This window comes from Etheostoma spectabile, chromosome 2 (genome assembly GCF_008692095.1).
Source record: "Etheostoma spectabile isolate EspeVRDwgs_2016 chromosome 2, UIUC_Espe_1.0, whole genome shotgun sequence".
NCBI classification, from domain to species: domain Eukaryota; kingdom Metazoa; phylum Chordata; class Actinopteri; order Perciformes; family Percidae; genus Etheostoma; species Etheostoma spectabile.
Window position 1 is genome coordinate 461394 of NC_045734.1, and position 72089 is coordinate 533482.

Consider the following 72089-nt stretch of genomic DNA (forward strand, 5'->3'; position numbering starts at 1 on the left):
ACTGCTTAAGTCAGGACTAGTCTCTACTATCAACATTTCACTACATGACAATGGCGAGCGCAATCACTACTGCTCAAAGACCCAACCGTAACTGTAAAATCTCTCCTGTTGAGAGAACTTTGGTGTAGAAAATACAGGTGTAAGAAGCCCCCTTGCCCCAGTGCGTGTACTCTACCCCTCCCGTTTAAATGTTGCAGCCGCATTACTATCAGTATTCATGTTTGTTTTAAACAGTCAATATGATAATATTATGATAATATTATTAAATGCATTATAATGAGACATGAAGTAAGATGCTTATGCTAGTGACGTCTGGACCTACTCTATCTGTAAAGTGTCCTGAGATTACCTGTACACCTGTACATACCTGTATACAATTATACTGAATTGAATGGTGGAACTCTACTAACAGGAGTGAGGAGTGAATTGTGCCTCATAAAATTTTTATTGTGCATATTAACAAAACATACAAGATGTGTTTGCGGTACAAAATTTCCACATTTCCAGTGATCCACAAACATGGACACCAACAAAGGCTCACGGTGTGGTAGGACATAACAGATAAAGACAGACAGATAAAATGAGAACAAAATATAATCTTGAAGTAGCACCTTGAAGGCACCATTACATCACCGTCTGATTCATTGCGGCCGTACATTGTAACTACTGTTTACAACTATGTACTAGCTTTCACCCCCATAGAATTTTAGAGCTGTTTTTACTCTAAAGTCAGACCACATTTCCCCTAAACTCTAAAGCTACTTCCTGGCATTTTTTGTTTTGAATTAGAAGGGTATGAATAAGGCTGAAACTATGTAGAGAACTGTAATAACTACATTGCCCTCATTAGTTTGAGGCTCAAAATGAATACAGTAATGAAAACAGACATATTTTAAGTGTCATTTTACCATTTAAAATGAGAAGATTTTGGCTTGGGCTGACACCAAACTCTTCATGCTTACAGTATACAAACATGTAGAATATATGTATTTGTTCTTTCCATTTCATCCTGTACAGAAAAATGGGTAACAGGTGTATTGCTTGTGTTACTTAAACACATGAGGGGAGGATGTGCAGTGGGTTCTCTTTATTCTGTGAGGGGGAAGGTAGGGAGTTTCATATGTGTAATGCATGTTTACTGTATGTTTATTGTGTGTTCATGTGCAATGCATTGCCATTTTAGTTCTCTCGATTGCTCAGAAGACAATAAATGCTTTTCTTATTTTAACACGTGCAGTAGGATTATGTTTTATATAACTAATGTCTGTGTCCAGTCAGTGGGGGGGTTAACTAGTGATGGCACAATACCTGGGTATTTTTTAGAACAAGTTAAAGGAAGAACAGACAACATTTAAGCCCATTTAACACAAGTATAATGTGCTATCTCTAACATCCAGGCAGCCTTTACTGTCTTGGTATTGCTGTAAAGCATGAAATTCTACTGTCAACTGAAAAAAATCACAGTGAATGCCATATCTGATGTTGCTGTCATATACACTCACCTAAAGGATTATTTGGAACACCATACTAATACTGTGTTTGACCCCTTTCGCCTTCAGAACTGCCTTAATTCTACGTGGCATTGATTCAACAAGGTGCTGAAAGCATTCTTTAGTAATGTTGGCCCATATTGATAGGATAGCATCTTGCAGTTTTGTTTTTGTTTTTTAGTACAGTGAACTCATTGTCATGTTCAAGAAACCAATTTGAAATAATTTAAGCTTTGTGACATGGTGCATTATCCTGCTGGAGGTAGCCATCAGAGGATGGGTACATGGTGGCAAATAAAGGGATGGACAAGGTCAGAAACAATGCTCAGGTAGGCCGTGGCATTTAAACCATAACCAATTGGCACTAAGGGGCCTAAAGTGTGCCAAGAAAACATCCCCACACCATTACACCACCACCACCAGCCTGCACAGTGGTAACAAGGCATGATGGATCCATGTTCTCATTCTGTTTACGCCAAATTCTGACTCTACCATCTGAATGTCTCAACAGAAATCGAGACTCATCAGACCAGGCAACATTTTTCCAGTCTTCATTTGGTGAGCTCTTGCAAATTGTAGCCTCTTTTTCCTATTTGTAGTGGAGATGAGTGGTACCCGGTGGGGTCTTCTGCTGTTGTAGCCCATCCGCCTCAAGGTTGTGTGTGTTGTGGCTTCACAAATGCTTTGCTGCATACCTCAGTTGTAACGAGTGGTTATTTCAGTCAAAGTTACTCTTCTATCAGCTTGAATCAGTTGGCCCATTCTCCTCTGACCTCTAGTCTGGCAGCAACAACCATGCCACGCTCCAAATTGCTTAAATCCCCTTTCTTTCCCATTCTGACATTCAGTTTGGAGTTCAGGAGATTGTCTTGACCAGGACCACACCCCTAAATGCATTGAAGCAACTGCCATGTGATTGGTTGATTAGACAATTGCATTAATGAGAAATTGAACAGGTGTTCCTAATAATCCTTTAGGTGAGTGTAAGTTGGTTAATTGTTGCGTATTGCAGTACTGACATTTAAATCAGAAGAACTCATTCAAAACTCTAAAACAAGATAACATACATTTGGTTGACATTCAGTAGGAATGTAAAAGCGGGGGATGTGAGAGCTAAAAGCCGTACAGTGTTTTTACATATATCAAAGACAAAAAAACATCTGACTCTAACTGTGGTGTTTCACACTGTGTTTTGTTGCCGAATGTAACTATGTAAGAATGACAAAATGGACAACGCATATCCATTTCCTCCCACTGTACAAAAGTGAAGCAAAAATGGGCGCAGCAATCTGGTAATTTTGGAGCTTGAGTCTGCGCGATAGTGATTGGGCCTCTGAGCTGTCCCACCTATACACCCGCCCAACCAATCACAGGTCAAGCACAGCTGTCAACCATAACGTCTTAGCCCGTTTTTATAGCATCAAATAACAAAACAAACTTACTTACTTACTTACTTACTAACTAAAATAACGGAAACCATTGTGTATAAAAAATGTATTTGACTTTGATAGTACTTTGATTTTTTAGTTTGGCCCATGTCAAATCGGCTAACATAGAGGGGGTGGGATTTATGACCTATACTGCAGCCAGCCACCAGATGTTTTGGTTTCACTTATACCAGGGGTCTGCAACCTGTGGCTTCTTAGCGACTCTCCAGGGCTCCCTGTGGCTTCGACAAAAACTGCAGTAACTTGTGGCAAAAAGTTGAGACTTTTGAAAATGTCACCCTACGGTGGCCAGTCATGTAATTAGCAATCATACTTGGCAAGGCACATTCAGAGCAGAAAAAGACACAGCAGTGCCCCGCAGGGTTGTGTGGATAGTGTCACTTAAATTGTTTTTGTGTGACATTCTTTTGTGTTCTTTAACCCCCCAATGTAGCACAAAAAAAAGCAGCTTAATTTCTCTGAGACAGAGAGAAAGTAAAGAGACAAAGCGACTATGCTTAGTTGTTGCAGAAGACGGTCAGCTGTCACAAGCACTGAACTGACCAGAGATGTGTTACAGCTGACTGCTTTCTGCAACAAGCTCCAGCAAAAAACACAGTCCCTCCGTCTCTTTTCTTTTCCTCTTTCTCTGTAAATTGAAACTTCCTTCAAGTGTGGTAGGAAATGTTGACACCTATAAAAAATCTGACGGAAAACCATGACAGTTAAATAAAAAATCTATGTGTGCGACAACGGGGAATTAAAAAACACAATGGGACATCACACAAATGCCATTTGAGTGACACTCCCGTTGCTGCACAACCCTGCAGGGAATTGCCTGATATTTTCTTCTGGTTTGAACCTTACACCGTCTATGCATCAACCCCATGTGTAAAAAAAAACACAACTGGCATTAACAGCCCAGTCCTAGCCCCCCACTAGCCTGTGGTCCGCAGCCTGTGGCAGATTGCTGGTGCGTCCTCAGGTTGCAGATCCAGGCGAACCTTTTCCCACACTTTTCACAGCTGAAAGGTTTCTCCCCGGTGTGAACTCTCTGATGCTTCTTCAGGTTTCCGGCCTCTGAGAAGCGTTTCCCGCAGGTGTCACAGCGGAAAGGTTTCTCCCCCGTGTGGACTCTTTCGTGGGCCTCCAGATTGGACAGACCAGAGAAAGCTTTACCACAGGCTCGGCATATGTATCTCTTTCTGCTGCACTCGCTGGGCACCATGCTGGCAGCCTGGCTTTTATTATGGCGAGCTAAGAGGTTGGCTCGATGCTGCACAGCAATTGCCACCTCAATGCTGGCCAACCCGGCTGTGGATCCCCCGACAGAGCTCATAGTCCTAATGTTTGAGCTGATACCAGAGGTAGTTGTTTTATCCCCACTGTGAGTGTGAATGACAGCAGCTGTGGTGGAGGACCGTGCTGACTGTGCAGAGGGAATGACGTGTTGTTGCTGAGAGATCCTGTTACTATCAGGATGCTGCTGCAGCAGCTGAGCCTGTGAACTTCTGATCATGACTGGTTTTCTGCTCCATGAAGGCTGGGAGGATGGAGCCTGCATCCTCAGAGGTACGGACACAGAAGGCTCTGCTGACAGGCCTGGGAGCAGAAATTAGAAAGAAGTCAGCACACATTCATTACATCATTTTCTCTGAATGACTGCACTGAAGAGTGAAATATGTCATTAGGGCCCAAGCACAGACAGCAGAATTGTTATTCCTTCTTTCTTCCAGCAAATGAACTGCCTTTTTGAGGGGCTCAAAAACTCACCAAAATTGGCGGCATCAATCCTGGTTTACATATTTTAAGGGTTTTGGGAATAGATGCACAAAAATGGCTCGCCAGAGCCCCCTACAAAGTTAAGGAAAATTGAGCCCCTGCAGTATGTTTAACGTAGACTAATGAAACTTTGTACACATATGAAGACGTACAAAAACGTCACTGCAGCCGTAACCTACACCCAACAGGAAGTCCACCATTTCTAATTGTAAGTTCAAAAATTGTGTGATTTTGCCCATTTCCACATGTTGTACTTTAACCATAGACAGCCAAAGAAATGGACCTACAGATTCCGTTGCTCGGGATATTAGAAGCACTTTTCAGGTGATAGCTGAGCGTTACTGCGCAGCCTCCAACTGAACTCGACGACGAAGATGTGACGTGAGCAACCTGCCTGAAAGTTGTACTGGCAACTATGAGCGTGGTTTAGGTGTGTGTGGTGGTCGCGACTGTTCATTCAAAACAACAATTGTACAAAAGATACCTATTTCTATCTTACTTTAACACTTGCTTTCCACACCTACCTCACTTCCTATACCTTACTTCCTTTCCTCCCCTGTCTTCACCACTGATTGTTTTTTGCTTCCACCTTAATGACCTGATTGAGTTCACCTGTTCCCTCCTTATTTAAACACTGCACTCCTTCTGAGTTAGTCTTTTTCACACCTTCACATGGGGCGGCAGCTGGTAAGATGAGTTTTACTTTGTACCTTATTTTTTGATAACATTATTTATCTAGTTACTTTATGAACATGTGAGAATATTGACTTAAGTTCTGATTTTTATTTGTTTCTTCCTAGATTCTCCAACCTCTGTGTGTTTGTGTCTGTTCTGTTATACATCATTTTCCTCATTCAGTTTTATTAAAAACAACTTCTGTTGAATGGACCAAACTTCTCTGTGGCTCAGCTCATGCATTCTGACCGATGCCCCATGACGCTGGTATGCTGCTCTCCTTGTGTGTGTACGTGTACACAATTCAGCAGTAAGCCAAACTCCATTCAAATGAATACGGGAGTCAGGATATAGCGTCCAAGCTCCTGGTGATTTATTTGGCATCACAGTCATATACAGTATGAATAGGAGTGGAACTGTAGAACACAAACAAGTATACGTTAAGCAAGATGCACAAAGTATACAGCTAGCTACTGTGCATCAGTTGTATAGCAATTTAAGTATATGGTCCACATAGCATACAGTTAAGCTGATACATCTGGTTAATACAATTTACAAAAATAAGGCTTAGTAAAACATTCATCACAAAAATAATGCCCAGATATTGTTCTATGATCTGTGCTAAACTAGTACTTACAGACGATGCTTTCAAATGCATAAAAAAAAGAAGGATTGCAGCAGAAGAAATAAGTGAGTCCATTCAGCAAAAATAAGGCAAACTACTAAACTAAGATGGCCGACTTCCTGTTCTGGAACAAAGTGCATCTCAAACTACAATAAATTTAAAGGGCTGGTAGGGGTTAATTCCCTAAACCTGAAGGCAAAACAGATGTCAACCAACCTTAAAAACTGAACCCTCCTTTACATGGTCCTTTGAGCCAGGAACAAGACTATTGTCATGGATGCAAAGCCATTAGATGAGACTAGATGAATTCCAATATCCTGGAGTGTAAGGGCGACGCACTGAGCTGACACTCAACAGCAGTTTCCAAAGAACAGCAAGCCGCTCGATTTCCAAGTGTTGAATTGCAATATCGCTCTTCCTCCTGTCCACCTGTGATCATCCTGTTGCGATGATTCCCCTTTAAGGCCTCAGTCTTCTACATCTCATAGTCACCACAATCGGAGACCTTTGGCACCCCCTACTGGCAGAACACATGTATACAAGTTTGAGGGTCCTTCTTTCCTAGACCTTACTCGAGAGGATAAAATGCAGTACAGGATGTTGCGGATGGGACTCAGTAATTTACTCAACCCTAATGAAAGGCAGCATTTCAAATATCATCCTCTCCTGGAAAATCTCAAACTGGACCGAGCCAAACAACTAGCTCTTGCCTTTTCCTCTGCTTCTGACCCATACACTCAAGCCATTAATGCTCTTGATGAACATTATGGGCAACTTAAACAACTAGCACTAAAGGCGCTCAGGTGATGGTCATGCTCTTGATAACTTTGCTCTTTGTGTACAAGCACGTTGGTTAGCACTATGGAAGATCAAGGACATGCAGAACTTCTCTGTGGATTTCATGTGGATCGTCTACTTGAAAAGCTGCTTGTAAAACACTCCAGTCGCTTTAGACGGCATGTCTACAGAAACCAAGGTATCATGAAGTATGACTTGCTTGTGTTCTCATCTTGGTTGCAATCCAAAGCTCGGTGTCATCCCAGAATGGAGATTTCCATCTTCAATGAGCAAAGACTTTCCCGTAAGCTCATACCTGCTCCAACCACAATTCTACATGGGGCACACAAACCAAATGAAACCCTGCCAACTCCAGAACTCCTTCCAAATTCAAGAGCAACCTGTGCACACTGCCAATAATGTAAACATCCTATTAGCAGATGTTCTGAATTCACAGTAAGACAAAAGCTCAAAAGGTAAACTGGATAAAGGAAAATAAACGCTGTTGGCGCTGCTCTCGCACTCACCAAGCTGCTAAGTGTGACCTGCAGAAGTTCTGTGCCACCTGCAAAGGAAGACATCTACAAATACTGTGTGAGATGAATCAAAGGTCCAAAAATCCTTCAACATCTGTTGTGAGGACATTGTATCTGGACCGACCAAGTGCTTGCAATTATGTACTCCTAAAAGTTGTAAAAGTACTTCTTCAAAATGGAAAGAAAACCTTGGAAACTTATGCTATCCTTGATGATGGTTCTCAACGTACCATTCACCTGGAAGGTAAAGCTGAAAATCTATCAAAGATTTGCAACCACAAGATACATCTGTGCCTGTCCAATGTCTGTTTACGTCCTTCAGTTGCCAACTTGACACTCTACCTTGACCCAGTTAGAAAGCAGTCATCAGATCAAAGCAAGACCAACAAGCCCTGAAGCATCTTGAACAGGCTACAGAAAAAGTTTAAGTCGATGAGTTGAATGCTATGCCACTCCCCTTCTTAGGCTAGCCAATTCTCCTCCTCATTTTGCAGTGATGTCACAACTTCGTAACACTGAATCTCAGTTGTCCAAGGATCCAGAGAAAGCCATATCCTGCTTGACCAAACCTTGAAACTTGAGAAGGCTGGTTATGTGGCCAAGCAGACCCCTGAAGAGGTTCACAGCGCCAAAGAAGCTTGGTACATTCCTCACCATATGGTAACACATAACAACAAAGATCGTGTTGTGTTTGACTGCTCATTCATTATCCAAGGACAAAGCCTCAACAAGTATCTTTTACCAGGACCAATCCTTGGGCCAACACTCCTTGGGGTACTGCTGCACTTTTGGCAACATGCAATAGCAGTAAGTGGTGACATTAAAGGCATGTTTCACCAAATCCATCTTCTGCCTCAAGACAGGCCCCTTCTTCAATAACTGGGGCGAGATATGAACCAAGATGTTCCCCCAGCAGTGTACCAATGGCAAGTCCTTCCCTTCGATACCACATGTATCAATCAATAAATCAAACTTTATTTCTAAAGCACATTTAAAAACAACCAGGTTGACCAAAGTGCTGTACATTGACATGAAACAATAAATAGACAGAATACAACACCAGACAAATACAACATACAGTTCTCATGCTGGATTAAAAGCCAGGGAATAAAAATGCGTTTTTAGTCGCAATTTAAAAACCGGAAGGCCAGGGGCCAGTCTAACATGAAGAGGCAGCTCATTCCACAGTCTCGGGGCTGCGGCTGAGAAAGCCCGATCCCCTCTGCTCTTAAGCCGTGTTTTAGGGACAACAAGAAGAGACTGGTTTGCAGACCTTAATGACCTTGAAGGAGCATGTGGCTTCAACAGATCAGTGGATGTTGACTGGAGCACATGAGTCCATGAAGGGCTTTAAAAAACAAACAATAAAATCTTAAAATCAATCTTAAAATGAACTGGGAGCCAGTGAAGAGAGGCAAGGACAGGGGTGATGTGATCTCGCTTACGAGTCCCAGTAAGGAGATGAGCGGCAGTCCCTGTTGGGAGATTTATGCCCTTCAGAACTTGTGAAAGACAAAGAACCTGATAAATTGGTGCAGAATTCAGTAACTCAGTGGTTCTATGTTGACAATTGCCTGCAAAGCTTTCCATCATCCGTCACAGCACACACACTTCTTGACAAATTAGGAGCTACCCTTTCAACTGTAGGTTTTGACCTCTGTCAATGGCCAATTAACGATCCTGCTGTGATCAGCCATTTACCACCTGAAACAAGATCTGAAAGTAGTGAACTTTGGCTCTCTGAAGGCTGTGCTGATCCCCAAGAACGCACAATAGGATTGCTGTGGGACTACAAACCTGACCTCCTCAGGTACAAATACAGAACCTTGGAAGAACATACCATAACAATGCGTCACATCTCCAGAGTCTTTGCTCGTCTGTATGACCCATTAGGCTACCTCCTACCTTTCACAACTCGTGCAAAAATTCTGGTTCAACAACTATGGAGAAAAGAACGAGAATGGGATGATCCTTTTCTTCCACAAGGCATCCTAACAGCTTGGATATCCTGGGAAAAGGAACTCATCTAACTTCCTTAAATCACCATCCCTTGCTGTTACATTTCCAAAGAGATGGAAGTTTCCCCCACAGTGCAAGACATCCATATCTTTTGTGATGCTTCTGAACATGCGTATGGTGCTGTTGCAGACTTAAGATCAGCAGATCACAAATGCCAAGTGGAGATTAGTTTTAGTGGAAATTAGCCCGTTCACAAGTTTCCCCAAAGAAGCAGTTCCCAAGATTGGAGCTATGTGCTGCACTAGCCGGTGCACACCTCTGTGACCTTATCAGAAAAGAACTGGCCCTACCAATCAGAGACACATTATGGACTGATTCTACCACAGTTCATCCAAATAGATGGAATAATGGCCCACCATTCTTGTATGGACTTCCAGATACTTGGCCCATACTTCAATATGCTGAACCTGATGAATCTAGTGATCAGATGGAGTTGAAAAAGTCTTACTGTTGTGGTATTATCAACACTATTGCTAATCGTTTCAAGACTTACCAAGAGCTTCTGGATGTCACTGCCAAATCTCTCACTAATGGGACTAGTGGAAATCCTTCTGCAACTGACTACCTGAAAGAAGGACAGGAAATTCTCCGACAAGCACAGATGGACAATTTTGGTGAGGACCTAGCTTACCTCCAAGCCCAGAAACAACTTCCACCACATAGTCGCTTACTGTTTATCCCAAAAGCTGTGCAGTACCACTGGACTAATTCATGTTAGAGGTTGATTATGACAAAACGATCAACTGGATTTGGAGTCAATCCATCCACTTGTACTTGATCCCACTCACAATGTGACAAAATTGCTTATTCAGGATTATGATGGCAGATTGTACCCCACTGGATCAGTAAGACTCTTACTGAAATACTGTACATAGAAAGTGTTGGATGTTGAGAGGACGGGAGGCAGTACGCCGACATCAGCGCAACTGTGTTTCGTGTCAGAAATGGAGAGCGAAACCAAGCTTCCCAAAGATGGCGGATTTACCTGTTGCTTTTTCTCAAGTTATTTAAACCTCCCTTCTAATCAACAAGAACAGATTGTTTCGGACCATACAATGTCAAGATCAGCCGACGATCTGAGAAAAGATGGGGTATAATATTCATGCCTAATGTGTACACATCCTCAATCATATGAATACAGACTCCGTCCTCACGGCCCACCAACGATTCACTTCTCGGAGAGGAAAACCCAACAAGATCCTATGTGATCAAAGAACCAACTTCAGAGGAAGAAACAGCATTACAGGACGTTTTACATAACCTTTCTCCCACTCTCCAGTCAGTCCTAGCAATGAAAAAAATCCACTTTCATTTCAATCCTCCACACGCACCCCACTTTGGTTGCATCTGAGAGCGGGAAGTACGCTCGGTAAAGAGTGTACAACCATTGGTGCACAAATGGTACTGAAGAGGTTCTGAGAACAGTGTTAATTTAAATTGAAGGCATCCTAAATTCAAAACTACTTGGCTTTATGTCTTCAGATATTGCAGATGTTGATCCAGTCACCCCCAACCTCCTCATCATGGGACGACATGATGCTGCGCTTATTTTGACACTTGCTTACCACACCTACCTCACTTCCTGTACCTCACTTCCTTTCCTCCCGTCTTCACCACGGATTGATTTTTGCTTCCACCTTAATTACATGATTGATTTCACCTGGTCCCTCCTTATTTAAACACTGCACTCCTTTTGAGTTAGTCTTTTTCCCACCTTCACTTGGGGCGGCAGCTGGTAAGATGAGTTTTACTTTGTACCTTATTTCTTGATAACATTATTTATCTAGTTACTTTATGAACATGTGAGAATTCTATCTTAAGTTCTGATTTCTATTTGTTTCTTTCTAGATTATCCAAACCATGTGTGTCTGTTCTGTTATACATCTACATTGAATGCACAAAACTTCTCTGTGGCTTAGCTCTGCATTCTGACCAATGCCCTATGACAATAGCAACCAACGTCAAAAAGTTTTTTTTCATAAAGTGCCTGCCCTTTTCCAAAGCGTCTCAGTTCTGTGTTAACAAGCCATTTTTTTGAATGCTGCTTTTCTTATCAGGGCATCTTAAAAAAGTCAGTAGGGTGTGCCTCGCATTTTGCAAACTGCAAATGCACTCTGTCTATGCACTCTGGAGCCATTGTGTGGATGTGGTGAGTTTCTAGCCCTTCAAAATCCAGACTTATGAATATGATCTTTAGTCATGTCTTTATTGTTGTAACGGTTATCGATGCCTGCATTACATGATCATTTCTACATATCAAAAAAGAAGAAGCACAAAAACTGACACATTAAGTCTCTACCAAAGAAAGGAGAAATTATCTTACCTTGTGACACAGATGGCTGCATCTGAACTGAGGAGAAACTCTGCCCTTCAATAATAACCTCATCTTGGTCACTCTGTGCTGGGTTATCAGTGGTAAAAGGACATGAAGGGCCACTGCCAGCCGAGTCCCTATCAGGGGCCCAGCGGGTGAAGAATGTCTCGAGTTCAAACAGAGAATATTCAGAGCTTAGAGGATTGTTGTTGTTGGATCTCTGCTGCTGATGTGTTTTTGGGTTGGCGGGTGTGTTGGTGTCTGGTACCCTCAGCTGGACTGCCCCCATACTGCTAGGCTCTTGCGATATCACAGGTGTTGGCTGAGGTGCCGCAGACTGGGGAGGAAGAAGAGCGGGGAGCTTTAGCAGAGTGGTGTAGGTGTTATTGACTTAAGTCTCATCAGGGTACAGGACTGGATGGACAAAGGACATCTGAACAAACAGAAGTTTAAAAAAAATGATAAAATAGATGCTCTCTTCCACAGAGTGACACTACTTCATAAATCCATGCAACATTAACAGAAAAAGCATGACAGACATCTCAGTGCTTGAATTGGAGGAAAAAAGGTGCCAATAAGTTCCTAATTCATCAAATCCATGAGATGATCATTGCATGTGTTTTTATATTCATAGCTCTATCTTGCAGGGATGCAGGGACCTCGACTACTTGATCTAAGGAGCCTAATCCAACTGCCAATCTCAAAGTCAAAATGTCGCAGAAAATGTGGTTATGTTACAAGGGATCATTCTATTCAGGCTATATGGGGGTGCTGAATGTCTGATTTTTGCATAGAATTGCATGGGTTTTCCCAATAAATCATGATTAATGGGCGATTTTGAATAAATATCACCCTATTTATAATACTGTTAACAATTAGTAGTAAGGGTATTCATGTGGACAAAAATAAGTGCCAGTTCTCAGTACTGCTGAGTACTGCTGAGTACTGGCCCATTTCAGGCACTGGTCAATCTTAAATATCTGCATGTGAAAATACCATGTAGCATAAATGCATTAATATGTTGTACTGTATTTATTTACAGTCTAACAACTAACGTTAGGCCCCGGTCCCATTTCCAACTCCCCATGAATTGGAAAGCCTAGCTAGTGGTTAACATTACAACCCATAATACTGGCTGAAGGTTGGTGACCACTGAAGGAGCCAGTGCAGACAGTTCAGAATGTAAATCTGTTAAAAAAAAAACCAGTGTGCTCCAGTAATTTGGTGAAATCTAACTCTACATGGAGGCATATGTATAGACTTTAAAGGTAATCTGTACATATGGTTATTATGAATTAGAACAATGTCATGTTTTCTTCCTTATGTAAATTTTATAAAAAAATTGTGCCACAATTTTGTAATGTATGATTTATAATAAAAACACAAATTCGTATTTTGAGTTTTAAAAAGTTTTAATGAATTACATTGCAAACTGTGGACATTGAGAAGGATATTACCAAATTGTGACACAATAGAAAAAGCTAGTTACATTAACAATATGTTTATGCTTCATAACAGCAAAACTTTAAATTGACATTCCTCAAGAGAATTATTCTTGTAGATAAAACAAAGAAGTATGCATCAGAGGTCCTGTATTAAGAAAGACTGAATGCATTTCCACTGGAAGAACATGATTACAATACGATTTAAAAAATGCTAACAATATTACTGACTGAACATATCTCCAAGCAGTGTTTAATCTTACCACATTGTCTGAAATGTCTTATTTGCTGTTTTTTATCTTTAGAATGTGAACACACAAATGTACATCTTACTTTAGGAATTCCATTGTCGAGTTCACCAAAACAGACAAAACTGGCATAATTTGCGGCACTAGAGCAAAGCTGGATTTAAAGCGATGCTCCAACTTACAAAAAGAGCGCTTTGCACTCCAACCAAAAATCCTCCGCTTGTGCTCCCTGATCACTTGCAATCAGATCACACGCTCTAATGAATGTGTGATATAGTATTTTCTTTACTGGCTAAAATATGTTTTGCTGCTGACCCCGTCCATAGCAGCTTTTGCTTCTCCAAACTGCCAAAAGAATGCTTTGCCAAAACTTTGCCACACACACACACACTAAAAGGGATTCACTACTCCTACAACATAGGTTAGTAAACAGTAGAATGCAGCATGGAGGCCGGTGAAAGAGTCACAATGATATTATCTATTTAGTCTCTCTTTCAAACTTGGTGCTGACTAATTTGATGTTCAAGCACTGCTTGGGGAGAAATGGACGAAATTTGTGGCCGGGATGACCGAAGTTACCGATGGAGCAGAACACTTATCACAGCATCGCACCGGAAATCGGCGTAAAATAGGCACATCTACCAGTGTGTCCTGTTTCCATTACAGTTGGACCTGGAGCTGAGAAAAAACAGCACCTGCTGCAGAGTTATCTCTCCCGGGAGGGAAGGCTGATTCAAAAGCATGATGTTAAATGTTTTAATTTGGCCAGTGGCGAAGAGGTATAAGATGTCCCTGACTGCATGCCTACATTTGTGGGTGGTGTCTCTTTTGGTGTTTTTTCAGGTTGCTAGGGTCAGAGAACCTCTCGGGGCAAAGCGAGCACTGGTATGGCCTCTCCCCGGTGTGAATGTTCCTGTGGATCTTCAGGTTCCAGAACTGGGAGAATTTTTTGCCACAGATGCTGCAGCCATACGGCCTTTCTCCTGTGTGTGTCCTAAGGTGGGATTCTAAATTTGCTGCTGAGCTAAACCCTTTACTGCAGAACTTACAGATGCAACCCTTCTTTTTGGGGGTTTTCTGTTGCATATCAGTGTTGCCATGACTGCCCTGGCCTGCACTTTGTCCTGGGTCCAGGAACTGCTGGGCCCCCTGTATCTGACCTACAACCTGGCTGGAGCTAGACTCCTCTGACAGATTTATAACAGGAGGCTGATGCTGAAAGGACACAGAGGTGTTAAAGCCTCTAGAGCTTTCGGCAGCCAACCCCCTTCCTGATAAATTCTCAACAGCCAATCCCCTCCCAGAGCTGCCTGGCTCTGCTCCAATGAGTGTGGTGGGCAGGTATGAGAGGGGGGTGCAGTGTGAGGACGGCCCTGGGAGGCTGCCGTCATGAAAATAACTACCCCCCCCATTAGTCCACAGCGAAGAACACCCATGGCTGACCTCTGAGAAGCCCCGCCCAGACTCCTGCAGGTCAGACAAACAATTGTTGGAGGTTTCTGGGATTTCATCAAATGGCAGAACTGCTCTACAGTCATCGGTGCTCGACTCCACCAACCCTGGGTACAAAGAGAAAGACACCGGTCAGACTCTGCATCTACAGGACAGGATTAAATGCAGCATTCATTGCAAAGGTATGACTCATGTCCCAAGAAGAAGCAGAATAACTTGTTCTTGCATTTATTTCAAGTAGATTTAATTACTGTATTACTCTCTTTACCAGTTTTTCAAAAGAATCAATTGAGAAATTACAATTAATCCAGAACTATGTCGCCATTACCCCAGTTTTAGCTAACCTGCACTGGCTCCCAGTTTTGAAATCTGGTAACAGACAGCCCCACGTGATGTGCAAACGCAGCCATCAGGCTTGTATAAGGCTGTAGCCTATTTTCTTTGTTTATGAGTGGTCAGTGAAGTGAAACAAATAACTGCTGGTGGCAAGCCCACTAGTGTGTGAATGTTTATCTGATGAAAAGGCGGCACCTGTATGGCAGCCTCAGCCACCAGTATATTGATGTGTATGTGAATTAGAGCCCGACCAATACCAACACAAATATTTGGTCAATAAAAAATCTGATATGCCAATATATCGGCCAATATACGGTATACTTTAAAGAAAATAATCCCGAAACGTGTTACAAAATTTAAACAGATTTCCCTAACATTAGTTATTACTAAAATAATATTAATACTAAAATAATATGTTAATAATTTGTTTTATTTTCAGACAGAGGAACATCAAAATATATATAAGTTCTGATAAATAAAATGTAGAAAAATAAAAACTTAAGATATGAAACTTAAAGTCTTTTAAAAAAACACAATAAAAAAAATCTGTGTTGACAACAGGGATGTTGTATAACGCCCTCTGGTGGACAAACTATGCAAAGCCAACACTCGTAGTTGACCGTCCGTTTTCATTTTATTTTTTAAATATTCATTCATCAGAATCATTTATTTGTCATTATAAATGATTCTGATGAATGAAGATTTCATGTGAATGAGTATTCATTAAGACTAGAAAACTGGCCATGTTGGGTAAAGGCATATGTATTTTATATTGTAGGGAGGGTCAGCAGATCCCACAGGATGATGTCAGAGAAGGGATAAACCTAGTGTGATCACTGCTCCAAATGAAAGGTGACGTGTCCACTCACCCTCTTGTATGCTGAGGCCTGTCTGGTTCTGAGTGCCCGTCACCGACTCCACCTCCTCTACCTTCACCAGCACCACATCGGGCTCCTCCTCCTTCTGCACACGCACAATAAAGAGAAAATGTCTGATGTTACTGTTGCAGACACACAACATAATTACACACCATACAATGTGCACAGCATGAGTGGCGTTGAAAAGAAGCAACTTCATTCAAAACTTGATAAAAGGGGCTGCAGAGTGAGGTAATCATTTTTAGTGAGTTTGTCACTAGTGAAATAACTGCAAACATTCTGCTGATAGAAAATCAAACAGTTATTTGTTAAAATGTAGGGGCCTTTGCTGTAATGATCTTCTTTAACAGTATGTTTATTAACAATTTACACAACAAAACATGTCATGACCACTCAAATCTACACTGAGGTACAGGTGATGGAAACAAAACTTCCAACAGACAAACAGGAACAGCAAACAAGTCAAATGAAGAAAGAGTTAAAAACCTCTCAAAGACATTTCATATAAACAGTCCAAAAATGATACCACAAATCACAGCCTAACTAATTCAGTTTAAGGTTATTTCATCATTTAATAGTTAGAACTCACAGTATCCACATTACAAGGTTTCCATTAGTCAGTAACCCTTCCTCCTCCTCTTCTTCTAGCCCCATCTAAAAAGTCTTGCTTCCCTCTTTTTACATATGTTATTTGCCAAACCCAATGTATGACACTTGGTCTGCTGCGTTTTTCTAAAATATTCCAACTGACTTTTTTAGTGTACAGATTATTAGTTCACTATTGGTATACTTGTGATGTTCGAGGTATAGTCCTACAGTAAAAGCTGGGTTAATCAAAAAAACTATCAAGAGTAATGCCCATTTAGATAATTTAAGTCAAAGTCTAGTCTTCAGATAATCACAGAGTAACATGCAGTGTGTGTGTGATGACAAGTGAAGGAATTTTCCATCACTGTCTTGAACCTGCCTTAATGTATATTAGGAACACTAAAGGTTAACATTTAATTCTCATGTTTGTCAAATTATTTATGTTTCTTCTTGTGTTGTCAAACAATTGCATTGCAAGGTTACTCGGTATAAGTGCAATGAGTTGAAAACAAAATGTGACAATCTGTAATGTTTAAACAAAGTATTTTAACCCTAAAACATCCACTTCCCTACAATTTTTAATTTATATATTTACAGTTAAAATACACACTACTGTGCTTTAAGATGTAGCCTACATATACTATTCATTATTGTCATACTTTTTTTTTTTGGGGGGGGGGCATCGTAGGCCTGTATTTTCATAGGACAGATGAAGAATTAAAAGGGGAGGCAAGAGGAATGACAGGGCAAAGGGCCACAGGTCGAAGTCAAACACACGGCTGCTGAGTCAGGGAGTAAACTGTATGGCGCCTGCTCTACCACCTGAGCTATCGGAGCACCCATTATTAAATAATACACCAAATATTAATCCTCTCCTCTAACACACATATATACACGTCTTCACGTGTGTACATATTTCCATTGTGTATTCCTTTGTTTGGCACTATTTCTATTGTTTAGAATTTACAGTTGTTGGTCACTAAAGCTTTTTATATACACTACCGGTCAAAAGTATGGGGCCACTTACAAATTTCCATTCCACTCGATGTTAGACAGAATACCAGCTGTTCTGAGTGGGGGGCTGATCTTTAATGCAATATCTACATTGCCCATTATCAGCAACCATTCATCCAATGTTCCAAAGGCTCATTCTGTTCACTAATCTGATATCCTTTAAAAAAAACTAACTGAGAAAACATTGGAGAACCCTTTTGCAATTATGTAAGCACATAATGTAATCTAAAAACTGCTGCGCTGGTTAAAAAAACAAGGCAACTGATCTCAACTGGTATTCTGTCTATAATGGAGTGCAATGGAAATTCCGAAGTGACCCCAAACTTTTGACCGCTAGTGTACACTGATATACATACAATGGATATAAAAAGTCTACACATACGTTAAAATGGCAGGGTTTTCTTATGTAAAAAAAATGAGACAAAGATAAATCATGTCAGAACTTTTTCTACCTTTAATGTGAAGAATCTTATTGAAAAACAAACCTTTGAGGGGGAAAAATAAAAACGTACAATAACCTATTTGCATAAGTGTGGACACCCTTAAACTAATACTTTGTTGAAGCACCTTTTGATTTTATTACAGCACTCAGTCTTTTTTGGGTAGGAGTCTATTAGCATGGCACATTTTGACGTGGTAATATTTGCCCAGTCTTCTTTGCAAAAGTGCTCCAAATCTGTCATATTGTGAGGAAGATCACCCCACAGATGTTCAACTGGATTCAGGTCTGGGCTTTGGCTGGGCCATTCCAAAACCTTCATCTTCTTTTGGTAAAGCCATGCTTTAGTGGATTTGGATGTGTGCTTTGGGTCGTTGTCATGCTAAAAGGTGAACTTCCTCTTTATCTTCAGCTTTCAAACGGAAACGCCAGAAGGTTTTGTGCCAAAATTGCCTGGTATTTGGAACTGGTCATAATTCCTCCACCATGACCAATGCCCCGGCTCCAGCCCCAAAGCACGATGCTGCCACCACCCTGCTTCACTGTGGGTATAGTGTTGTTTTTGTGCCAAACGTATCTTTTAAAATTGTGGCCAAAAAGTTCCACCTTGGTTTCATCAGACCATAACACATTTTCCAACATGCTTTAGGGAGACTTTAGGTTTTTCTTTGTAAGAAAAGGGCTTCCTTCTTGCCATCCTACCCCAAAGCCCATTCATACGAAGAATACGGGCGATTGTTGTCACATGTAGCACACAGCCAGTACTTGCCAGAAATTCCTGCAGCTTATTTAATGTTGTTGTAGGCTTCTTGGAAGCCTTCCTGAGCAGTTGTCTTCTCATCTTTTCATTAATTACCACTTCTTGGTAATGTCTCTGTTGTGCCTTTTTTTCTCCACTTGATGACTGTCTTCACTGTGTTCCGTGGTATATTTAATGCTTTGGAAATTCTTTTGTACCCTTCTCCTGACTGATATCTTTCAACAATGAGATCCCTCTGATGGTTTGGAAGCTCTCTGCGGACCATGGCTTTTACTCCAAGATGCAGATTAAATGATGGCAGGTGTATGACAACTTCTATTTAACTTGAGTTTGAATGTGATTGGTTAATTCAGCCACATCCCCAGTTGTAAAGAGGGCGTGCACACTTATACAACCAGGTTATTGTAAGGTTTTTATTTTTTATTTTTCGACATAGAAGATTTTAGTTTGTTTTTCAATTCAATTGTTTACATTATAGGTCCCATTAAAAGTGGTGAAAAGTTCTGTCATGATTTATCAGTTTAATCTTTTTTTTTTTTTTTACATCATAAAATCCTGGCATTTTAACAGGGGTGTGTAGACTTTTTATATTGACTGTGTGTCTATATATATATATTAACCTACATGTGCATAATAGTTCTATGTTCATTGGCCTCAATTTAGCTGTGTATTTCTTCTTTAATTATATCTTGCTGAAATTATTCTTGAACTGTGTGCAACCTAAAACCATTCTTTCAGTAAGAAAAAAAAACTTCCTTGTGTCCAGTCTCTGCTGAATTACTGATCAATCTTTTTTATTGCAGCAATGCAAACGTGATAACATTCATCTGAGATTTCAAGTCATGACAACGTTATTCTTATAAAAAGGGCTGCGTGGTTCCAGAAGCATATTTTATTCAATAAATGCAATGTTGAATACAAATTCTGAAATATTTCAACTATAAAAAACAAGAAAAATGTTACATTTAGAATTGAATTTCAATGCTCTCAAACATTTACTGGGAGTCCATGCAGTATTTCTCCTATAATTGTAACAGAAACCTCCGCCAGCCCAGAAAAATATTTTTAAAAAATGTCAAATATGCAAAATATCAATTGGGTTTCCCCTATATTCATTCTGTTCATAAATGAGACAACTGTCTGCAGGACAGTCTGTTATCTAAATGGCTAAATCAGTTAACAAGGCGAAGTGAAGATAAGGTTTTCTGTAGCCTACCGGTTCCAAACAGGCTCGGCCATGAACGACATGCAAACGTGCTGACGGATTCAGTTTTTTTAGCTGAGCTAAACCAGAGAATATTCAGTTTAAATTCAGTTTGGTGGTGCGGTTTGCCCTCATTGTTCTCTGTGAAGATTGATGAAGTGATGTAATGTAGTATTGTCTTTTTAAAAAGATTTTTTTTCAGGAATTTTAGAATTGATTTGATAGGACAGCTTAGACATGAAAAGGGGGGGAGAGAGGGGGAATAACATACTGGTAGAATTTAACCTGCAGACCCTGCAGTGAGGTCTGAGCCTCAACATGGAGCACATGCTCTACCAGGTAAGGTACCCAGGCACCCCACACTGTAGCCTTTTATGCCACTGCACTGAGCCAGACTGTTTAAAAAAAAAAAAGAAAAAAAACTTTTATTGTAGCATTGCTTGTAAGAAAATAACAAAAGTAAAAGACAAACCAGATTTAAGAGTGACATATAAGTAGTGTCCGGTGGATCTAATCCGATCTTGAAAAGTAACTGATAAATATTTAACCTGTCAAGAAAACTCTTTTTAGACACAGTTAGTGACTGAATACTGGCCAAGACTGACTTTCAACACAAGAAACATAATTCTTTCCAACAATTTGACCAATGAAAACAACAAAATGTGTAACATACTTTTAATGACCAAGTCACCTTGTTCTATTTTAGAAGTATTACCACAGACATGTATGTACAACTACTCTGTAAGATCAATATTTTGTTTAACATGGTTTACTCACATAAAAAGTGAAAGTGATTGGAAGCACACTTACTCGTCTGGTGACTACATTTTAGCTTTGATTGACCAGCGCACATCTAGATGACTAGGAACATTACAGATTCAGCCATGGCTTATGTTTGAGCCTCTCAATGGGTTCAGACAGGAGGCAACGGAATGGCTGTCTCGGCAACCTGCTTGCCGAGCTCCGCTAGCTCATGGTGCCCCACAACCTACGCCTGCGCACGGCCAGCCTGTTTGACAAACTCTGCGGGGACGGCTAATCAAGTCTTGATTCATAAAGATCAAGAGTTTCCAAGTTTCATTCCCATTTTCTTTCTTTAAAAAGATCCAGTTGTAACACGTATAACCACCATAGTTTTGGGGAAATGTACCACACTAAGGTTATATGGTCAAATTTAAATAATAAATTCAGAACGAGGAAATGCTAATCCTGCTTTTCATTTTGATAATTGAGAGCTAAGATAATTCAAAGTGTCAAGCACTTTGCCTTGTTGCTGAAATGTGCTATGGAAATAAAGTTGCCTTTCCTTACAACCTCCAGCTTGTCACCAGGGCGTAGAGAACACTGCTGTGCCTGTCTCTTTTGGACGAAGTGTTAACCACACCACAACCACTATCAAATCGCCATTATATCGCAACGAATGCTGTCTGAGTTTTAAAAAGAGTAACCACACTTGCAACCGCTTTACCAGCATTGCTGTGACTTCAACAATCTAGGCTAAGTAGTTTTGCACTCCGTCCGCACTTCTGTGTCTGTGTGTCTGTCAGAGCTGATCATCAACACGCGCTCTCAGGTACAGAAATTTGGCACCGTTTTATTAAACGTCGGTAGTCCCAATTTCATTTGGTCAGGTACCCAAAAAAGCACAGCATTCGGTACCCTGCCCTAAACCTTGGTAGATGATACTACACATTTCAGGTTTGGACGCTAGAAAAAATTGTTTCCCAACTTTTTAGTCAGAAACCTTTCCTTGACCAGGACATTGTGTTGAGAGATATTTTAAAGAAGACTGACAAATTCATCATAACTATGTTCAACTTGTTTGTCCAAAAGCACCTTCACGTCAGCACTTTGGTTGAAAGTTCCTAAAAAGGTCCCAAATTGTTTTCATGCTGTTGAGCAGTCTTTTTTGACTGCCAACATAGAGTGTTTGCTTGATTATTACATCCTACAGTAGACTTCCGGGAAGAAGAAAGATTAGGTCTGTTCCCAGGTCTCTTCGGTAGAAAATTCAGGGTGACTCTTTTGTTGGTGTGTTTTCAGGTTTCTTATCCACGCAAATCCCCTGCCACACATCTTACAGCTGTATGGCTTCTCTCCAGTGTGAACTCTCTGGTGTTTCCTCAGGTTCCCAGCCTCGGAGAACATCTTGCCACATGTGGTGCAGCTGAAAGGCTTCTCCCCCGTGTGGACGCGTTGGTGGATCTCCACCTTCTTGGGACGATTAAAAGCCTTGCCGCAGTAGCTGCAAACAAACAGTCTTTCCTTGGTGCCTGTCTGATGGTGCACTTTGCTGCTGTCACTGAAGGGTTGGGACACGGGGACACCAGGGCCGCAACGAATCCAGCCGTTAATACTGGAAGAGGTTGATTGGAAATCAGCCGCTGCCATCGAGTATGAACAAGACGGCCTCCTTTCTTCCACTTCAAGCCCAGAGTGCTTGTCAAAAAACTCCTCGACCAACGCGTTAGCGCTTCTATTGTCGTCACACAACACATCAAACTGTGAGTCATTGCTGCCGTCATCAATATACTGGGGTGGGTTTATTGTTTGCTGCAGTGAGTCTCTGCCTTCAACAGAGGCACTGACTTCACAATTAAGGAGAGGAGAGGAGCCACTGACCTCCACTCCTCTGCTGCTGCCGGCATGCCTTGTCCTGCTGCTCTGGATCTGGGACCAGGTCTGACAGGAAGTGGACTTGTTGTCCTGCTGTTCAAGGCTGGGTCTCACAGGTCCGCAAGGGACACACTCCAATACTCCTTCAGAGAGAAACAAATTGAATAGTTAATACTTTAGTCTCTTGATACAGACTATATTTATATAACACACAAAAATATGCATGCTTCACATGATACTCGCAACTATCATGATTTGTTTTTAATTTTGACAAATCTGTCATTTTTTTCCCATTGATTCATAGGGTTGGGTATTGTTTTGGGTTTTTTCCAATACCGGTACTAAAACAATACTTTTTTTAAATGGTGCTTGTCCCTAAATGGTGCCAAATGGTACACAACAACAGTCAGCGACATTAAGGCAGTGTCACAATTAACACCAAACTCTTTCAAACTCAACGCCTGCAGTTAGCATCACAGTTCTTCTGTTAAATATTTGTAGTCTCCCAGCCAAAACCTGCTAACATCACTATGACATCATTGACTGTTGACACAACCTTAGTAGTACTCAACATTACGGATGTCACGAGAACTGATACTTCGGTACTAAGTCAATGCACGTGACCACAAACACGTGACCACAAACACGTGACCACAAACACGTGACCACAAACACGTGACAAATGCTATGACGGACTGCAGAATCACCGGAAGCACAAGCTAAACAGTGGTAGTATACGAGCGGAAAGTTTCATTTGTTTCAATCAGTTTGAAATAAATAATCCTAAATAAAGTGGAATTATAATACTACTACTCTCTTCTTCTTTATGGTTTCTTCTATTGAATAAGTTGTCGTGCTGTTATCAGTCGAGGTAGGGCATCTGGTAGGTGCTCTCAAAGAGCAGTATTTGGAGAAGTTGGAGATAGCAGGATTGGATGCCAACCCTTACCTCCATCCTCTGTCCATTTTCACGGACCTCATTAATTTGCAGAGCGTGTCTGACTTAAGTCCACACGATCTGTAACACTATGTGGTAAACGGGGTTTCCCCGTATACTGGTACTGATCTCAAAGCCTTTAAAAGGTCTGGATGTTTACCAGTTCTTTGTAGCTGGCAGTTACAGGTACGCAATGCTACGCTAACGGCAGTGTGAGGTACCTCATAATAGCAAAGATAAGACATCAATCTTGGGTTTATTTTGTATTAACATCTATTCTTTACTTAAGTAAATATGTATATAACATGTAGCCTATGTTTTTAGAGGACATGGTCGGTTGTGGCTACCCCACTGGGTGTGCCAATGCAACTTTCTAATGGACGCATCCAGGCTCTGGGAAGGGCAGTCATTAATTATCTATCACATGTTAATCCATGCAGTAAATCACAGAGTGTATATGATCAGTAGTAACCACACATAATTGTAACATCTAGCCATCTTCTTATCTGTGATTATATTAGCTGTGTAGCCTATGTTAAGATTTGACCGGTGAATATTACAACGCGATGGCAGCTGCTAGCGAGGAGTCCAAAGCTAACTGCCGCTAGCTGGTCGGCAGAGATGGGAAGTAACAAAGTACAAATACTTTGTTACTGTACTCAAGTAGATTTTTCAGATATTTTTACTTAACTATTTATTTTTGGGGCGACTTTTTCTTTTACTCCTTACATTTTAACACAAATATTCGTACTTTCTACTCCTTACATTTTACAAAATTGGCTCGTTACTTTAGTTTTGTATTAAAGGTTGTCTATCAGGTGTGATTGGGAGTGCATGTTGGAGAATAACACAGACACGCGCCTCACACCGCGAGCGGGCGCGCACGCCACACAGAGAAAAAAGTGAGAGAAAAGAAAAAAACTAGCTGTCCGGAGGATAATCTGCTGAGATCGCGTGCGTCTTTGAGAACTGTAAGTCATTTAACTTATGTAGTCAGTTCATTTAAGCCTGTTGTTGTATTGGTCTGTAGTTCTGGCCCATTTAAAAGTTAGCTTGTTTGTGTTCTTCACCTGTTAGCTAGGTTACCCCTGGCTGTTGATTCGATATAATGGCAATTGTTGAACACCCTTGCTCATTAAGATAATGTAATTAATAGTGGGTTTCTTGTTATTATTTACTATCATATTTGATTCCTGTGCATTGTGTATGGTAGCCTTTACAATGTTATTTCTTTCTTTTATTAACACAGAAACACACATAGCAGAGCTACCCCCCCCCCATGTTTATACTGATGCTTGATTGTAAAGCATCAACAGAGAGAAGTTGTCTCCGTCGGTGTCTTAACAGACACACCTGGGCCACAGTTGGAAACCAGAACTATCTTTAAATACAGTCCTAATCTAGTCCTCACTGAGTTAGTTATTATCGTTTGTGTCATCAATACCAAACTGAATCTAATTGGATGTGCATATACACTATACACCTCTCACAAAATCACACTTGAATTCATATCTTGCTACTTGGTCAGAATCTTATTAGTCCCAGTCTCTGTCACAGTAAAAAGGCTATATGTTTTAGGCCTATTGGCAGACCATTTTACCAGCCATTTAAAATGTAGGTAATGGCATGGAAAGAGCGTTTTTTCCATGTCCACTGTAGTCTGTCTGGTCATCTGTCTGGTCCAGGTAGCTTTGTCATTCGCAAGGCTACTGTTATTTTTATACTTTAAGTAAATTTTCATGTCTGTACTTTGTTACTTTTACTAGAGTAAAGAAGTTAAATCAGTACTTTTACTTTTACCAAAGTATTTTTTAACACAATAATCTGTACTTCTACTTGAGTACGGGAAGTGAGTACTTTTGCCATCTCTGCTGGTCGGCTAGCCGCAGACTTGCATTTAGTTTCCGTGCCATATCATCTATAATTTAACCAAGATTCTTTTGTATGTGCGTTAAGTAAATGATCAAGGGAACGGCTTTCTTTTTGGGATATGAAGGTCAGTGAATAACCGATGATAGTTATGTGGTTCATCATGGAGTTGACCTGTTAGCAGGAACAGATGGTTAGCACGGCAGCTAGCGGGTGAGGATACTTTTATTATTATTTATCAGTCATTTAAAACAGAAAAATAATACATACACGTTTGTGTTGGTGAGGATTACTCTGCAGATTGTGTATGGGAGAACACTAACATGTACGCGTTTAGCTTGGCGTCTGTCTACAGCATAGCTCTTCCGCCGTCCGTCATCGCGTTCATCATTTTCGAAAGTAGAGCATGACATCAGGTGCGAAGGGTCTATACGCCTACACGTTTTCTAGTCTGCCACTAAATGCTAAAGTAGAATGCCGACCAGCACGGAAACACACATGAAATTGCGCCTCATCTCCATGCATCGCAACTCTAACTGCTTGACCGCACTCTGGCTTTACCTTGCATCTTCTACAGCAATGGCTTTCAAAATTTTACCTGGAGCTCCAAAAGACGCCAAAGACGATTGTGAATGGTTTTAAGAAATGGACACAAAGCAGAGTTTTTTTCTCCTATCCTAGAATGTATCGTATTGTAGCCAGACCTTACTCCATAGCACTGTAGAGATAGGTCTGGCAATGCAATAGTAAACTGACCATGTGTAAAATTAGTGGAGTGCTCCTTTAAATGAGGTAAGAAGTAAGCAGGAATCTGACTGAGCACTGAGAACATACCTGTTGTCAATGCTGCAGACGCTCAGAGTCAGAGTATTTAGTATTTTTACCCACGATGTAGTCTTATATACACGTGAAACAGTATTTTATCTGTACTCACCATCATCTCTGATAAGCGGCACGTTTTCCTCTCTTTCTTCAACTCTTGACATGTTTGGCTCAACCCTCTCCTGCTTTACCAGCACTGGCTCTGGCTCCACCAGCTCCACGTCTGGAGACTGCAAAATAAGGCAGGTTTGTCAGTAACGACAAGTTTCATATTCATTCAATTTTGTTTTCAGATCAAAAACTGATTAAAACGAGCTTTTCATTCATACTCCTGCTTCCCTGAAGCCCATTTTGCCTTCCCTGTGAGTAAGTTATGTAAACAAACAATGACTTCAGATACACAACTTTAAACTAATGGTGCATTAAATTCTGTGTCCCAGCCAGCAACGGCAGATGGCCGCCCACCTAGAGCCAGGTTGTGCACGAGGTTTCTGCCTGTTTAAAAGGACATTTTACCTCGCCACTGTTGCACCACATGCATGCTCTTGGGGGGAACTGTTGGGTTTCTGTAATTTACAGAGTGTGGTCTTGACCTACTCTCTCTCTGTATAGTGTCCTGAGATAACTTCTGATATGATTTGACACTAAACAATATAAATTAAAATTGCGCAACAAAAACAACTCAAACTATATAATCGTATTCTCTTACTGTGGCATCGATGTTGTTGAAAGAAAATGCTTCATTAGAAAATTCAACTTAATCGTGACCTTACAATCGAAAGTCCGATTGAATTGTGGATTTGGAGGATAGTGACACCCCTCAAAATTCATGCAGCTACAGCACATGCGCTCACCCAGAACAGCTACCTAGTACAGACAGCGGATAGAGTTCATTTATAGCATTGCTCAGCAGCCAACCTGTCCCTAATTGTGTTTTAGTTCCCGGAGCATGTATTGACATCCATTCATGTCTACAAAAATCCTAGTCCCCTTGACTCCCTTTTGGAGTGCTTACCTTACTCTGGACACTGTCAAAATGAATGGGCTCGCTGCTTGCATCCTCTGCAGCAGCTCTACCAGACCACAGAGCCACATCCATCCGTCGCTCAAACACACCACCTACACAAAAACAAAGGAAGTGTCTATTTAGAAACACTGACACTTTACATTTAAATGGTTAGTATTGACAGTGTCATTACAGTTGAAGCAACAATGGGAAAATCATAGCATCTTAATAGTTATCTAAATAAGCCCAAGCATATTGTTGCTAAGGAATGTTATCAATGTTTTACATTAATCAATCAACTTTTTGCTTAAGCTGTATCTGTCAGACCTTTTTCAAAGCAATGGATTGAGATTTTTTTTTTTAATGGAAACAATTAAAAAAAGGAAAGGATATCATATGAAAGTTAACATACAATACACAATCCCCCCTACTCTAAAATTCATGAATCCAAAAATGTTATGCAAATTTTCACTTTCGAGCAGTGGCTTAGACAGAAATTGTATTTTGGGTGGGCCAAAAGTAAGTGGGCCATCTTTGCCCGCCAAAAAAAAAAAAAGATTTAATAAAAAATTTAAAGCAGGGCATCCAGATAGCGCAGTGGTCTGTGCGGATGCCCATGTACAGAGGCTTGCTCCTCGATGAGCCGGCCCGGGGTTCGAATCCGGCCTGTGGCCCCTTTGCTGCATGTCGCTCCTCTCTCTCTCTCTCTCCCCCTTTCACACTTGCATTACTGTCCTGTCTAAATAAAGGGAATAAAACCCCGAAAAAAATAACTTAAAAAAAAAAAAATGAACAAACTGAAAAAACAGCAACAATTTCACTTTCCAACATACTGCATTTCAATGGCAATAACAGAAAAACTGTCTATACAACATGCTCAACTGACAAAGATCAGTCTATAAAGGCTGTAAGATAGTAAAAACCTGTCTATCATAACCCATTCAAGTGAAAATATAGCGTATTTGCACTGGCAGAACAAGCAGCATCGGACAGCATTGTTAATAATTAACCATTTTATTGCACAAAGTGGCAACTAAACAAACAGCAGACAAGCTTAGTTGTTTTCTTAGAAGCCACTTAAACTAACTCCTCTCTCACCGATCGGCTGTCAGCTCCGCTGGGGAAATGTCTGCACATGCTGCAGAAAAGCTCTCCTTATATACACCGCATTCCAACCAAGAAAACTGGTCATACCACTTTATAGAGAAGCCATTGTTGTCATGGTAACCTTTAGCACTATTACTACTATAGTCTGAAAGGTAGCCCTGAGAGTCTATTGACAGGACTGCTGAAGAAATGAAAAGGGGAGGGAGTCATTCCCCCTGAAGGACATGCAGCAAAGGGCCACAGGTCAGAGTTGAACCCCGGCCCGCTAGAGTCTACATATGGGCACCCGCTCAACCAGCTGAGCTACCCGGGAGCTCCAGCAACAGTTATGTTTTGACCAGAAGAGAAGAAACATTAAACACACACAACTAGGGCTGTGCAATTAATTGAATTTCGGTTTCGGTTTCGATTTCGGCTCCCAACGATTACCAAAATAGTACAATCGAGTAAAAATGATTATTTTGCCATTATTTTGTTCTGTTTTGTAATTTCCTCGTGTGTTCTGAATGGCGCGCGCGCACACACGTCATGCGCACATCCGCCCCTCCCGAAGCCAAACGCTTTCAGCCTACACTGTCAGGGAGGCAGGTCGCGTGCATATTACTCGCTGGAATTTAAAAACTTAGCGAGAGTAAAGATGGCAGAAGGAGGGCAGCCACAGCAGCGTTTGGTAAGCAAAAAAGGCAAAACCAACTCCATTGTCTGGGAACAGTTTGGCTTCGAGGAATCCGACGACGAGCAGAAACATGCTACGTGCAAGATTTGCTACATGGTAGTGGCTGCAAGTAAAGGAACACCACGAATTTGTTTAACCACTTGAAAATTAAACACAGTGACCTATGACAATTTAATAAAGAAACAGAAACGGCAATTAACTCCCTCAACATCCTCCGTAACCCAGACATCCTAACACACACACTGTACAGCGCAACTCCTTATCCGTTGAATTCGGAAAGGCACAAAATAATAACTGTCTGTTGCCTATTATTCAGCTAAAGACATGCGCTAATAGTTAACTTATTAGCTGTTAATGCTGGGGCCTGATGATGGGCCAGCCTTTTATATTCCTGGATTGAGTTGCTGGAATTTGTTTATATTTTGCCAAAATGTTGCCTACTTGTTTTAAAGAGATTGTGGAAGGAAATACAGGGAATAAATTACTTTTATACTTTGATTTGAAATTTATATTTATTTTAATAGTTCAAAAAGTAGCCTACAATAAATGTTCAATGTTTTAAGAATTGTTGAAAGGTGTCTTTTTAATAAATGCAACACGTTTACAAAGTCATGTGAAATAATCGTGTTACATAATCGTGATTTCAATATTGACCAAAATAATCGTGATTATGATTTTTCCCAAAATCGAGCAGCCCTACACACAACTAGTTCTGCTACTATTTTTTTTAAATATTTTTCATAAAGCGCATTTTGAGCAAACTTGGCTGGACGGGCTAGTGAGCAAAGTTGGTGAGCCAGTGCTGCCCTGGCCAAGTATTGACTATGCGCCTGCTTTCAAAGTAGATGCAGAAAACGGCCCCACATTTTGTAATACTGCTTACGTTAGAGACTATTTTCAACTTTTCCCGTGCAAGTCAGGATGACAGTTCTTCAAGCATGTGGCAGATGTGATAGCATGAGCTTGATCTATCAAAATGTTGTCACTTGACAACATGACCTTTCCAACAAATAACAGTCAATAACAGTTTGTATGAAATAGGCTGGAAATCATGTCTTCTCAAAGATACTGTATATATTCCTGTTAGAGACCGTCACAATGTTTGTTTCCAATAACAAACTAGAAAACTCCTGCGTCCAGTACATGCATAGCCTCGTTCGAGATGAGCTACGTCTGGCCTGTAAAGTGGACGAGAGCAGGCGGCAGCAGTGGACGGAGACATGGAGACGCAGTCAAGACATGGAGACGCGGTCAAGACATGGAGACGTGGTCAAGACGGACAGTTATTTCCAGGAAGTCACAGAAACACTCACACCGTGTTAGGTCCGATTCTGATTGATTCAAATGTTATCAGACCCATATATCAGCTTGTACACAGTCTCCAGTTGTTTTTATGACAGAGCAGCTGTTCTGGTTCCTTTATAAGTTTGGCATTAATTGGCCATCAAAGCTGATTCTGATTCTACAAAACGGGAACACTAGCTTCCTCATATAGAGAATATGAAGTTATTTGGTAGAGCAGTGAACAATTTGTTAACCCATTGGGATTTCTGCTGGTCACTTCAGACATTATTAGGGAAGGATCTACAGTATTTCCACATAATAACGTAACTAAATATTATCACACACTTCCTGGATAGCTGAAATATTTCATTTCTAAATGTAAGAACATAAAACACCTTTATATATTAAGCATATGTATACATTGATTTATATATTTATCTTCTAACTTTACCTTGGTTCAGATCCTGTGAGTGCATTATCTTATACTTTTATCGAATGGCCATTCTCTCCTTCTGGGTTTAATGTGTGTACTTTTACCTTTCTGTGTTTGGTTTAAAACAAAAAAACCAACTGCCAAAACGTAGACGGAACAAACTAGCCTTAAAACTGTGTTTGAATGAAAGACTGACATGGTTTTATATTCAGTGATCCACCCTAGCATTACTATTGTCCTACCGGTGGTGCTTATCTGCACCCTGGATCGGCCGCTGTTCATGGCGCTCTCCCGGAGCCTCCTCTCGGCGTTTCCCCGGGCCATCTTCCCCAGAAAATCATTTCCTTTTTGGGGTTTTTGTTTCTCTCTGGCCGAGACACTGTAAACTCCCCACGGCTAGTCGTCGTCTACTAGCTTACAACCCTCCGCCCTGCGCATTACAGGACCTCCTGAGGGGGCCACTGGGTCAAAAGCCGGGGCTAGCATTCCCCCGGGTAGTGGGTGGCCCCTGGCGTCCGTGTCTTAAAAAGTACCAATAAGGTTGGGAATTTGGCAAACCAAAAACCGCTATGGGAAATTCTACGTTTTAAATTTTTACGGTAAAAGAAGCAAACCTTTGTTGGGAGCGCCCTCAAACCCTACCACCTAATGCCAAAGTCCGACCGCAAACTTTTGGCTCTTTTCCGGTTGTATTTTAACAAAAAAAAATATTTTTTTCAACCGAGAAACAATTGATTAAAAAGTAAAGATTTTTAAAAATCTAGCAGACTACTGAAAAACCACCAAATGCAGCAAAAAGGGCTTCATAATTCTTACCATGAAAAGCGTGACTACTAAAAGTGGCAAATACACTCCCCAAAGGGGCCAAAACGTTTTTTTTTTCTGGACATGCCCACTTTTTACGTCGTCCGGGCCCCGGGGGTAAATTCAAAAAAAAGTCATTTTTTATCTGTCTTTTGGAAACAATAACCGTGACTTAAATGACTGGCGCTTTGCACCAACTACGGTATTTTGTTCGTGACGTAATTCCCGAGAGGCTCCCTTGTGGGGGGCCTGCGCCACCATACGGGACAATCGACGGGAGCAGCTTGGGCCCATAAAATGCAATCAAAGGACTCCAGTTGAACTGCAAAACAAACCAGGGGGAAAGCCTCTTTAAGCGTACGCTATGGCCCTTTGATGTCCCAAGCCACCCCTTTTTTTAGCTTTCCATTGTTGACTTTTTTTGGTTTTCCATTTGACACAAAAATTTACTCGAATTTTAAAAGACCCCTTTGTCCGTTGTTTATTAAAGAATACACAAGTAAAAAAGGTCCTTTTCCTTTGTACCCACAAGGGCTCCGCTACAATTGGTCAAACCCGCGTTTACTTTTGCCGTAGAGGAATCCCCTATAGTATAGTCGGGAAAGCTCGCGACAGTTTGGACTTAAGTAGTTTTGGGGTTTAAATTACAATGTAATACATGTTAAAATAAAGGATGTTTTAATAGCGCTTTTTGTCATAACAAACCATCCTTTTACGTAGTAGCCTACAAAACCCTTCCCATCCAAACTTTCAACAGGGGCCAGGCTGCTTCAAATCCACCGCTCATCACTTAACATCCACACATTACATTTATGGAACACCCCGGGGGCAACTCGGGTTTTAGGTCTCCCAAGGCATTTGACAGGGATGCAGGATTTAAACCCCCAAATTTTTTCCGAGGGCAGACAAGCCTACACGGGGGCAAAACCCCCTATTTAAAAGTGTTCCTTAGCCTGAACACCCCGCTCTGCTGTTTGGGGAAGATTGGAATTCTCTTGGCAGAGCTCCCAAAGATTAAAATTTTAAACACTTGCCCACGTCACAACTACTCATCAAGCCAGGTGGGGCTGCCAGACACGCCCGCCCCCACCGGAAAAAAACTTTTTTCCTTTATGGTCTCCCCCCAAAAAAGGACTGTTGGGCCCTTTTTTTAATGTTATGTTTAAAACATTTGTTTAGAAGGTCCCTGTTCATGTTTTAGAAATTAATTGATTGGTGTTGTTAAAAGGCCAAAAACATCTAAAACTTTCCCCATTTAAATGCCCTTTTATCAGGGTTTTTCCCGCACCGATTAGGTGAGCGGAAAATACTCACATATTTTTAGCGTTTAAAATTACATACACTTTCCCGGAATTTTCTTTAATGTTCACTTTACTTCAAAAAAAAGTCAAAGTAGGGTGACCAACATCCCCCAAAATTCGGGACGTCCCAAAAACCCAAACTTTTCCCAACCCGCCCCCATTGTCCTAAAATTAGAGCAATGGCTCAAAGCAACTCTCAAGTATTTAGTCTGATCATTAAAACGTTCATGGGATTGAACAAAAATTGACACGCCCAGGCCTTACTGGCGGCTAGGCGCAATTTTGATAACAGCATGCCTTTTTTATTCATTTATGTTGAAATGGAGGTTCAGGGTGGGTACCTGGACCCACGTTGAATTCCCGAAAAAAAAAATAAATAATTTTTGGGGCAAGGTTTTTAAAACTTATTTTTTTTCCCCTAGACGTACAAATAAGGACAAGTGGCCCCTTGTTTTCAACGGGGACCAGTGAGGGACTATTAAAGCACTTTTCCGTAGGGTGAGCGTTACAAGCAAGCTTTAAACGTAATTGACGAGAACCTTTCGAAAATTGTAAGGCTGAACCCATTCTTGTCTTAAAACCCTTTCCCCACCCCTTGTTTTACCCTCCCTTTTCCCTCAAAAACCAGGTAAGGCCGGGGGGAAAAAAATACCCCTATAAAAAGGGCTGGGGGGCGCAGGGCCTCAGGGCCTTTTTGTTTCCCTGGCCCCCAAAAAAAAATTTTTTTTCATATTAAGTTTTGTGTGCGAAAACAATTTCTTTTTCAGTCTTTTCTTTATTCCAAAAGAAAGGTAGCGGATTTTTTATGTTCTAAACGAATCACACCCGTGGGCCAGCACTTCATTTCTACCCTTTATTAAACGCCCTTTCCATTTGATTTTAACTTTGCAGTGTTCATCCGCCAATTAAATTTTGATGTGTACGTGACAGAACGACCATAGGGGCCTGTGCGGTTTCATACACTTTAACTACTAAATAAACCACGGTAACGCAAGAAAAAAAGAGACTTCAGACGGCAAATGAGCAGTTTGATAGACAATTGCAAGAGGGAGGTCACGGCGAGAGGCCTCCTATCTGCAGCAAGGCTCTGGTGGAACTTCAGCGATTTTCTCTGCAGCTCTGTCTCTTTTTCACAATTGTTGAAAACAAGGACATCTGGTCGGTATTTGGGTTATGCCTATGTTGAGAAAAACCAGGGCAAAGTGCAGGGGTAGCTTGAGCGAGTGTGTACTCTGGTGACCTCCAAAGCTAAGTATGTAATGCTTGTGAATTCAAAACAGTGAGGGACATTTATGAAGCTTGTAAGAAACAGCAGCAACAAGAAAAAAGAGGGAGAGCAAAGAGCAACACAGTATTGTTAAATGTGCATATAATATTATAAAGAGATATAAGAAGGGTCAGAATATATTGACAAGCACGATATGAATATATATATAATAAGCATTGACAGTTATATATTTAAGACATATACAGAGAAATATGAATAAAAGACTTATAAAATAAATTCTCTGTATTTCCTCTGGTGTACATTTACCAAACATCAGCAATATTATCTGTCCAGGTTTAGGTTTTCAATAATCACACAACCATGTACTCACAGGAAGGTGTACATCAAGGCGAAGGCGAAAAACTTTCTTCTGAAAGGGGAAAATTCCTGATCGACCCTCCTTAGGGCGGCCCGACCCTTTTGCGCCAAGATAAGGCAAAAGTTTGTTTACAGTTGGTTAAGTATCATCCATATGCTGGGCCACATTCATTTTGGTCAGATTTTAAGCTCTATCACTATCTGATTGTTAAATAAATGAACCCCAAACCACAGACAAAAAAGAATACATTTGTGTCCTACACCATGTCTTTCTATTCCGGTGTTCTTCCATCGTCACAGCGAGGGCTGTGCATCAGGAAAAGTGCTGTGTGGGTTGCGTGATGTGCGGTGGCTGGGCGGTGCAGAAGTACCCCTGTGGTGCTGGTTATCGGGACTTCTTGTGTCAGAGGTTCGTCACCAGCCGTGACACACCGTCGGAGTCAGTCTTTACCACTGCCTCATTTCTGGTGTGTGTCGTGTTGCAATTTGGTGACACAAGAACGCCTAACGTCAGGTCACGGATTTCCGGGCGTCTGGCGGGACTGGACTTGTCCTCAGGTACTGGAACCTATTGCAGTGTGATGCGTGGGACACCGCGTCGTCCTCTTCAGCAACCTTCACTGCTGTGGGTGACAAGAAGAACCGGGAGAGACCGGCCATGTGGAAGCCAGTAGGTCTTCATCTGAAGTTCTACGGACCACGAATCTCCAGGCTGCCAGCATGTGGAGCGGTCCTACAGCGGGAGTAGGGCAAGGCAGCAGAAACGGATTCTTTGGCAGAGAGAGCAGAGACAGTTGTTACACCCTACTCTAACACTATGCTCACACCAGAGACTAGAAGCTTCTAACCCTCACACAGGGTGGTTGCCAAAGGGGTCTCCAACGGAGGTTAACTGAGCGTTCTTCCCTCATTCCTAGTACGTAGTTGTGGTCTTAAGTTGTGGCTATCTGTGACAACGAATTTCTCCCCTCTGACATGTGAGATCAACAAAATTTATCATGATATGCTTCAAAAATGCCCGCTTTACACAAAATTTAACCTTAGCAAAATGTTGTGAGGGACACATGTTGTCAAATTAACAATAATAGCCCTTGCACCTTTGGCACATGGCCCTGCCCATGCGATTGCTATAGTGGATTATCCATTAGTATTATTAAAAAAAAGTTTTTTAGTAAGAATGAAAACCTTGAAGGTGTGAACACCTTCTGCTCCTACATTGGAGACATGGGCCCCCGCCATGGTCACTCTTAGCTACAAATTCTTAGGTAAGCAGGACACGTAATATCCTGATATAGGCCCTAACAAAGTTGCACCAATCTCACCAAGCCATACATCCTCAGTGGGGAACTTTCTTGCATGTTTGTGCTTGGCCTCTGCTGCCAGGTGACACTAAAAATGCAATAGTTGTAATAGTTAAATCTCAAGGCACTCTCTCCTCTCAGAGCTTCGTTATAGGGACTGTTGGACTTGGTTCAACAAATACTGTCCCAAACGGTTGTTGAAAATGTATGCCTTCCCATCCAACAGGAAGCAAACCAGAAGAATTGGCTGTTCTTGTAACACTGGAAACACTTAAAAACAACAATAGTCAAAACAAAACAACAGAACAATATTGTGCCCCACTGAATTCCTTGAGATAGCCTAGTGTACGGTGTGTAGTAAGTGAGGTGCACGTGCGTGGTGGAACACTGCCTGTACTGCTTTGAGGTAATGAACAAAACGCATTTGAGCGGTTTTCCCCTTATCAAGATTTTTGACAGGAAAATACGCCGCGTTGCGACATGGAACAATAACACCCTGCTTTAAATAGAGAGTTAAAAGACCGGTCGGAATGTCATCTTGTTTCAGAGGTACTGATAATTTTGGGCCTGAAGTCTAGTGCGCGGTTTTTGATGACACTCAGGCTGACAAATTGGTATGCGCTTTATCAATTTATGCGATTCCCACAGGTGAGTCTGCACTTGGGACAGCAAGGGTGGAGATCTCGGTGGGAAAATATTCACAGCGTAATCAACAATGTGTGCTGTGGGTGTTTGCCAGCTTACTTTGCCGCTGAAACACAATGCGCGCGGCCGGTATAACTGTGTGACAGGGAGCTTCATAAACTCCCGTGGACAAGGGAGGTGCCTTGTGGAAACGTCCCCCCCACGGTTTTCAGTCCAGGCAGCAACTGGTCACCAGTTCTAGGGACACGTGTCCCAAGTTTCTCACTGATCTGTGTTGAAGTAGACAAAAGAGATATGGCTATAGTTGCTAGATTCTGAAAAACAGTCTCTCTATCAAGGTTACACTTCGACTGCACAATTCTATATTCAAGCAAGTATGTAAAGCACACTCAAGACATTGCATCTGGCCTGAAAAAAAATCTTCAACAAGTCCTATGTTTCGATGAGACAAAAATAAGTGGAATGTAAGTTTAGTTTCTGACATGAGTCGCAAGGGGGTGAATCACATTCTGGCCTAAGCAACAGGCCTGCAGGCCTGACACAGAGAGATATACCACTGAAAAAACAGATAAGATGTGTGTGTGTGTGGATGTGGAAAACATAGTCAGACTGCGCTGTGCTTCTTAATCTCACAACCTTGAGAACTGTAGGAGTTTGAAATACTCCTCTTCGAACATGCGAGTCCCGACCTAACAAATCATGGAAACAGGAGAGAGCAAAACAATTTTTCCCTTTCTCTCCTGCTCTGAATATTAGATCCTATGTAAAACAATACATGGGAGAGAAAATATTGGAACAATCGCTAAACTTGCACCCTTGTTAAAGAACTACTCTACTAGGAAGCTGTGTTTGCAAAATAAAGATTTTGAACATAATTTCACAGATTTGTAAACGAAATAAACCAAAAACCTCTACATCCCTCCCTAAACCTTTGAAGATCATAGTAGACCAATTCATCCACCTCAGATAAAAAATTGCTAAGTAAATACACCTTCTACAGTTTTTCTGGCCATGGTGACAATATTGGTCTCGAATTCTCCCGATCGTGTGTGGGAAAGGTTGATTTTGATGGGCTCTGTAGCTGTGGAAGCTTTTCTTCATTGCAAGCAGATAGGTAGGTGTGTTTTTTGCAGTTTCACTGCCCTTATCCGGTGCAGACTGGCTTCAGACTCTCCACCACTCACTGTTCCCCTCCTCCCTTAGTCCGCCGTTGCTGGCTTGTAGGTGTGTACCCACGATGGGGGAAACCTCGGTTGTCGTTACCACTTCTTGATTTTGGGGAATGGGCATTCGTCTGCCCAGTGACTCTTCCTCCACAGTTGAGATGGTCTCGGTCCACTGCTGGTCCGTTGCCCTCCACCTCGCCCCGCCTTTCCTCTCGCTTCGCCTTTGCTTTGGCCCCCCACACTCTCAGCCAATGTGCACATGCTCAAAGTTTATTGTTATTATTTTCAGCTGTTTCGCATTTTGTAGCATTGGCTGCCCGTACCTGATGCTGCGTTATGTCAGATGGTAGGTGGGGGACGAGGCCGTGGCTGCTTGTAGAGAGAGAGCGTGCAGCGAGGTGGGCTGTGTGGGAATCTGGTTGCCCCGCCTGGTGCTTGCTCTGGGGGCGACACTGACGGGTGTTTCTCATTCGGGCCTGGATAGTTGGAGGGGAGGAGTAGGGTGGGTGGTGGAGTACGGGAGCAGCCGGATCCCATCTTAAAACTCGGATAGAGGGAAAATGCATTAGTGATAGTGACAGTGTTATATTCCTGTCTGGATGTTCAAAAGCATTACTGGGTACCGCCTTAGGTAACTAGTTTTGTTGTTTCTTATCTGTTTCCTTTCCCTACGCAGTGGTTCTTCATCCACTGTACTAAAAATGCCTTTCTTTGTTTGTCTATTTTTAATAGCTCTTGGGTACCGTGCTAATCGTATTCCCCACTCTCAATAATTTTTCTTTTTAGTCTAAATCATGTTTTACGCAGGCACTTTAGAAGTTTTAATGAACGTAAAGAAAACGTTCAGGAAACCTGTGTTTTGTTGTCCTAATAAAACCAAGCATTCTAAAGCCTGCGACCCTGGTTCATTTCATCATTCCATCCACTACAGGCCCGAAGAAACGTGTGATTTTGTTGCTATTGTAGACATTGCCAAAAAACAGTTAACAAGCAGCCGAAGTACTTCTGTTACGTACTCGTCACAACGGCTAGTTTTTAGTTCTCGGTAAACCTTGCGAGGGAAAACCTGCAACACCGCCTGTAACCCTTAAGCTACAAGACTGTTATCTCTGTGATAGATTTCTTTTCGATGAAAATCCTGATAAGCAGCTATGGATGTTGTGTATCTGTATGATTTTGAAAATCTATTCGTCCACCGTTCTAGTCCGGATGGGATGCACATGATGTCAATTGCTCTTTTTCCTCTGTCATACCAAGCAATCTGGGGGACAAACAAAAAAACTTTTTCTCCTTTTTGTACACACACAAACCCAAAATTTCCCAAACAAAAGAGAGACTTTCACCGACATACCCTCAGTGGGATACCACGGGCAAATCTTCTGCCAAAAAAGGGTCACAATATCCAATTCAAATTGTTATAGGCAAAAACTTCAACTTAAATGAAACTGCAAACTACCCCCGCTCTGTTTGAAATTGCTTCCTTTTCGTTTGGACCAGAGTGGGATCAGCGAGCACTTCGTGGTTTCTGACCCTTTTTAATTATTGTTTTTTTATATTATATAAATATTATATCAAAATAATAGTTTTTTTATTAGTTTTGTTTAGATCCCTGGACTTTGTCTTACCGTACATTCTGTAACTGGGATTTTGTGCTTTCTTATAGCTGCATTTGAGCTGGTCCCTTTTGAATTCTTTCTCTTTTTTCTTATCTCAACGCTGTGCCTGCCTGCTCTAGTAAACCATCAAAGACGCTTATCTGTCTTTCCATCAAAACCATACTCACAACATTCTTTCCCAAATTCTAATGCCTCCCGGAAGGTTTTTTTCCATAAATTTTACTTCTTTAGGGACTTTTACACTATGTTTCGACCCATATCTCCTCCCAAATTTACTCACAACTCACCAAATCCCACAATATTAATGCCGTTTCTTGTGCAGCGACCAACCTTTATTGTGTCAAACAACTAGTAAATGTCACAAACAACACAACAACTCGCTAGGAATCAACACAACTTAGGTAAGACAACAACCGCTATGAAAGACACAAATAGCGTTCTCAGACACAACAAAAACAGTTAACCGCTATGAATCAAACAAACATAGGCACAGCAAAAAACCAAAACATTAAAAAAAAAAAACAAATTCACGAACAACAAAAAAACAGAAATCACAAAGTAGCGCTATCATAAAGCGGGGTGTACCTGCCGAACCCGGAAAATTATTCAAAAAGGCCTCTAGACTTCCCGTTTCCCCCCCGGGGAAAAAAAATGTCGCTTGAAAAACAATGTATTTCCCGTTTTCGCCTACCCGGCCCAGCCCGGGAAAATAAAACCAACTTTCCCTTCTTTTATACGGGCCCGGGGCAAAAAAAACCCAAGGGGCCCAACCGAAGAATAAACACAATGAAACCCCTAGCTTTCCCCCCAAAAGGGGACCCGGCCCCCGTGCCCCTTCTGCAGGAAACGTTTTTCCACCAAAACAAAAAATGATCATCACCGGCTTTTCGCTCCGACGTGGAAGCGCACCGAAAAGAGCAGGGGGGCGCCGGATAAAACCAGGGGCCCCTCCCCAAAGGGGCGGCTGTTAACAAAATTTTCCGGCCGAGGCCGGGGCGGCCCTAGCTTTTTGAGGGTTTCCCCCAAAGAAAAAAACAAAAAAAAAAAAAAAAACCCCCCCAACAAAAAAAACCCAACGGAAAAAAAACAAAAAAAAAAAAAAAAAAAAAAGGGCACGCGAAGAGCCCCTATCTCAAAAGGGCCCGGGGGGAACTTCAGCGTTTTCTCGCAGCACTGCTCTTTTTTCCCAAAATTTGTTGAAAAAGGAATTGTTTTGGGGTAGCCTTTTTTGAGAAAAACCGGGAAAAGCAGGTCGTTTTAGCGAAGTGTCTTGATGACCCCAAGCTGATATTACTGTTGTGATATTAAACAGTAACATTTTAACCTTTTGTAAAAACAGCAGCAACAGAAAAAGAGGGGAGCAAAGAGAAACACGTATTGTTAAATTGCTATAATAAAAAATATAATAAGCATGTAAGAATTATGAAAGCAAGATATGAATATATATAAATAAGATGAAAGTATAATTTTACACTACTACAGAGAAAATGAAAAAAAAGATTAAAAATAAATTTCTCTGTCAGGGCCCAGCGTTGTTGACGCTAGCCCCCGGATGTCATCAAAATTTACCTTTTATGGGTTGTAAATGAAAACCCGGAGGGAAAGATGGCCGCTGCCTTCCCCCCTCCTGACGATCCTTTTCCCTCCTTCTGTGCCTTTTTTTAAGGCGATCTTGGAAAAAAAAGAAAAAATTATTTAAGAGGAAGACCTACCCAAACGGATGGGGTACTACGACGCTATGACGGGGTAACAGCACAACCCAAATGGAACAAATTTTTGTGCCTGTTTGCTTTTAAACAGTCAGGGGAAATGGAAACCACAGGTTTTTAACAGCCTTAATAGCTTCACAAGGCAGTAGCAAAAAATCGGATCGAGGACCCTCACGATGGTGGAAAAATTTAAGAAATTTGGGAGTCCAGGGTGGATTTACAAAATGGATAGCAGCGGGGGGGCAAGGGAAAAGCCACAATGAGGAGTAAGAAAAAAAAGGACAAAAGAAGCGCCTCATTGATTTTGCATCTTTTGGGCAGCAAAAATTTCTTCAGGGGGCATGACGAGGGGAAAAAGTCCCTGAATCAAGGTAATCATTTGGAGCTATTATCTCTGTTATCAGAATATGACGCTGACTTGCGACACCACATTCCCACGGCCACCGTTTTTACGGGAACATCTGGGAAAATTCCAAAATGATCTCATCAGTGCTGTTACTGAGGTGCTAAATGATGCCATCAAAAAGAGATCAACAACACCAAGTTTGTCGCAGTTATGGTGGACGAGACCACAGATTTCAGCAACACTGCACAGCTGTCATTTGTACTTCGGTATGTTACTGACACCGGAGTAAAAGAGAGATTTTTAAAGTTTGAGGATGTCACAGAAAGAAAACGAGCTCAGGATCTAGCAGCTTTAGTACTTGAAGTGTTGGGCAGCTACGACTGCAAAACAAAGTTAGTGGCACAGTGTTACGACGGAGCCGCTGTAATGGCATCGGGACTCAATGGCGTACAGGCGCACGTAAAAGAAGAAATCCCTCAGGCTCTGTTTGTGCACTGTTATGCACACACATTAAACCTTGTGATGTCTCAGGGAGCATCAAAAATAAAGGACTGCAAAATTTGTTTTGCAAAATTTGTTTTGCAAATCTGGGAGGATTGTCTGCATTTTTTACACGTTCTCCCAAGTAAATAAAACTGCTGGGTGAGCTTTGCGAGAGGCGGCTGCCGCGGGTCTCTCAGGTGAGATGGAACTTCAACTCCAGGTTGGTGGGCACGGTCCACGACAAAAGAGCTAAGCTGGTCGAGCTTTTCCAGCACATCCTGAATCACGCCGAGGATTTTAAACCGTGAGACGGTACATTGTGCTTGACACTTGTCACAGTTGAAAAGCTTTGAGTTTTGTTTTTTCCTCATTGCTTTCATCGGCATTTTTGACTTTGCTGATGTGCTCTTCGGAATACTGCAAAATAAGAGCTTGGACGTGCAGTTCAGTCTGGCCAGAATTGAAGAGTTTTGCCAGAGTCTTGATGGTGAGTGTGGAAAATTTGATGCCCTCTATGAGAGTTCCGCGGAGGCTGTACAGACCTGCGCGCGTACTACAGACTGCTACACACAGCGCTAATCGACAGCATCATCACGCAAATCAGGAATCGATTTGAGGATCACAAGCGACTGCTGTTTGTTGCATTGCTGGACGCACAGCTGTTTACCAAATTCAAGCAGACATATCCCAAAACAGAGCTGAGGAGCCTGGATGAGAGCTACGGCGCACAGTTGGACCTGGGCAGACTCAGAGCAGAGCTCTAAGTGATGTACAGCATTTCAGGGAAAGAGTCCAAGTGAGCTACTGCCATTTCTGAGGAGCACAGGGCTTGCAGTCAGCATGCCACAGCTTTATGCCCTCACATACTTGATCGTGACAATACCAGTGTCCACCGCATCAGTTGAGCTATGAGCTATCAGCTTGAATCAGTCGGCCCATTCTCCTCTGACCTCTAGCGTCAACAAGGCATTTTTGCCCACAGGACTGCCGCATACTGGATGTTTTTCCCTTTTCACACCATTCTTTGTAAACCCTAGAAATGGTTGTGTGTGAAAATCCCAGTAACTAAGCAGACTGTGAAATACTCAGACCGGCCCGTCTGGCACCAACAACCATGCCACGCTCAAAATTGCTTAAATCCCCTTTCTTTCCCATTCTGACATTCAGTTTGGAGTTCAGGAGATTGTCTTGACCAGGACCACACCCCTAAATGCATTGAAGCAACTGCCATGTGATTGGTTGATTAGATAATTGCATTAATGAGAAATTGAACAGGTGTTCCTAATAATCCTTTAGGTGAGTGTCCATCGTAGGCCCTATAACATGGCGAGTGAACTCTGCACTGGTGATCTTCTGCAGCTCTTCAGTAAAAGGTAGCTACTGGGTCAGGGACAACACTCTCAAATGTGAGGATGATGAGTTCATTTACATAGCCTGGGGAATGAATGAGTTATCGTTATTTATTTTATTCATTTACACGTAATGTTTAATGGCAATGTACAGTATTTAATGTATGCTAAATGCTAAGCTCAGCAAAGTCAGCAGAGGGCGCTCTAGGCTTCACAATACACTGGGCATCAGCAGCTAATTAGTCTAGTAGCCAACTAGGTGAACCCGGAAATGTTGAGTACACCAAAGTTTATTGCAGAAGTGTGAAGTATGGGTCCCCTGTATACGGAAATGACGGATGCTAATTTGCATATGTTGAGCAATTTGCATAATTAGCATAATTAGCATTATTAGCTAATAGTCCAGTTTGACTACATATTTTGCACTGTATGGCCAATTTGTACAATATGTGAGTGGTTTTAGGGGTTTTGAGGATGCTTATTTCTTTTCTGGCATTTTGTAATTATAGGTTATTTTTATGGTAAACACAATCTTACATTTCAGAATCATGAGTTTTTGTGAATGTTGATGCATGTTTTTAGGGTTTAGTAAGCTGAATCCCTCCTGACACTTTTGAATATCCAATGCTTTTGGATAAATGATGAATCTTTGTTTGGCTGAATGTTATGCATTTCTGGAGGAAAAAAGCAATGCAAGTATTGAAATAACTTCTTCTGATCTTGCAACTGTACGATACATACTAATAGGGTAGCTATTTAAGACTTTAAGAACTACAGTGGTGTAAAAAAAGTGTTTGCCCCCTTCCTCATTTCCTGTTCCTTTGCATGTTGTCACACTTAAGTGTTTCGGACATCAAACCAATTTAACAATAGTCCAAGGACAACACAAGTAAACACAAAATGCAATTTGTAAATGAAGGTGTTTATTATTAAAGGTGAAAAAAAATCCAAACCATCATGGCCCTGTGTGAAAAAGTGATTGCCCCCCTTGTTAAACATACGTTAACTGTGGTTGTCCACACCTGAGTTCAATTTCTCTAGCCACAACCCAGGCCTGATTATTGCCCACACCTGTTCACAATCAAGGCATCACTTAAATAGGAGCTGCTTGACACAGTAAGGTCCACCAGAAGATCCTTAAAAGCTACACATCATGCCGAGACCCAAAGAAATTCGGAACAATTGAGAAAGAAAGTAATTGAGATCTATCAGTCTGGAAAGGGTTATAAAGCCATTTCCAAAGCTTTGGGAATCCAAGCGAACCACAGTGAGAGCCATTATCCACAAATGGCGAAGACATGGAACAGTGGTGAACCTTCCCAGGAGTGGCCGGCCGCCCAAAATTACCCCAAGAGCGCAGCGACGACTCATCCAAGAGGTCACAAAAGACCCCACAACAACGTCCAAAGAACTGCAGGCCTCACTTGCCTCAGTTAAGGTCAGCGTTCATGCCTCCACCATCAGGAAAAGACTGGGCAAAAATGGCCTGCATGGCAGAGTTCCAAGGAGAAAACCACTGCTGAGCAAAAAGAACATCAAGCTCGTCTCAATTTCTCCACAACACATCTTGATGATCCCCAAGACCTTTGGGACAAACATTCTGTGGACCGATGAGACAAAGTGGAACTCTTTGGAAGGTGTGTGTCCAAGTATATCTGGCGTAGAAGGAACACTGCATTCATAAAAAGAACATTATACCAACAGTAAAATATGGTGGTGGTATGTGATGGTTGGGGCTGTTTTGCTGTTTCAGGACCTGGAAGACTTGCCGTGATAAAAGGAACTATGAATTCTGCTGTCTACCAAGAGATCCTGAAGGAGAAGTCCGACCATCTGTTCGTGTACTCAAGCTGAAACAAACTTGGGTTCTGCAGCAGGACAATGATCCTAAACACACCAGCAAGTCCACTACCGAATGGCTGAAGAAAAACAAATGAAGACTTTGGAGTGGCCTAGCCAAAGTCCTGCCCTGAATCCTATTGAGATGTTGTGGTATGACCTTAAAAAGGCCGTTCATGCTCGAAAACCCTCTAATGTAACTGAATTAGGACAATTCTGCAAAGATGAGTGGGCCAAAATTCCTCCAGGACGCTGTAAAAGCCTCATTGCACGTTATCGCAAACGCTTGTTGCAGTTGTTGCTGCTAAGGGTGGCCCAACCAGTTATTAGGTTTAGGGGCAATTACTTTTTCACACAGGGCATGATGGTTTGGATTTTTTTTCACCTTTAATAATAAACACCTTCATTTACAATTGCATTTTGTGTTGCTTGTGTTGTCCTGACTATTGTTTAAATTGGTTTGATGTTCCGAAACACTTAAGTGTGACAACATGCAAAGGAACAGGAAATGAGGAAGGGGGCAAAACACTTTTTCACACCACTGTATGTGCAAATATACACTTTATATATGCCATACAAGGACAGACCCTGTAAGTTGCTAGGGCAACGTCCAATGGCTGCCCATGTTGGTCCGCCAGTGCAAGATCCAACAAGGGCCCAGTTAAAACTCCACCAAATGCAAGACTTAAAACTGAGTCTGGGCCAACGAGTCAGCCCACCAGACGCAAGGCTAACCAGAGGGCCTTACCTCCGCACTACACAAAGCACCATTGGCTACCACCTTCAGGCAAACTGCTATGACTCACAATGAATTAACAAAAGGCAGCCTCATCAGCCTGATCCACCAGCTGTGGATATCACCTTATTTTGGATGGACAAGACACGGGCCTAAAGGAAGGAGAGGAACTGATTATGCCACCCAGGATTCAAGTCCAGTTGTTCCTCCTGCTTTGTTACTTGTTGTCAGCTGTGGTTGCAAAGCCGGGTTGAAACCTTGCACATCAGCAAAGCGCAGCTGTACAGCTGTAGGTCTGGCCTGTAGTAGCCTACCATTAGTGTTTCTGCAAAGGCAATGATGGTATATGCTGCATCATACTTATACAACACCAAGAGCACAAAGAGAGGGATGAAGGGTCTGGAGAAGATGATGACAGAAAAGAAGAGGATAGTAAAGATGGTCTGCTGCTTTCCATAGCAGTGCCCGTAGGGAGACACGTCTTCCATGAAGGCAAGCTAGTGACTTCAGTGCGGGGACCTTAGGCGCTTTTTGGTAAATCCATACCTGGTTGCATTCAAGGTTACAAAGTTCCTCTGATTGTACAGAGCCAGAAAGAAAGCCCTTGTTGCTTTGTGATCTGAAACTTTGGGGCTTCTGCCTGTCCAATGCAGTGGGAAGCTTACCAGGAACAACTCTTATGGCATTGAGTGCAGACACCTTCCCCTTCCAACAGGATATGAGGTGGAATCACATCCCGAAAGAGCATGCATGGCCAGAATGGAACCACATTGGTCACCCAGATTCTCTGCATTGCATTCATGCTGAGATTGTGCCATTTTATCTGTAGGTTAGTTATTATACCAGCCTTCTAACCCAATAAACCATAAAGCACAAAGACAGTTATAAGTGATATATCCGCCTCATCATGAGTGGCAATGCTGTCAGCTTTACTGACCATCATGATATTACTCCTACATTGAAAGAACCAGGAGTTTTTCTCAGCCTTGTTTGTTGTGCTTGTTTTCAAGACTTTGTCTCGACTAGGTAGAGGTGTAGTCAATGAGAGCATGTAGGCTACTCTGTGGAGCTCTGTCCTTTTCTTATGTCTCTCATGGTCCTTTGCAGACACCTGCAACTATCTGTCAAGATGACAAATGTTTGGGGGCCGTAACAATTAAGCCAACATCCCATGCTGGCTGCAAGATCTGCCACTGTCCCAGACGATGGCCAAACCACGATAAATGAGCTGGGACGCAATGACAACATCTGGTGGCTGGTATGGCAGACTGGAACCATGAATTAAGCTAGAGAACAGTTAGCCTCCACTGGTAAGCTGATGCTCATTTAGCTACACAGCTATTTTGACTAATCACTAGTGACAGTTTGATTCAGCCTAAATAACGTTATCAAACTAAACAGTACGAAAGCAGCAACAGCTAAATTAAGATTTTACAGTAATAATAAAGACAAGTATTGAGTGATTGTATTTTATATGAGCACAAGTAAGTAAAACTGACGTAACAGCTGTTATATATTTCAACAGTTATTTTAGTTTTGAGGGTCTTTTACATGCTGTCTCAGCTGGTGGTTAGCTGAATTAGCTGTCAGCTAAACGAAAGTTAGCTTTCCAGTGGCGGTGAACGGACTTTCTTTAACTATCTACGGGAAAGATTGTGCAGTATCGTAAGGTCATAAATCCGCGTTCATCATGATATCATCTGCGCATGCTTGAACATCTTGCACATGCGCAGGACAGATCGTTGTACCGACAAGCTCTATTGCGGAGCACACAACTTAGTTATGTTGTACCAAAAAGTATCGTTCCTTAAAGTTTTGGTGGTTTGTGATTAGCTCGCACTGTTGCTTGCTCTGGAGGAGACTACTAGAACTGTTGGGTCCTTGTAAATTGGAGTGTGTCTATCTGTATAGTCCTCTGAGATAACTCTTGTTATGAATTGATACTATAAATAATTGAATTGAAATGAATTGAATTGTTCGATATGGCTATGAGTTAATAACGCCGGCGTTCTGTTTAAGGAAGACATGCTTTTTGGTGAAACTACTTCTTTAATGATTAAGTTTTCCATAATAATAAATGTTTCAACTACTTTAAAACTAGACTATGCTCCCTTGCTTTACTACATACTATTACAACTACAACAGCTAGCTGCCACATCTTATTGCGGAAAACATGACCTAACCGTCAAAAAATGTCAACAAATTTAGGTTATCAACATTTACATCAAAGAGCAAGAGTTGAAATGTGAGGTATAGTGTTTACCATGAAAAATACCTAAACGTTTGTCCAGAGTTAATAAAAAATGTCTAAATTAATCCAAATTTGTTATAGAATTGCCATTTTGAAGTCTGAAAGTGTCAGAATTGAATTCAGCATCCTTTAACTCTTAAATCATTCCAGTATTGTAGAAACTGATGGCACAGTGCAAATCTATTGTTGAATCTGGCCGATCCGCTAATTCTGCTAATTTTGCTAATGACAAAGATTCATCATTTTCCAAAGCATTGGATATTCAAAAGTGCAGAAGGGGATTCAGCTTACTAAACCCTAAAAACAAGCATCAACATCACAAAACACTCATGATCTGAATGTAAGATTGTGTTTACCATAAAATAACCTAAATTACACCTGAAAGTAATTGGAACTTACCTAAATAAATCACATAAGTACTAAAATACTCTTTGAAACTGAAAATGCCAGAAAAGAAATCAGCTCCTCTAAAACCTCTAAAAACCCCTTCATATTGTAGAACTTGGACATCGTGCAAATATATGGTCAAACTGGACGATTAAGCTAATAATGCTAATTATGCTATTATGCAAATTGCTCAACATGTAAATTAGCATCCGTCATTTCCGTATACTGGGGACCCATACTTCACACTTCTGCAATAAAACTTTGGTGTACTCAACATTTCCGGTTCACAATGGGGCTCTATGGACTGGCTACTAGACTATAATGGCAGAGAGCGATTTAATGTAAAATCATTTTAAGTGTAACATATTAATTATTTTGCAGAGAGAGAGAGAGAGAGAGAGAGAGACATTAACCAACAAGAAATGGAAGAGATAAGAACTATGACTAATAAAATAATAGCAATGGGCATCAGTCCAGAGGCCTGTACTACGAACCCAGATCAACATGCCCAGGGTTTCTCACATAACAGTGTCACAAATCTACCAGAGCCGCATATTTTACATAAGAAGAGCAAACTATAATTCTAGGCTACATAATATGAAGAACACTGACACGGTTTTACAAGCAAAACACAATACAGTCCCTGTTTCCCAAAACAGGAAGGAAAGCTGGCAAAAAATAGCCGATGCTGTAAATGTGTAAATCACATCGCTTATCAACATCACTTCCCCATCAGTCAGACACAAGGTCTGGCCATAATCACACATGTGCTTTCCATAAACTGTCGTAGCTATAGCCTTTTATTCCAGTTGCTACCCTGGCAGTGGTATGTGATCTGAGAGCAAATAAAAAAATTATAGCTCCAGCTTGCTATAATAGCTCTTGTCATTCTATTAGACTGCTATATACCCACTGCTATAAATATTAATAGTTCTATTATTGCATTAGTTGTTAATGTTAACTTGTAACTATGGTTTCTGTTCATCTCTTTTCCATGAATGCATGTTACTAACTTAGAATCTTGCTTTCTCGCAGGTTTCTTTGGGTTGTGGTGGTCCTTCTGACGCCTCCAATTACCATTATTATTGTAATTAATTTCATTATTGTAGTTGCTATGCACCCCCCTTTCTCTCTATTAAATAGAATAAATGTTGCATAGTGCTATATCCCCCTTTTTCGCTTCAGGAAAGGCCAGTTTAAAGGCAGGATCTCCCAAAGCAAGTGTTGACTGTGGTCGACTGGCATTTTCATTGAAGTGGAATGCTGAGAGATAAAGTCTGCAACAACAATGCAAATTATGTAATGGATGGGTATTTTATTACTCCAATACATTGTACAAATAAGTAGAAGTCTACACACTGCTAAGCTACACAAGGAAATGGCACAGACCAAAACTTATTTTTTATTTTATTTTTTAAATAATCTGATAGTAGGCCAGCAAAACTACTCTGACAGAGGTAGTTCTGTCATAATGACGGCTCGCTGTGGATAATCACGTGCATAATGTGCATTACCTGCAAAGCATCTCAATAAATGGGTACACCACACTCTTTGTTGCAAAGCGGATGATAATGCCGTGGAGGGCCTTGAGAAAGGGTGTTGGGTGATGAGGAAGCCTTTGATTCTACAAAATTATTTTAAAACTGTTTAGAAAATGCCTTTGGATGCCAGATGTAATGGTTTTATATGACCACCATATATTATTCATATATTTTATAAATAAATAAGAATAAATGTATACCTGGCTTCAACCACCTCCTCTTATCTATGACATCACTGTGCTCCCACTTTGGAAAAAGCGGGTCTTCATGTGTGTGAAGGTTGGGGATGTGATTGATGACAGCGGTGCCACCTTCTCTGGACCTGTCTTGGATGATGATGCAGTCCAGTAGAGATGGTTCCTAATACTCTGTTGCCACTTTTTTACCATCTCACAATCCTTCTCCTTGGCAAGTTTGTTGATGTTCTTAGACATCCCTTGGATAGAAAAAATTATTAAAAACTACTGATTAATAGTTAAATTCAATGTCAGAGCTAAATTACCAATTTAGGCAGAACAGTTTGTCAAAAGCATAATAGATTAATATGTCATACCCTTATCAATATGCCAGACATACTGTGTGACACCACTTGCCTCCAGAAGAGCAAGGCTTCGCTTCAGACCTTCCTTCTCCCATCTCATTGCTCTGTTGATAGAAAACAGGGTAGATTTAGGGAAGAGGACACAAACTGAAATAGCTGGAAGAAAACCCAACCAGTCCAATGTTCTGTCATGTCAGATTACTATGTTAGGGATGCTGTGCAATGCTGTGCCACTGCATGGCCTGGTGAACAATTGTATTGCAGTATAACAACGTAGCACAGTACATGTAATAAAGAAAGGCAATATTAAAGGAGAATTCCGGTCAATTCCAACACATAGCTCTGTTGTTTATAAATTTGGAGTGCTGTCAGTAGAGTGAGAAATGAAACCAATCGGTGCTGCCTACACCGTGTTATCCTCCTGCTATAGTTAGCACCCAATAGACTTAAACAGGGCACGTTTTAAACATGCTTTTAACCTCTTAACATATTCAAAATGTCATTAAAAGTGCCCACCCATGTGAAGTGATTCCTTCCCAGTGAACACAGTGAATCTGAATGCTGTAGTGAGAGAAAGGCATGAATAGGTAGGCACTTTTAATGACATTTTGAAGATGTTTTTTAAGCCTGTTAACATTAGCAGGAGGATGACACGGTGTATGCAGCACAGACTGCTTTTCACTCTACTGACACCACTCCAAATTTACAAACATCAGAGCTACATGTTGATATTGACCGTAATTCTTCTTTAAGGCAGTTTAAAAAGAAAATGGTGTAACTATTTCAGCTGTAGCACTACACAGTGGTCCTCTGGTCCCATATTCAACTTACAGGGTGATACAGTGAAAGTGCTACCAGCAAATAGTTTTCAACTCAAAATGATGGTGTTTCTGCTTACTGACCTGGAGAATCTGCCGGCATATCTCCTCCAATGATGACCTTGCTCTGCTGGCTTGAACTTTAAAGCTCAACCTGCTGGGCCCTTTTCCATTTCCAAACAATGGCAGGTTCAAGATAGGTTCTGGCATGTTTGGGAAAGTTTGGTGCTCTTCACACCAAATGCATTGAAAACCTTTAAAAAAAATCATGAATAACTGTAAATCGCAAGTTTATATGCAGATAACAAAAAAGAAATTTAAACCACGGCAAGAAAAAAGTTAAAAGAAAGCTAATTGATGCCTTATTTTGTTTCTAACTAAAAATAAAAAAGTATAAGAAAGTAAGAATATTTCTTGCATAAGAATCCTATTGTCCAGATTGACTTAGGCTGAACAAATGGCATATATTTTGCAATTTTGGATGTCTTTGACAATGCTCAAAATTTTGAATGAAACTGGAGACCTCACTAAACAAAAATCAAACACAATTGAAAGCTGTCCATCATATATATTTTTATTTTGATAATTGTTTCACTTGAGAATTTGCCAAAAGTGTGTCAAAGGTTTCAAAAGAAGTGCTACTTTAAGAGCTCACAGACTGCCATTCCCATGTGGAAGAAGTGAAATCATTCTTCTTGTTAAATTGGACGACCGTTGTTGTTGTTTTGTGTGTATGTGTGCATGTGTGTGTGTGTAAGCTTGACACCCCTCAAAAATTAAAAACACTTTCAGTGTTAGTGAAGTCTGAGGTAACAGAAGTTAACAGTACATCTACGTAGTCCCACTCTTCATTTATAAGTTTTGTGCATTTGTGATTTGCACATGTAGCCAATTTGTATCTTTTGTCACAGTAGGCAAGTCAAATTCACACACACCTCCTTTGACAATTGAAAGACAAATAGCCTAACTTCCTCCCCTGTCATCATTTTTTTCTCCTTTTTTGTTAATTTCTGAAAACATAAGAGATTCTCACAGAGTTTAGATGATAGAGAAGTTCCAGTCCCCTATATATATATAAGATAACACCCACAGAAATGATGCCAGTTCATTGCAAACCTTTTACATGTTTAATGATACCCATACATTTTTAAACACCGGAACATGTCATGAAGGAGTACTAAAAGGCAAAATATTCATTGGCTCTGCAACCTAGAGCTACTGCCAATTACATCCAAACATCTACACATACAAACACAACTCTCTGATATATATTTTACTTTACATGTTTTTACAGTCCTTATTTCTTTGATTTTTAATTGAGAACAAAGAATGATTGACATTAAAAAGACTGTTACACCTCAGGCTTCAACCTGTGAAAAGTTAAGGAAGGGGAATTAAAACATTGTATCAATTTGGCTTTATATAATAAAAAAAATATTCAGATTTCACTTCCCAATTCTGAAAACAAGCCAAGAGGCCAATAATGAATTGCGATTACATTTGAGGTCATTTTATGATTGCAACCGGCCATAAAACAAAGAAGAAAAAGCGTTATTCCTTTCCGCTACGTATTTTTGCTGTTGTTGCAGACATGGCGGTTGTTGACAAAGTGAGATATAGGTGGATGAAAGAGGAGAGAATTTTTAAATTTAATTTAAGAGCAAAATACAACAGCTATTTTAGATCGTTGTCATCTTGCATTTACGTGCATCTGCATCATCATAGCAATGTTTTGATAGCATTGTCTTCTTATAGGTTGATATGTTGCCATTAGCTGATGGCATAAGCACTATTAGAATTTGTGCAATACTAATCTATGGCGAGATTAGTTTTGGCTTGCAAACTTTGTTCGCAAATGCGGAAATGAATGGAAACACCTTAAATGTGTCAAATTAATTAATTACACCAATTTGATTGCAAAACAGCATGAGATCATTACACACAGGTTTTAAATGGCCTTTAAATTAAAAAACCCTTGCGATTGACAAGTGGATGGAAACATAGCATTGAAGATGCAGGCATGCACTACACAATGTATTCAATTATTCAAGTGCCTACATTTACCGTTCAACAGCAGGCTGTCTCCAGAGGGATACTCATTAAGTATACTGTAGCAGAAGCTGTTTCCATCCACACGTTTTTATCATTTTATAATGAATTGCGATTAAGTTTTAGGTCCTTTTATGTTTGCAACCCGCCACAAAACGAAGAAGAAGTTTAGTTCATTTCCGCCCAGTATTTCCGCTCTGTCTGCACACATGGCGGGGTCAACAACGACAGATGGAAGTGGACAAACGAGGAGACAAGACTTTTTGAATTTAATTTCCGAGCAAAATATAATGGCTATTTTAGATAGTAAAAATCTAAGAAATTCCATAATTTATCAGAAACTCGCAAAGGAAATGGCCGACAAAGGTTAAGACAAGCCGTGGGACGCCCTCCGGAGTAAAGAGCGAGACATGTCTCAAAAGAGAGTTGTCTCGCAGCGGTGCCGGATGGAAAATAAAAGGCAAGTTGTCTGCATCGTCATAGCGATGTGTTGATAGTGTCGTTGTTTTCTTATTATAGCTTGATATGTCGCCATCAGCTGGCACTATTATAACTTGTCCAATATTGATCATTTGTTGGTAGATGGCAAAATCCATTTTGTCTAGAAAAACTTTGTTTGCTAATGTTTGCTTGAATGTTGAGCGATTCAGTGCGAAAATGAATGGAAACAGCCTAAAATATCTCAAATCAATCCGATATACCAATTGGATTGCAAAACAGCATGTGACGTCATTACTCACAGGTTTTTATTTGCTTTAAAGCTGTTGGATGGAAACACACTTTCACAAGTTTCTTCACCGAACTTCAGATAATTTGATTAACAAGTGGATGAAAACAGCTAATATGAGTAACAGAGTGGGCTGTATGTGACAAATACATAATGGAAAACTATTTGTACATCAGCACTGCCTCCAATTTTTGTCCTTGGCTTTAACAATTAGTCCAACACAATCACGGACTAGAAAAAATATAACCTCCGCGCTAAATGGAAGGGGGACGTAATTTAATCTAGGCTATAGACGTACAACCACATCACGCATTGTACATTTATTTTATGAATGAAATCTGCATTTTACATACCTGAGGGCCAATTCAGGGATGTTTTTGAATCCTGTACAATCCCGGAATTGTCTCCATCTGTTACTTTAAGTTGTTCTTCATTTCATTTCCTTCTTTCCTGTGATGGTCCTGCCCCAGTATCAGCCATAACTACAGCAGATAACTTGTAAAATAACATTAAAATATTATTAGGCCTATATAAAGAAATCTCCTGCTACCTTTTACCTGGCTGGATACAATAACAGGCTTTTCAGGTGTTACATCAAAATTGGTTAACCCATCAGAATGTGTGCCCTGTAGCACCATCTACCTGCTGAAAACAGTTCTGTGGAAAAAAAAAAAATCAGACCTGGGCAAAGGTATCAATAAAAACAATATAAAAATAGCGTTCTTTTCGCTGTTAGTCTCGTTTGCTGTTATAGGTCCTTTATGATCATCATATGGAACATTACACAGTTTCCAAAACATTGAAAAGCCTACGTTGTGCTGAGTGCTAAGGGAAAATAAATAAATTTGAATGCAGAACTTGTACTGTGCACTATTAAATATGTTTTATGATTAATATAATATATAATAGTTTTACTTCAGAAAAATGTTTTGAAAACTTCTTCTACCACTGCCAATGCCGACATTTCCAGTTAGAGAAAGGGTAAAAAGTAAAGCAAGACGCTATTTGCCTGGGATCCACCCCTGGCACGCCCACCCTCCCCGACAACACTTCAAGCAGCTCAGGGTACTGCACTAGTCTAATAATTGTAAAGCAAGGAATCTCTGTGTCTGTGTATATCTCAAGAATCTTTCATCCAATCTAATACTTTTGCAATTTGGACATGTAACAGTTTCAACATTAATAAACTCTAAATAAACAAGGTACTGCTCTGAGCGCAGTGGGCTTCAAGGCTCTGCTGACTGTGTGCAGCATGTCATCTACAGAGGGTTACCGGCAAACTAATCGCTAATGAACACCTCCGGTGTTTTACTGGTGTTTCTGAATGCGGATGCTGGATATACTAGTGGTACAATCACATTATTTTCTCCGCTTCTCTGGAGTCAACGAGAAGAAGCTGACAGCCCCAGGAACAGCCCCACTCTGCCACTAAACCTCAAATGGTGTTAGTTTGCAATACCAATGGCACTAATGCTGGGAATGGTGGTACTGCCAGAGGTAGAAGAACAACTATTATTAGTATATACAGTATAAATATAATTATAACATCACAGAGTAAAAGTTCTGCATTCCAGAACTAACATTTCAGGTAATCAGGTGAATGTAGTAGTACAATGCTTACACAGTAGGAAATTAGTAGAAATAGTTGAGTTGCATATTTTTTAAAAGTGCATTGGGGGCCTTTTGCAAGTTTGTTTTGGGGTAGAATGAATCAGAATAATAACATAATTCAATATTTTTCATATCTAATCATCATAATAAATCTATAGCCGTTTGGGGCCCATTTAACTGGGGGCCCCAGGCAATTGCAGTCTGTCTCTGTGCTGTGATACAAATTGCCTCTCTAAGGAGACAGAAATGCTGTGTGCTGTCACTCTTCAGCTTGGTAAAAAATTCAATTTTCTACTTTTCATTACTATATATGTTTACTACATAAACATGCCACTTAAGACAGCTTTGTTGTTGTTGGAATGTGTAGCTATTTCCCTTTTGACTGAGCTAGGCTAACTTATGGCATGTGTTCACTGTATGCTACAACTCAACTCGCTCTTTTTTTGTTTTCCATGAGCAAAGTTTGAAGATAAGGTCACGGCAGTTTTGCGGAAAACGAAAAGAGAAAAGTACTGGTACCAAATAAGTGAGTCGAGTCAAGCAGAGCCGTACCATACAGTGGAAACAAGGCATAAGCTAACAGGTTCTCCCTGCTTCCAGTCAAAAAAGAACTCCATTGAAGATGACTCAGCATCCTTTGATATTGACACTTTGCAGTGAGAGAAATTAAATCTGGTAGTGCCAGCGGTCCTAAAAAACAACAGCTGGAAGTGTCTGGTAATGTAAATCTGGAAATCACAGTAGGATAACGCAATACATTTTTGTTTTTGTTTTGCTTATTGTCCGATGAACTTTAATTGTATTTTAAGTCAATTCATATTATAAGTCAACTATGGAGCTGTAAGGTGCTCAAAATATTCATGTTCTGTTCATCCTGTTTGACAAAGTGGTCAGTGAACAGTGCAGGTACAGTGATGATGGCAGTGTCCCAGCATCATCAGTCAAAATGTTAGCTACAGTTGTGTTCAAAATAACAGCAGTCCAACATCACTAACCTCATAACTTTTTTGGTAGAAGTGATCTTTCTAAATGGCAAATAATTTACTAGAAGGTGTTGTAGAGTCATAGAAACAGTCATGACATGCATGCTGCTTATTCTGTGTAATTGAATCTGTAATTGAAAGGGGCATGTTCAAAATAATAGCAGTGTTGTGTTCAATTAGTGAGGTGACTGATTCTGTGAAGAAACAGGTGTCAATTATGGACCATATTTAAGGAAGGAAGGAACCATATGTTGTGCATGCTGGTTATAGGGCATTTCACAATGAACTACTCAGCAAAATGGGTCCTTCCAGACATTGCTCTGAGGAACAGCGGACCATGATTAAAAAGTTGATTGGAGAGGGGAAAACATAAAGAAGTGCAGACAATTATAGGCTGCAGAGCCAAAATGATTTCAAATGTCTTGAAATGGCATCCGAAGCCTGAATGACGTGGAAAAAAAAATAGCATTCGAATGGATTGAAGAATAGCCAAAATGGCAAAGATGATCAGCTCCAGGAAAATCAAAGAAGACTTAAAGTTACCTGTGAGTATTGTTACAATCAGAAGAAGGCTATGTGAAGCAAAGCTATCAGCTAGAAGCTCCCACAAAGTCCCATTGCTGAAAAATAGACATGTACTGAATAGGTTGAAATTTGCCAAAGGAAACATTGACTGGCCAAAGGAGAACTGGCACAACTTTCTGTGGACTGAGCAAAATTGTTCTTTGGGCCACAGATAGTTTGTCCAAGGGCCCCCATGCACTGAATTCAAGCCACAGTACACTGTGAAGACAGTAAAGCATGGTGGTGCAAAAATCCTGTTATGGGGATATTTCTCATACTGTGGTGTTTGGGCCTTATTATCGCATACCAGGGATCATGGACCAGTTTCAATACATCAGAATACTTGAAGAGGTCATTTTGCCATATCCTGAAGAGGAAATGCCTTTGAAATGGGTCTTTCCAAAACACACCATTTAGTGAAGTTTTGGTTCCTGATGAAGAAGATTCATGTCATGGAGTGGCCAGCCCAAACCCTGTACCTCAATCCCATAGAACACTTGTGGGGTGACATCAAAAATGCTGTTTCTAAGGCCAAACCCAGTAAGGCAGAGGAATCGGGGAATGTAGTTCAATCATCCTGGGCTGGAATACCTGTCCACAGGTGCCAGAAGTTGGTCAACTCCATGCAACACAGATGTGAAGCAGTTCTCAGAAATAATGGTTATGCAACTAAATAGCAAACCCTTGAGATATTTTTCAGTTTATACAAGAAATGTTTGAGTTCGTAAAGAAAAATGCAAATACAGCCTAATATTCCTTTTTCTTCACTTTCTGTAAAGGTATAACACAAACTTGATCAATTTGGTCATGTTTTGATTTGGAATTGAATGAGCAGTGTTCCCAATGCATTGACATTATGGAATTAAAAGCTATTCTAAAGGTTTTGAGCATTATTCACTTTTTTAAACACACTGCTATTATTCTGAACACAATAGTATGTAGATACAAACAAGACTATTTAATGACAAATTGATGGATTTAGTCTCAGGCACTCTTTTACCACTCTGTGACCCCCTCTCAGTTTAAAACAAGGAGTAGGAAAAGGTTGAGAGGGCTTCAGGGAAAATCCTGTCCTTTGCCTTAAAAAACAGGATTTACATATCAACTCTACGTGCCATGACATCACAGGATACAGCCTTGCTTATTGTTCGTGCTTACATAAGATGCTAGAATTTCCATGTAAAGGATTTTAATCATTCACCCGTCATAGCCCCCAAAATATATGAGGATCAGTTCCAGATGCCACCCACCTCCTCTAGCAGTCAGTCTACAAACCACACTGGGACTGCTGTCGGTGTCTGCGAACGCTACACATTTGGCTGAAGGACTGTCCGCACCGTGAGCAGCTGTAGGGCTTCTCCTGCGTGTGGACTGTGCGGTGCCTCTTCAGGTGGCTGGACGAGATGAAACTCTTCCCACACAGTGTACATCGATAACGCCTCTCTCCAGTGTGGATGAGGAGGTGGACCCGCAGGTTGTTGGGCTGGGCAAAGCCCTTCCCACAGTGGGGACAGGTGTAGGGCCTCTCCCCTGTGTGCACCCTTTGGTGCAGCTCCAGGGCGGCTGCGCTGGGGAAGACACGCCCGCACACAGCGCACACCATGGGCTCTTGAGCAGCAGCAGCGCTGCTACCGTAAGACCGCCTCTGGATTGTCGTGTTGGCAGAAGGAGCTGTAGTGGGAGGGGGCGGATGAGGCGGGGGAGGTGATGCAGCCACGACAGCAGCAGCAGCAGCTGCGGCAGCGGCCATGTCGAAGGAGGCAGCGAAAGCAGCCATTTCATGAGCGCCACCTGTGAAGAGCATGGTTGGAGGGCCATCTAGACTGTCTCCTCCACCCTGCGAGGGGAAGGAGGCAGAGGGGTGGCCAGTTTCTGTGTTCCCCAAACCCAGCTGTGCTACTGCGTATGCTGCACCAAGATGGCTGACCCTCTCCTGCATCCAGGCCAGGTCCAGGCCCAGACTGTTGATGCGATCGGGGCTGGGCTCATCGGAGGCTACAGGGGCTGACAGCTGAGAGGGATGATCATCTTCTGTAGCATCATCCATCTGGATCTCTGGCTTCAGAGCACCATCTATTAAGGTCCCCCCAAAGTCCCTGCGAGTAGCCTCAGAGGCTGTGACCCCCCCACTGCTGGATGTCAAACTGTTGCCCAGAAGTATGGCAGCTTTACGTTTTGCCCGAGGCCTGCAGGTCAGGTCCACTGTGGCATCATTGGGGGAAGAGGAGGTTGGAGGCTGGGTGGTGGAGGTGTTGTTGGCAACACTGGTGTTAAGAACAATATCACAGGGGGGGGGTTCCTCACTGGGTTCCATGGCTGAAGACACAGGGCACAGGGGAACAGGGTGAAAGGAGTTAAAGAAAAAAAGAGAAATTTAAAGAAAATGATTAAGAAAACATTATTGCTGCACTCTTTTGCTCTTAACACATTGGATTTCATAAAGCCAGACAGAGAGGGCTGATGAGAATTGACAGGAAAAGAACGGATTTAGTAAAATCAAAAACTATACATAAATTTGACTTGGGGACAGATCTAGGTTCGACCGCACCTAAGATGTTCTATCAGTGTAAACCCAGTATTCCCTGCCTCAGAAAATCAAAGTTGTTTTGCTAAAATTTTGTTTTCTGAAATACGTACATTTTTTTTTTTTACCTTTTTGGATCCTGGTTGTCATATGTAATTTCTGAGGAAGTCATTTTTGCTGTTGCTTCCTTCCAGGTAATGAATGAGTATTGTTTTGATGAAAACAAAGTACCCTGACGATCTATTCATTTCCATTCAATTTTATTTCTAGTATCAAATCACAACAATACACTTTACAGATAGAGTAGGTCTAGACAACACTATAATTTACAAAGACCAACAATTCCAGTAATTCCCCAAAGAGCAGCATTTAGTGTGACAGTGTCAACGAAAAACTCCTTTTAGGAAGAAACCTGTCAGACCCAGGCTCTTGGTAGGCGGTGTCTGACGGTGCCGGTTGGGGGTGTAATGAACAGCGGTAATAAAAGTCACAATAAAGATAATGGAACTATGACTAGAAATAGTAGTTGTAGTAGAAGGGTGCTGAGCAGGACCACGGCCACAGCTGCAACCATGATATAGTGCCACCCTAATCCAAGGAAAACTGCTGGGCGAAAAAACATAAGGGCTCCTGGGAATAATCTCCTCAGAGCTAAGTTAGTAACAAGCATTTCTGGGACATGGATGCCCACAGATGGAAGGAGAGGAGAGAGGAGCTCAGTTGGTCAAAGGAAGTCCCCCGGCAGTTTAAAACTGTAACTACAACTAACTAAAAGGCGTTGGCGATTTCGGAGCTGTTTCTGGTTAAACAAAAAGGATCTTTGTTATATTCTTCACTGTTTTATGTCACTAAATATAACAATCATAACACGGACTATGAAGGAATATTAACCGTTTATTAGCCCAACAGCATATCTTTTCAGCAGCATGGCTAACACCAACAACCCAAACTGAAGTTACCCAGAATCCATCATGTGTATCTTAACTATGGAATATAGAATAGCCCAACATACACAACATCTCCTCTCCTCTCACAATAGCTGTCCTTGGGACGGAACAACTGAGGCTCTACTCAAATTGTTAGCACTTGTTATAACACAACATTCACAATTTTACTAAAAATATGAACATTACAACCTTCTCAGCATTGTGTTTTTCTATGCTACCTTAGGGGTGAGGTTAGACTATCTCCAGCCCCTGACTGTGCCCATGTCCCGATTTAATCTAATAATTCAAGCGTGCAGGAGGCTGCCGCTTTCTGGTGGAGTATTGGTGGTCGGCAGGAACATCAGTCTTTTTGTTATCACATGGAGAGCTTGTTACTGGTGATGCAACAGAAGGTGTTCCAGTCTCTTTCCCAGCCACATTTGCAACTGGAACGTTTGTCTCTGATGTGGTTGAGTGTTGTACTTGTGTATGTAAACTGGCGTGTTGAAAAGTGCATCTGAAGAATCTCCACAAGACAGTTCTGTAGGCACTGTAGGAGTCTTTAGGAGTTTATTCAATGTGCACACAATGCCATGGCTCCTTTAGAAACTCCCAGGGACAATGAGGCGCTAGTGGCGGATTCTTTCAAACCTTGACAGATTAACAACTTTCAGATATCTGTTCAATCTGTCTGTCCATGTTTGGCCACCAAAAATAGCTTCTTGCTATGTCCTTCATTCTCACTATTCCACTGTGTCCTGCATGAAGTTGCTGCAATACTTTGGCTCATAGTCACAAGGGAATAATCACTCTCCTCCCCCACAGCAAACATCCTGACTGAACTGACAGTTTTCTAACTGTCTTCTAACAAACAAACAAAGTTTGCGTCATCACCATGAGGTTGGCCCTTGACAATCATGTCCATGGCGGAAGACAACCCTGAAACAGGTGATTTTTCTATCTCCCTGAAGTAGAAAATGTCCAGAGTGTTTGACTCTGGCTTTGTGAAGGAGTGGGAATCCGGATGAACCATCTGCGTCAATGCGGTGAATTGGACAAGAACCTCTGATACAATAAATGCATGTACTGCCCCCTGAAAAGCCTCCTGACAGCTGGCCGACCACTTCCATGCGTTCCCCTTGCGTAGCAAATCATGTAACAGCTTTAATTGTGATGCCAGGTTGGGAATGAAATGTCCATAATAGTTCAACAATCCTAAAAAAGACCTTAGCTGACTGACATTTTGGGGTAGTGGTGGGTCCACAATGGCTTTTGGTTTTTGATGATGCAGTGTGTAGCCCCTTAGTATGATGATAAGTATTCCACAAAGGCTTGGAAAAACTCCAGTTTCCTTGCAGACTCTCAAGCCATACTCTTCCAGTCACTGAAGAGTTGTGTTCAAGTTGCGCAGATGCTCTTCATCATCTGCTCCAGCGCACGGGATATCCACTAGGTAGTCACGTGACCGTCGCGAGGGATGTAGAAGGTTTCAATCATCGCTCCGCAGTGTCCCCCCCAAAATTTAATAAAATACATGTTTTATGCTACTTTTAGAGATGTTCCGATTCCGATACCAGTATCGGAAATGCCTCCGATACTGCCGAAAATACTGGCATCGGTATCGGCGAGTACTGGAGTACAGGCACCGATCCGATACCACATAAACTATTAAAAATAGGAATCTATTTACTGGTTAGCTCCGTTAGCTCGGACACAGTTCTTCTTCGCCACTCTTAAAATAGTTGCGCTGCTGTTTTAGAGGGGCGAAGAAGAATTGATCGCCTAACGCCTCCTTAAAACAAGCTAGCATTAGCGCATCATGTCGGCAGGTTGGCTGTACTTTACCGTGGATGTTCCCACCGGTAAGACGGCAACATGCAACATATGCAAAGAAGCAATTTCAAGGGGTGGCACGAGTGTTGCAAACTTCAACAGCAGCAACTTAATTAAACATTTGAAGACGCGTCACGCTAAAGAGCACAACGAATTTACGAAAGCTACGGGGGAAAAAGGACGAACTGCAGCAGCAAACTCTGGAAACTGCCTTCAAGTGACGAGATAAATTCCCCAAAGACAGCCAAAAAGCAACAACGATAACCAACAAAGTTTTGGAGTTTATTGTGATGACCAACCCCTGTCTGTTGTAGAAAATGTGGGATTTCGCCCCTTAATGGAGCATTTGAAGCCAAGGTACAGTTTGCCAGGTTGTAAATATATCTCCGAAACTGTGCTACCCAAATTATACGAGACAGTTAGGAAACACATTTCGTGTATGCTTGGGCAAAGACGTGCATGCAGACAGCTTTACCACGGACATTTGGCGCTCCGACGTGTGCCCCGTGTCTTTGCTAAGTTTAACGTCCCGCTGGGTGGACAGAGAGTCAACATTTACCCCTCGAAGTGCGGAGCTGCACGCCACCGAGTTCCGATGGTCACATACTGGCACATTAATTGCCGAATCAATTGAGGGGGTTCTAGTAAAGTGGAAAATCCCCAAGTCCAACGTTCATGTTTTACATTTTTATTCTGTTCTATTTAAAAATATATGGCTTCCATTTGCTGTATTTTTTATTTTTTTTAAACACACTGGTATGGGTACTCGGTATCGGCCGATACCCACAGCACAAGTATCGGAATCGGTATCGGGAAGTAAAAAATGGTATCGGAACATCTCTAGCTACTTTTTTAAAAGTTTGTCAACTTTTTAGGTTTTCAAAAGTATTTTACACAGTGTGATGGTGGCAAACTCAACGCTATCAAGGAGGCTAGCCCTGCACTTGTTGAAAAGGTGGTGGCTCTGTAGACAAGCAAGACACAGGCTCTGGTGAGATGGTCGCCATACAGACTGATGTTTGGTTTGTTTTGGTGTTTAGTGTATGGATTATGTGGAGAAGAGTGAGACTCGTTTGGCGGAGACAGACACTGGGCTTTCTGCGTATGAGCAAAGGCTTACTACGTGTCATGCCCGGCTGGAAGACAAAATAGTGGACATGGAGGACAGATCGCGCAGAGATAACATTCGTGTGCATGGGATTTGTTGCAATGACGTTGCGGGAGACAGAGAAAGTTTTTTTTTTTTTTGTATAGTTCAAAAATAAAAAGGAAACCTGTTTTGAGGAGAATAAAACTACTCTGGGCTGAGCTTTCCTAGTACCCTTACCAAAAAGGTTCAGGATGCTGCAAATGAATCAAATTTGAACATGCCTGTCAGTGGCTTGTTGATCTTTACATTGTTAGTTAGTTTCATATCCTGGCCTAGGACACATTCATACGGTTTGATAAGTAGTTATTAGACTTTAACTTATCACTGCACTTACAATATTGGCTCTCCATAGACGTCACGTTCTGGGCAGTAACCTGGATGCGCGGCAATTGGAGGCACTCGGTGTCAACAACTGAACGGAGTACAGTGGAGTATTTTGCACTTTGGATGCTTTAAGTGAATGTAACCATGTCTAAACAACAGAAAAGCATCCAAGATGCAAAGGAAAATAGGGAAGGGCTTGGACAACAACAAAAGTCATAACATTTTGAGATATTACAGTTTATTAGCGGTACAGATCCCTATGAGTTGGCTCTCTCTTCTTCCTTCACTTGCATATCCCGATATATACCATATACTACCTGCTTTTCTCGCCGAGCCCATACACAGCTACAGACCTTAAATCCTACAAAAGGTTTGGAGGCCTAGAATCACATGGTGTGTGGATGACTGAGGAAGATGCAGTACCAAGTCATCATTGACCTTTGTGTTGTAAAAATAAATAATGCAGTAATGTATTTAATCAACCTTACATTAACTGTATGACAGAATTTCAATACTTTCATACTCAAGGTGTAGCCAAGTGACTCTCGATCGTTTGTTTTTTTTCATTTCAAAGAGCCCCAGTTTGCTATCTACACTACCTGAGTGAGTTAGAACAACCACAAGCACCTCCTTTCCTCTGATAACTTCTGGCATTCCTCTCCCTGGTTTTGAATAACTTCTAGAAGTCGATAATATTTCACGTTTTTTCTCAGTCTGACCTATTGGTACAACCTAAAACATGGCAATAATAACCATTTTCCTTGACGATGTTCGGGATCTACTTCAGTGCCTGTGCTTTGTTGTAATGTGGAGTATCTCCAAGATGGCGACTTCTGGTCTGATGACGCGTCGTGAAAACCCTCTATATCGAGCGTAGCTGTCCTCAATTTAGGTCATCCTGTACGTCTCATCTCCGAGTTTTTCCTGCATCCACCGTGTGCGATTGTGTGGGATTGTGTGTCCGTGTGTATGTGTGTGTGCGCGTCAGCCGCGGGGGGAACTGAGCAGCCACGCCCGTTGCCGAGAGCCAACAGGATTGAAACAGCAGCCACTTCAGAGTGAAAAAACGTTCCAGCGTACATAGATGTTAAAATGTATACAGGTTGGCAGTGCGGTTTGAAATGTCTTTCGCTGTACGTTTTGTTGGTGAATGTGAGATATTCTAGTCACACATGTCTCGTCTTCATATCAGAAAAAATGAATTTGGCGACGTACGTGTGCCGTCAACCCTTTCTCACTCCCGCTTGGTCATTGGCTCTCAGAGTCACATACGGATACAAAGTCTGGGCTTGGTTGAAGTCGTGGGAAACTCAGATTATTGATCAACTTTGCAGAAAAGTTGCGGTGATTGGACAAAATTGCGGGTTGCACCAAAGTTGCAGTGATTGGTTGAATTTGCATAAATTGGTGCGATCGCGACATCGCGAAATCCTGGAGGGACTGCTTATTGCTTTGTACAGTATGTGACTACACGGCTCCTGAGAATTTATTGACCGATTCTTGCCTTGTTTGGTTCTTTGTGGGAAGCCAGCTGCATAATCATCAGAAAATAATTATTTTCTTCATGGAAAGCTGGCCTAGGACTTTTCTTTGCATTTGCTGACTGATTTGACACAATACCAATTGTACTTTAACCTATGTTAGTGATAATTTGTCTTTTTTGTTTTCAATACTCATATATACCTATAACACATTTGCATATTGGTGTAGCTCTGGTTTGATCTGTCAATATAGTTAATATGCAATGATACAATAACTTGGGGGAGGGGGACCTGCGCGCGTTGGGGAATGTACATGCCGCTCAATGATCACGGGTCCAATGTGGGGAAAATTAGACTCCCTGGGAGGAGTCGGGAACTGTTGTTTGTGTTTTGTTTACGTTTTGTTTTTGTGATATATGTTCTTTGTCTCCTGTTCTTTGGAGACATGTGGGTTGAAGGAAACTGGGGGATTTGGGTGGGATGGAGCTCTCCTGGCATTTTAATTTTCTATTGTTGTCTGATTGCTGCACTGTCCCTATATGTTATTACCTTGCTTCTGATTTTAATGGTACTTCAACACGTGTTAATTATGGTGGGGCAATATGGGTAGTTTACATGTAATCAGCTGGAACGTACATGGTCATCGCATTGGCGGTTCAATGTGTCACTTCTCAAAACAGGCTCAGTGGATGATCGCAGATTCTTATGGGATGCCATAAAGGGCTGTATCAGGGACTCCTCAACCATGTTTTCATCTCACCTCAACATAGACTTATCTGGGTGAAAAACTGTTTGTCAGTGTCCACAACTTCTTTGTAGGTTTTCCTGCCTGGTGGCTTTGCTGGCTGTAGAAGGCTGCATAACAAGTTAAATGTGTTTGGGTCCATTACACTCAGAAAAGTAGGCACTTACTTCTTATCCTCTATTCCGTTAGCCGGGACAAAAATTGTCAAAGCGCTCTGTGTAGGAGCTCCATTGCTCTGAGATCTCATCAAAGGGACCAAATGAGCCAATACCGCCAGCCATTTTAGGGCTCCTGGTGATATGGCGCTCTTGCATTCACAGACACTTCCCTTCTCTAACTTTAGCCCTTTCAATTCCCCGGCGCTTCTCAGGTTTTTCCACTGTTCCGCTTAGCTGGCCGCAAACACCTCAGCACACACAGCAAACATGCCAGCGGGACGCATCAGCAGAAAAAAAGCAGAATAAAACTCCCCCGTCACTTTTTGTTATATTCTTCACTGTTTCATAATACTAGATATATATCATATAATAGTCCTTGTTCACATTCGTCACTTAGACACCAAGCCATGTTTAAAACCTACATGTACATTTAGTCAACAGCATTTCTGTTGCCTTCTGTGTTACCCTCTTTTGGAAGCCAAATAAATAGACCATAGAGGTTTATTCTTGACTTATAGGTGAGACATATCTGTGATCAAATATTCTAACTTCAAGGTGACCTGGTCAAGGACAGAAAAATGTCTGCTGCCCCTAGTAATTTGTAGTAATTACGGAGGTCTGTCTTCATATTCTGCTTTCATTGTATGAAAACCAGAGTAAACATTGATCATGTGTTTAAGCATGTACAGTCCAGAGCCACACTCACCAGTAGACAGGCCACACTCTGCCCTGATATTGACCTCCACCTTGAGGTCCAGGTTGCAGTCATCTTTCTCCACCTTTTCCTGCTTCACCAGTGGCAACACCTTGGTTTCGTCCTGCTGTGATACATGGAAAAGCAACTGGAATACGACATGGACTTGGACATAGATCTGCATTCATCAGGTGAGGGCTTAAAATACCCTAATAAATAAAATATTTGTACGGGTAGTAAAAATCTATAACTAATGCTCTCTTTGCTTTGTTGCGATTAGCGCTGTTAGAGTTCCCCGTTTCCTCCACCCTCTCTCTCCCTTTGTGATCCGCTAATCAGCAGTTTGAGCTCCAGATATTGATGTGATTGATGTCATTACCGTATTTATTTTTTTGAAAGCACTCTTAGTTTACAGCATTTTTCACACCTGCCTAAGACTTTTGCACAGTACCGTATATCAGAGGCCCCTGGAGCAACTAGGGGTTAAGTGTCTTGCTCAGGGACACATTTGTTGATGAATCACAGTGGGAATTGAACCCAGATCTCGCACACCAAAGGCATGCGTCATACAGTATATATGTATGTTATAGCTTTTAAAATTGAAAGTTGCTTAAGGAATAGTAATGGGTCACTATCAGCAGAAAAACACTGCTGGTTTAAATGTTTACGATAAAGTGGATCTAAAAGTAGAGTGTGATAAAAAGTGAAATTATTATTATTATTATTATTATATAAGGATTCCTCTCACATACAGTCCGGCTTTAATTCACCACCTCACCATCTGGATCGCGAATTTCCAGTCTCTAAAGATGTTCATAGAGATGGATCAGAGTTTCCATACATTCTCTCGGCATGTTTGTTTTTATAGTTCTCAACTTTCAGGCCCCATTTTGTGCGTACACAACAGTTATAAATGAGCAGGTCACCTGTCAGTGTGTCATCTCTATTGCCTTCATTTCCATGTTCTCAGAGGATAAATGAATGCCTTACATACAGTATAACCGGGAAATAGCTGTAATTCAATAGAACTAATTTAAAATCTTTACCTTTGAAATGTGATGAAAGGGTTTGTCTTCAGAGACGACAGGAAGAGGCGGCACCACAGGCTGATGGTCTTCAGCTTCTGAAAAATAACAGTACACTGAGCAAGTAATGGCCACAGGTTTTCCTGCCTTTTGAACTTGTGTGATGTTGGATAACTGTGTCATCATTTAGCACGTACATCCTTCAAAGTAATTCTTCTGAATAAGATACTGAATAGCTTCAACCTTACAGTGCTTCAGACTATAATCCTGTGCTGTCTTGAATGGTCAGTTCTTATGTAAAAAAAAATCATCAAGCAGTGATAATGGAACATATCATACCAACATGGTGCAATAAGGCAGGCCTGCTTAGTTCTTTTGGGAACGATTGTAAAGATTTACAAAGAATATGGCATTTACTCTCTAACGGGGACGTTTTTGGACCTATTGGTGGTATTGCTGTGGAAATAGTACAAACAGCAATACAGCAAACAACGTTAAACCATGTGTTCAGCTAATGTATAAAGCTCATGTTATCAAAATCTAGTTTTACAACATTCATTATTTTAGTTTAGTTAGTTTTAGTGTAAGTATGTTTTTAGGCCTATTACCAAATTATAAATGGATGTGTTCAATCAAATTACTATAAGACTAAATGAGGCCAAGTCACACCAGCAGAGAAAAACTGTACACATAGACCAGAGTGGAAGGAGTCAGGTTGATATGAGCCCAGCAGCAGGGAGGTATGCAACGTCCTTTCTCTAAATTTGGAGAAATGAGGCCAAAACTAACAGCATGTCATTGAAGTATAACTGTCATTTTGGCCAGCCTGCCACACATGTGACACCCTGTGCATGTATGATGCTGAGGTCCACAATGCATTGGAGCATGGTAGTGTGTGCTCAGACATGATAAGTTAGAGCAGGATGGAAACTGACAGCCACTACAGGCCCACTACTGCGTGGTAAATACTGAATGCGTCGGCTTATTAATAGGCATATTTTCTTATTCCTTATAATAAGCGTATAACGAGGACAGATCTGTGGCATGACTCCCTCACACGTAATAAAGCAATGGTGGTGCAACCCAGCAGGCCAGCAGCAGCCCTGCCTCTTTCCATCTTTATCTATTTACCTTCGGGTGGCCTAAAATGAACGGCGTGCATTTCCTCCCGCTGATTTCGTCTCCTCATCTTCCTCTCGTAGTTCCGCACCTTTACGTCTATTTCTCGCAGTTTCTGCCGCAGTGCATCGTTCTCCTTCTCGCTTTTCTCCCGCTCCAGGTCCATCTGGGAGCGCAGTGCCGCGTAACCATCGTCCACCAGTTTGCAGATCTCCGCCACTGCCGAATTGGCCAGTATCTCTATAATCGAGGCGATTTGCGCCTGAAAGCCAACGCAGTCCGCCATCATTGCCAGGTCTGTCTGTCTGTCTGTCTGCTCCTGCACGGACGGATGCGCTCGGTAGACGGCTGCTGCTGCGGCGGCGGCGGCGGCGGCGCACGGGCGTGAACAGACTGATACGATATGTGACTGACTGCTGACTGTTTCACTGTCGGCCTTCTCTTCTGTGCTCTAGAATGTTGTGGTTCTTTGAGGTGCGAGAGTCGCTTCTTGATGACGTCAGTTTGTTGTTCAGCATCATTTCACGATGCACAGAAAACTAAAAATATATTCAATATGAAGGCATCAGAGAGATCTGTCCACGTTAGGTAAAGTTCTTCTGAGTAAAGCGGACTAGATTTATTTACACAAGCCAGTCTTTGTTTGTCCATCAATCCCTCTGTAGAGAAATAAATAACATTTTAATTAATTCAATTTTGAGAAATAAATGCCATCTTTTTTTGCCTTCTTTCCCAGAAGTGCAGGTGGCATGGAAATATTAGACTTCATGGATGTGAACAATACCTTTAGGATGAAATGGATAAAATAATGTTTAAAAGCTCCAGAATCCCTTTGGAACATTCCACAGACCATTTTGGTAAAAATGGGCGGTCTCCCAGTTGTATTACAATATAGTTATAATAAAATGAAAGTTTTTGCAAAAGTTGTCTAAATTTCATCAACCAGCAGCGCTTAACGCTGCAAAATTATGCTTTATTCTTAATTTTTCTCCACACAGAACATTAAATGGAACAATGCATTCATAACCAGAAAGAATAAGTATCTACAACACTGGCTTGATAGGAATATACTTTTTCTTGCAGACTTACAAAATGATGAAGCTCAACTTCTTAGTTATGAGGAATTTCTTAGATCTGAAATCTTTCCTGTCACCCACAAAGATTATATAATGGTAATAAATGCTATGGTGGAATTCTTCAACTAATGAAATGTCACTCTGAGAGACAAGATTTGCAAGAATTGGATCCAACCTTCTTTGTTAATGGAAAAAATATTAAAATTCATAAATGTACCAATTGAATTATTGAATTCTTATAAATTATTACATACAGCAAAAGGAATATCAGTCCACGGGGGACATTTCTTTGGAACTCTTTTTATTCTAATATTCAGTGGGAATCAACATGGCTTCTACTGTACAAATTTGTCATTCCCAAAAACTGAAAGAATTACATTTTGAAATATTTATCCCACTAACAAATTTGTTTTAAGAAATGTGGCTGTGGACAATAAATGTGAATTTTGTAAAATTGAAGAAGAAACTATTTTACATTTATTCTGGGAGTGTCAGTATTCTGTGGAGTTCTGGAAGAAAATTGAAAACTATTTCAATATTCACAAGAATCACCTAATTAAATTGGAAGCAAAATATGTTAGTTTTAAGTATGATAACAAAAACTAAACAATACATAGTATTGTTAACCTAATAATTCTACAAGGGAAATTTCATATCCATAAAGCGAAATTGAATGGAAATACATATCTTTTTAACATGTTTTGTACGTTAACTACAATGCCAAACATATTTGTAAAAGTTTTCCAGTTAGAAAAAGAAATAAAAAAGCATGCACACCACAGGCAGTCTGAGCAAACTTGGAGAAGAGAATGAGGAAACAGAATGTAACACGCTTAGTGCTGGTGGAGTCATGTTTTATAGGGTTCCTCAGACCTATTAGTCGGCATTGTTTTGCATATGTGAACACACTAAGGGACTCCTCTGGAACAAGCCGTAGGTCTGAGTACGGTATGGTTGTTAGAACACACTAGCCTGAAGTACACACATGCTCAGGTCCTTCACACGCACAAACGGAGAGATGTCAGAGGGAGGGGGTTGCGACTGCTCGACAGGCGCCCCAAGTCTGTAGGGATTTGAGCCACCCTACAGACTGAGTTACTGCCCCCCTGTGCTGTTCTCTTTACCTGTGTATTGTGAGCCCAACGCACTTCCGGTTTGTGTTGTCTCTGACGATGTGTTTAAGCCCTGAGGCCCAATCAGAGCCAACGTGGAATAGAAAGAGAAATGAGTCCTCTTTCACTGACAATGTGAACACAAAAAGAACTGAGTCCCAGGACCTGGGTTTGAAAGGCTTTTTCTGTTGGTCCACTTTAAGAGTTTGGTTCCCTATAGGTCAAACACCCTTACTCTTATGTTGGTCATTGGTACATTAGTCTCGCTTTGCCAGACCGTCCTCAACAGCGCTGTGGAAGAGGGTCACTAAACATATATTTATAATGTATAAGAGGGTCGATACTAGTTCTTGGCCAGGTGTGTCAGGGCGTAAAGGCACCGTTGGCCTTTGTGGCCACTAGTTCTTGGCTGCTTGGTGTGTCAGGGCCTTAATGCCTACAGACGCACTCCCACTCTCACAACCAGACCCAGTAGTCAACCTCTCGGATACGCCCCTTTCCAAAAATTGCATTTCAGCTTTGTCAAAGGTTTGACTTTTGTGCTTATGTACTGAGCTAACCAGGTCCAAATTAAAATTGAATTGTTCAAACTGAATAGGAACTTGTCTCGTCCAGCTCCCGCTCTTATTTTGTAATTGACTTCCTGTTTTATTTTTAATTTACTGTTTGTCTGCATGTCAGTTCACTTGCCTTTCCGTCTGTTTGTTTTCCCACCATTGTGATTACCCGCCCTAATGTGTATCACCAGTGTGTAGTTGTCTTCCCCAGTCCCAGTGTATATATATAGTCCCCTTGTTTCACTTACCCTTTGCCA

General features: G+C 41.3%; 2 protein-coding genes across 4 annotated transcripts; both read right to left on the reverse strand.

Moving 5' to 3' along the window:
- Positions 1 to 2239: 2239 nt before the first annotated feature.
- LOC116694682 (zinc finger and BTB domain-containing protein 49) lies at positions 2240 to 31364 on the reverse strand. The gene is made up of 8 exons (XM_032524510.1): positions 30999 to 31364; positions 27266 to 27369; positions 26363 to 26480; positions 22629 to 22765; positions 15993 to 16086; positions 14779 to 14894; positions 11655 to 11982; positions 2240 to 4519 (listed from the first exon to the last, which is right to left on the reverse strand). The coding sequence occupies exons 1-8, from the start codon at positions 31078 to 31080 to the stop codon at positions 3831 to 3833; spliced, it is 1668 nt and encodes a 555-aa protein (XP_032380401.1). The 5' UTR covers positions 31081 to 31364; the 3' UTR covers positions 2240 to 3830.
- Positions 31365 to 41267: 9903 nt separating this feature from the next.
- LOC116694686 (zinc finger protein 316) lies at positions 41268 to 69614 on the reverse strand. 3 transcript variants are annotated; one of them, XR_004333249.1, is made up of 6 exons: positions 69100 to 69614; positions 67990 to 68066; positions 66956 to 67070; positions 58207 to 59424; positions 57322 to 57327; positions 41268 to 41277 (listed from the first exon to the last, which is right to left on the reverse strand). XR_004333249.1 is itself a non-coding variant. In XM_032524537.1 (4 exons), the coding sequence occupies exons 1-4, from the start codon at positions 69374 to 69376 to the stop codon at positions 58376 to 58378; spliced, it is 1515 nt and encodes a 504-aa protein (XP_032380428.1). In that variant the 5' UTR covers positions 69377 to 69614; the 3' UTR covers positions 58047 to 58375. The 3 variants fall into 3 exon arrangements, 2 of the variants coding, with proteins under 2 accessions (XP_032380428.1, XP_032380416.1); XM_032524537.1 differs by lacking the exons at positions 41268 to 41277; positions 57322 to 57327 and having other exon boundaries at positions 58047 to 59424; positions 66956 to 67067; XM_032524525.1 differs by lacking the exons at positions 41268 to 41277; positions 57322 to 57327 and having other exon boundaries at positions 58047 to 59424.
- Positions 69615 to 72089: the final 2475 nt, after the last annotated feature.

What these genes read in the sequence shown, in the direction of transcription:
- LOC116694682 (XM_032524510.1), bottom strand. Translation starts at nt 31,080, where the DNA reads ATGGCCCGGGGAAACGCCGAGAGGAGGCTCCGGGAGAGCGCCATGAAC. An exon ending in GGTGCAGATAAGCACCACCG is followed by an intron (nt 27,370 to 30,998) that starts GTAGGACAATAG and finishes GTTTTTGTGTAG; the next exon opens with GTGGTGTGTTTGAGCGACGG. An exon ending in AGGCCTCAGCATACAAGAGG is followed by an intron (nt 14,895 to 15,992) that starts GTGAGTGGACAC and finishes CTTTGTACCCAG; the next exon opens with GGTTGGTGGAGTCGAGCACC.
- LOC116694686 (XM_032524525.1), bottom strand. Translation starts at nt 69,376, where the DNA reads ATGATGGCGGACTGCGTTGGCTTTCAGGCGCAAATCGCCTCGATTATA. An exon ending in TCATTTTAGGCCACCCGAAG is followed by an intron (nt 68,067 to 69,099) that starts GTAAATAGATAA and finishes GTTATTTTTCAG; the next exon opens with AAGCTGAAGACCATCAGCCT. An exon ending in CCTTTCATCACATTTCAAAG is followed by an intron (nt 67,071 to 67,989) that starts GTAAAGATTTTA and finishes CATGTATCACAG; the next exon opens with CAGGACGAAACCAAGGTGTT.